Raw genomic sequence first — 72,089 nt, 5'->3', positions numbered from 1 at the left:
CTGTCCTCATAAATGTCAACGATTTATTGAACTGAATTCAAACTAACAAAGCAAATAAATTATAGACAGACTTTTGGCATCAGGAAAAAAATATTCCTTAGGGCAGTGGTCCCCAACCCCTGGGCCGCGGACCAGTACCGGTTCGTGGGCCACTTGGTACTGGTCCGCAGAGAAAGAATAAATAACTTACATTATTTCCGTTTTATTTATATTCAAGTCTGAACAAATGTTTTATTTTTAAAAAATGACCAGATTCCCTCTGTTACATCTGTCGCTTGTCTCGGTAACGTGATACATTTATCCATCCCACCCTAAAGGCCGGTCCGTGAAAATATTTTCTGAAATTAAACTGGTCTGTGGCCCAAAAAAGGTTGGGGACCACTGCCTTAGGGTATTTGGGAAGAGGATTCCTTTGAATGGCAGCTTCCCTTGGCACATTGAAGTGTTTGTCACCCTCTAGCAAAAAGAGTGGAGGGAAGATCAAAGGAGGAGATACTTCATTCCAAAGAGCTAAGATTGGCTGCTGCTGCTACCTGATTCTGAGATAAGATAGAACAGTGTGAGTGAGCTGGATAAGGCTTCCTTCAGCCAAATGTGACGTCTCTGCCGCTGGGGAGGAGTGCCCCGCTTTATTATGCGGGGTGCACGTTTAGAACCGGTGATTGCTGTGACCGAACACGTGAACTCTCAGCTTGACTTGGAAACTGCTGAGATTAAGAAACTTCCAAATCGCCAAAAACGTTTTTATTTAAGGAACGAAAAATCAAAAATCAATCCCCTTGAACGAAGTTAGAGGTGAATTTATGTCACTTCTGAAAAGTTTCTGACCCCTCCTGTTGCAGAAATAATGTAACTGTGAGAGTCGCCCTCACGGACAGGAATGCAGCAGCGGGTGCGAAGTCTTGAGGGACTACACCTGAAGAATGGGGCACAAAGAAAACTAGATAGAAGGTGACGGAGGACAATCTGACTTTGGGTGATGGGTATGCAACATAATTGAATGACAAGATAACCTGGACATGTTTTCTTTGAATATATGTACCCTGACTTATTGATGTCACCCCATTAAAATTAATAAAAATTTATTTATATAAAAAAAAAAAGAATGGGTCATCGTGCTGTCTCATCAGGCAGAGCTCCCTGAGATTAAACCCTCAGGCTCCGGAATGGATGGGGACACACAGCCCCTCCTCCAGTCCTTGAGCCTGAAAATTCATCCCCAAGTTATACAATGGCAGAGCCCGTTAAGAGCAAGGCTGAGCACAGCAACCTTGTGGTGCCTTTTTCGTCATCGTCATCGTAGACTTCTAGAAAGCCCCTCTCCCGCCTCACTGCCTCCAGCTCATCCTACTGGCTACTCAAGGCGTCCTGTCCTAGGGGGGGCCGCACGCATCTGGCTCTCCCAGACTGTTTGGGGAAAAGGGCAGACGATTCAAAGCAGCAGTCCCTGTGTTGACTGGCATTCCAGAACAGACCGGCATTGCAGTCTCCAAGGCATCTCACCAGGGAGAGGAGATTCCAGGGCACCAGGCGGGAGGCCGGCCATGCTCTGCAGCGTCCCAAGGGAGGCGGGTCTGGTGAGAGAAGGCTGCCGCCTTTGTCAGTGCCAAAACCGCGCATGAGTCCAAGCAGCAGCTGGGCAGCCCCTTCCCGCAGGGAACACAGGAAGATGCCTTTCTGCGTTTTCCTCTTGCTGAAGCCTGGCCACCCCCCCCCCCCACCCGCACCCAAAATCTTCCCTTGCTAATTCCCAAGCCCCTGGCCGATGTCAAGACCAGCAGCCCAAGGTTGCCAAGAAACTTCAGCAAGAGAAGAGCTCAAATAATTTGGGATGACAATTACTTCTCCTTTGGCTGCTGAATATTAATAATAGTAACTACCTCCTGGGGCTGTTGTGAAGATGAAAAGGCTTATTAAGTAAATGGAAGATCGTTAGAAGACTGTGCCTTAATGAGTGTTAGCCATCATAGCCATAGTAGTCCTGGTATTTGAAAGATCAACAAGAATGTAGAGATGATATCACTGTTTACCTAAGGAGGCAGCTGTGTGCTTACTCTTTTTTAAAATTTAAGTTGTATTTGTCAATTACATTCAATGTTATTCTGTGTCAGTTTTAGGTATATACATAGTGGTTAGACAATCATATACTTTGCAAAGTGTTTCCCCCAATATTTCCAGTGCCCACCTGGCACCATACATTATTACAATATTACTGATTATTTTCCCTATGCTATACTTTACAGTACTTTACATCCTTGTGACTCTTTTGTAACTACCAATTTATATTTTTTTAAGGAAATTAAGTTTAATGGGGTGACACTGATCAATAAGAGTACGTAGGTTTCAGGAAAACATCTCTATAGCATTTGAACTGTTGGTTGCATTGTGTGCTTATCACCCAAAGTCAAATCATTTCCCTCACCGTATATTTGTCAGTTTACAAATGGTAAGATTTCATTCTTTTTTTTTTAATGGCTTAGTAACAATATTCCAAGTACCACAGCTTTTTTTTACCCATTCATCTATTGATGGGCACTTGGGTTGCTTCCATTGCGTGGCTGAGGTGAATAATGCTGCAATGACCAGAAGGGAGGGACAGATAGGGACAGACAGACAGACAGGAAGAGAGATGAGAAACATCAATTTTTTGTTGCAGCACCTTAGTTGTTCAGTGATTGCTTTCTCATATGTGCCTTGACCTGGGGGCTACAGCAGACCTAGTGACCCCTTGCTCGAGCCAGCGACCTTGGGCTCAAGCTGGTGAGCTGTGCTCAAATCAGATGAGCCCACGCTCAAGGTGGCAACCTCGGGGCCTCAAACCTGGGTCCTCCACTTCCCAGTCCGACGCTCTATTCACTGAGCCGCCGCCTGATCAGGCCAGACGACTTTATATTATTTGACTGAGACAAGGTGTCACAGCTCTGGATGCGGATATCTCTGCTGGAGGGAACAGACAAAGCCCAGAGAAGTTATGGAAACCGAGTCCATCAGAAGTCAGATATTGATTACAGAATCAGTGGACGTAGGAGAATAAGTGTTATTTGTTTAAAAATATTTTTGAGACTTTGACCCAAAGCCTTCTTTAATAGTTGAGAGCATTGAGGGGTGAGAAGGTTAGACGGACTTTTTGTAAGAACAAGACAGTGGGAGTTCCTGAGAAAGCCGTTGTCTGTGATAGCACACCCCTCTTTAAAGAAAGAGTCACAGAACTGGAAGCCCATCCGTCCTCGGCTTGTGTGGTTCAAGCCCTGCTAGTTACACAAGTGGGACACAGCCTAGCTTCTTATACAGAAGAAAAGCAGCTGAGTCCCAGAGAGGCACCTGAGGAGGAAGGAAAGACAGCCAGGATGTATATGGACCAGGCTCTTCATGTCACATCACAAATGATAATTATAATGATGGCACTGATGATGCTGATGGCACTGATGATGCTGATGACACAGTGAACTGGTTATGAGCTGGGGCTCTGGTTCCAATAGTTGCTTGAATATTTATTTTTAGTGAAGTTACCTGCACTCTCTAAGCCTCAGTTTCCTTAAACATGTAAAACCTCAGTTAATTATGGTACCTACCTCATAGAATTGTGTAGATTAAGAGAGGTAAAGCCTATATGTTTTTGGACCCAGAACCAAAGTAACTGCTTATAAAATGTTAGCTCCTAGGCCCTGGCCGGTTGGCTCAGTGGTAGAGCGTCAGCCTGGTGTGCAGAAGTCCCGGGTTCGATTCCCGGCCAGGGCACACAGGAGAAGAGCCCATCTGCTTCTCCACCCCTCCACCCCTCCTTCCTCTCTGTCTCTCTCTTCCCCTCCTGCAGCCGAGGCTCCACTGGAGCAAAGATGGCCCAGGCACTGGGGATGGCTCCTCGGCCTCTGCCCCAGGCGCTAGAGTGGCTCTGGTCGCCAACAGAGCGATGCCCCGGAGGGGCAGAGCATCGCCCCCTGGTGGGCAGAGCGTCGCCCCTGGTGGACGTGCCGGGTGGATCCTGGTCGGGCGCATGCGGGAGTCTGTCTGACTGTCTCTCCCCATTTCCGGCTTCAGAAAAATACAGAAGAAAAAAATAAAATAAAATAAAATAAAATGTTAGCTCCTAAGAGAGATTCATTCCAGTTTTGAGGAATGAAGACGTCATTGTCAGAACTGGTATTTCAAAGCAGGACTCTCAGACTCCACAGCCTGCTCCCAAACTATCCTACGTTGTAGCAACTGCTGTGCAAAACCGAATGTAGGCGGAAAAGAGATGGAAAAAAGATTGGAGCTAGCTCTGTGTTTCAGGTGCTGCTCAAACGCTCACATTAGACTTCCAATTAAGAGAATACCTCATTTTATTGCTCTTTGTTTTCTTGTGCTTTGCAGATACTGTGTTTTTTTACAAATTGGAGGTTTGTTGCAACCTTGGATCAAGCAAGTTGACTGGCACCACTTTCCAAAGCATGTGCTCACTCAGTGTCTCTGTGACACACTTTAGTAGTTCTCACAGTATTTCAAACTTTTTTATTATTACTACATTTGTTACTGTGATCTGTGATCAATGATCTTTGATGTTACTGTTGGAGTTGTTTTGGGCTCCAGGAACCGCACCCATGTGAGACGGTGAACTGAACTGACAAATGTACTGACTGCTCCACCCACTGGCTGTCTCCCACCTCTTTTTCTCTCCTCAAGCCTCCCTGTTCTCTGAGACACAACAATGTTGGAATTCGGCCACTTCGTAGCCCTACAATGACCTTGTAGTGTTCAAGTGAGAGGAAGAGTCTCACATCTCTCACTTGAAATCAAAAGCTAGAAGTGATTAAACTCAGGAGAAAGGCATGTGAAAAGTTGAGACAGGCCAAAAGCTAGGCCTCTTACACACCAGTTAGCCTAATTGTCAATGCAGAGGAGAAGTCCTTGAAGGTAATTAAAGCACCACTCCACTGGACACTTGAACGATAAGAAAGCAAAACTTGAATGTCATTGCTGATACGGATAAATTTTCAGCTGTTTGACTAGACAGAGAGAGGATCAGACCAGACACAACTCCCTTGGACTAGAACCTAACCCAGAGCAAGACTCTCAATTTTCTTCAATTCTATGAAGTTGAGAGAGGTAAGGAAGCTGCAGAAGAAAAGTTTGAAGCTAGCACAGATTTGTGCATCAGCTTTAAGAACAGATTCTATCTCCATCACATAAAGGTACAAGGTGAAGCAGCAGGTGCTGATGTAGAAGCTGCAGCAAGACATCCAGAAGATCTAGCCAGGATCATGGGTGAAGGTGCCTACTCTAAACAACAGATGTTCAATGTAGGTGAAACCGCTTATTATTGGGAGAAGACGCCATCCAGGACTTTCCTGGCTAGAGAGGAGATGTCAGTGCCTGGCCTCACAGCTTCAAAGGACAGGCTGACTCTGTTGTGAGGGGCTAATGCGGTTGGTGACTTTAAGTTGCAGCTGTTGCTCACTCACTATTCTGGGAATCCTGGATCCCTTAGGAATTATGCTCAACCTACTCTTCCTGTGCTCTGTAAATGGAAACACAAGGGTTGGATGGCAGCACATCTGGTTACAACATGGTTTAGTGAATATTTTAAGCCTGCTGTTGAGACCTACTCCTCAGAAAATAAAAGATTCCTTTCAAAATATTACTGCTTATTGACAATGCATTTGGTCACCTAAAAGCTCTGATGGGGATGTACAATGAGATTAATGTTGTTTTCATGCCTGCTAACCCAAAATTCATTTTGTAGCCCATTGATCGAGTAATTTCGACTTTCAGATCTTATTATTTAAGAAAAAATATTTTGTAAGGTTGAAGCTGCCATAGATAGTAATTCATTTGATCAGGGCAAAGTAAATTCAAGCCTTCTGGAAAGGATTCACTGTGCTAGATGACACCAAGAACATTTGTGATTCATAGGAAAAAGGTCAAAATATCAACATTAACATCAGTGTGAAAGAAGCGGATTCCAACCTTCTGGATAACTTTGAGAAGTTCAGGACTTCTGTGGAGCAAGTACCGCAGATATGGGGGAAACAGCAAGAGAACCAGGATTAGAAGCAGGGTCTGAAGACATGACTCCTTTGTTGTAATGTCATGATGAAACTTCAGCTGATGAAGAGTTGCTTCTTGTAGATGAGCAAAGAAACTGGCTTCTTCAGAAGAAATCTACTCCTGGTGAAAATGCTGTAAAGATTATTGAAATGATAACAAAGAATTTAGAACATAACCCACCTCTCCAGGGTGGGTTTAGTTAATAAAGCACTGGTGTTTGAGAGGATTAACCGCAAATTTGAAAGACGCTCTACTGGGGGAAAATGCTATTAAACAGCATTGCACACTACCCAGATGCTGTTCCTAAAAGAGTCGATGGCATGGCAGAGTTCATTGTCCTACTTTAGAAAATTGCCAAAGCCACCCTAATGCTCAGTAATCACCATGCCGGACAGTCGGCAGCCATCAACACTGAGGGTAGATCCTATACCAGCAAAAGATTAAGACTCATTGAAGGCTCAAATGATAGTGGGTTTGTTTAATAAATATTTTTAAATTAATAGATGTATATTGTTTAGGCATAATGTTCTTGCACACTTAACAGACTACAGGGTAGCATAAACATAACTATGAGCCCATGTTTAAGCCAGCAATCTCGAGGTTTTGAACCTGGGTCTTCAGCATCCCAGGTTGACACTCTATCCAGGGTGCCACTGCCTGATCAGGCTGTAAACATAAATTTTATAAGCACTGGGAAACCAAAACAAAAAACAAAAAAAAAACAGTATGCGACTTACTATATTGTGATACTCACTTTATTGCAGTAGTCTGGAACCCAATCTGCAATTTTTTAAAGGAATACCTGTAAATTAAAATTCGAGGTCCTGGCTGGTTGGCTCACTGTGAGTACATTGGCCTGGCATGTTGATGTCCCCATCTTCTTCTCCACCCTTCCCCCTTTCACTTCTCTCTTTGTGTGTGTGTCTCTTTCTTTCCCTCCTGCTGTCATGGCTCAGTTGGAGTGAGTTGGCCTTGGTGCTGAAGATGGCTCCCTGCCCTCTGCCTCAGGCACTAAGAAAAGCTTGATTGCTAAGTAACGGAGCAAGACCCTAGATGGGCAGAACATTGCCCCCTAGTGGGTTTGCTGGGTGGATCCCTGTGGAGGCACATGTAGGAGTCCGTCTCTGCCTCCCCTCCTCTTACTGGTAAAATAATAATAATAATAATAAAATAAAATAAAATTAGAATTTGGCACTGTGGTTGGAATAAAAGACTACATATGTTGCTGAGTTTCTTGGACTCCTTGTGGATGGGACCCCTAAATTTTTAGCATTCTGCTCCATGCACAATGAGAGCCCCAGGGAGAAGCCAGATTGGGACCGACCTTGGAGTGCTGGGGAGAAGAAAGAGAGAATTGGCCCTTGACTTTTAGCTAGGATGCCCCAAGGCAGTCACTCAGCATGTGAGAGCCAGGGTCTGTTTGACAAAAGTCCTCTTTTATCACAAATGAATGGGATGAACCCCACTGGGAGGTGGGGACAGTAGAGTAGAAGGGGGAAATCAGGACTCACTTAGAGCCATGAACACAGAGGAGGGAGATGAAGAGGTCAGAGAAACTGTCATGTGAAATTATGCATTTTACATCCAAGGAACCAGGTTAGATCCAGAAACTTCTAATCTGTGACTGGAGATTTGGTGCCTTTCCCATAAGTGTGTGTGCCCCTCTCTCACCTCAGCTCAGCCTTCATTCATTCATTAAAACAAAAAGACTCTATGCCAAGTGAAGTTCTAGGTGCTGAGGATGGACAGTGGTTTTGTTTTTTTAAACATGCACAAAGCTCATGGATCTTATATTCTAAAGAAGCAGACAGACAACAAACAAGTAAAGAAATAAATATGTAATAAAATGCTGGAATCAGGAGTGAAGGAAAAAACAGGGTAAGAAAAGAGAAAATGTTTGGCAGTATCTATCATAATCTGGGCTGACAGGGAAGGGCTTCCTGGTGGATGCCTTTTGATCAGAGAATGAGGGACTGAGCAGACAGCTGTCCAGGGAAAGAGAATTCCGGGTGGAGGGAGAAGCAAGTGCAAAAGCCCTGAGGCAGATACCTGAGAGGTGTAGGAGGGGCTGGAGCGGTCAGAGCGGAGAGGCCAGGAGGGAAAGTGTAGGAGATGAAATCAGGCAGATAGTAGCCCAGGTAGGATTTGGTTGGGAGGACTTGTGTTCTGCCATGAAAAGTCTCACTTCTCATTTTTGTTCCAATAATATCATGCCATCCGAGGTAAACGCCTGAAATTTTCGTTCTTCGTGTTCCCAGGGGAACAGTCGGTCATCAGTGCTGAAAAGGAGAAAATGAAAAGGAGGGTACCTGGCAGAAGAGGTTTTATTTACATTCCTTCAAGTTTTAAACAAACATGATCCCTGCACCACAGGACAGCTTTAAAGCACAGTAGGAAAGCTGTCTGTTCATTAACACCTCTCCGCTGTGGGGATGGGAAAGGAGGGATGGTGTCAGAGCATTCGAAATAAGCAGGGGCCCTTTGACTATGTCTGAGAAAAGCAGGTGGAAGCAGGGAACATAAAAATTAATGGGTGTCCATGCCTGGGCAGTGGGAAAGGGGGCAGGAGCCCAGTGGCTGGCCTGGGGAAGCCACAGCAGTACAACAGGTCCTCAAGTAATGTCATTTCTTTCATCGTTTTGTTATAACGTGGATGAGAAAAAAAACAATCCATTCCTGGCGGGGGCTGCTGTGTGTGTGGAGTTGGTGTGTTCTCCCGTGTCTGCGTGCATTCTCTCCTGGTACCCGGGTTCCGCCCACATCCCACAAATGTGCACGTTAGGTTGATTGGCATGTCTCCATTGTCCCAGTCTGAGTGTGTGTGTGTGTGTCCCTGAGATGGAAGGGCATTTTCTCTAAGGTGAGCTCCCCTCCACCCCCATGTCCTGAGCTGCTGGGACAGGCTTCAGCCACCTATCAGGTTGGAAAATCATGATCTTATTTTTATGAATCTTTCATAAGTGTATACCTAGTTCACGTTTATTTCAGTGTTTAATATCAGAAGTGTGTTGAGTTTTTATTTAGAAGTTTGGTGATTTTTTTGTGTGTGTGGTCAGAAGTATGCCATAGGGACTTAACTCTGATTTATATCGATTAGCCTACAGTAAAATTGGTTTCATGATATGCCATTTTGCTTCAAGTCACAGTTACCGAGAACCGAAGTGAGCAGTGGCTGTCTGAAAAAGTTCCCAGAAAGGGACCACAGGGTGGAGAGGCCGCACGTGAGGAGCAGGTGACTGACGTACAGCACTCAGATAGCAGTCGACATGAAACCACCTCCAGAGCTTATGAAGCAGTTTTACAACAAAAGCAAATTAGCTCGAGCCTCCTGTAGGAGGCAAGTGTCTGGCAAACGATCGATATAATGATCTTGGGAGTCTAACACAGCTTGCGTTAGCCTTTTCCTCCTCATTACTCCCCCTCTTGTAAAAATCTATCCTCTGGATTGTTGATAAGAAACAACTCTGTCTCTAACATCTCAGAATCCTCCCCATACTGTGCTCTTGATGTGGAGGGACCCATGGTATTATAATATCCTTGGACCTTTGAATGTCTGAGTCACCAGGTTGCGATCCTAAAACATGCAGGCTTCTACTGGAACCATTCCTAACCCCAAGTCTACCAAGCCCAGACTCTGGAATTGGATTTCCCTATCTAGACCTTGGCACTGAATCCTGGCTCTCTGTGCGCTGGCTGGGCTTGGATGTACCTAAATTTCCTCTTTCATAAAACAAGGGAAGATAGTGGAGCGCCGGTTAGAGCTCAGTGTAAATGCAGACACGGAGCAGCGCCTGATCCGGCAACCCTTCATTGGTGTTGGTCATGCATACTCTGCGGAGTATCAGCTCATTGTTTTCTCATATTTTCATTCCTGCCGTCCCTTGTTTCTTTTCTAATTTTTCCTCTGAAGAGTTTGTTTGTTCCTTTTTCCTTATTATCACCATTAATTCTCACTATATCATTATTACTGTATCCCAAGGATAGGCTGCAGACCCACTTGATCTGATAAACATTGTGGAATGGTGCAGATTGGGATGCATGTGAGGTCAACGTGAAATATTTTAGAAATGACACAGGGGCTGAACAGACCTTTTTATAACCCTGGCCCAGAGTGGTCATGGGTGGAGACGGGGACAGGGAGGAAGGAAGGAGAGGACGAGGGGGGAAAGACAGGAAGATAGGATGAGAAGAGGGTGAAGCAGAGCTTCCGGAAATCCTCAGGGGACATACCCAAAGTTTAAGGGACATAAATGTGGAACTATTCCCGGAGTGCTTTGTCATCTTATGGTGGGGAGAAGTTATCCTGGTTGTCACCACTACACCGGGTAGCCTAGAATGTTACTGTATGCTTCAGGAAGGCGACCAGAAAGGCTGGGAAGATGTACACGTGGAGGGGGAAGTGGAGACCAAGAGAAAAATGGAAGCATGGGAGAAACGGGAGGAACAGGTTGATGCCGTGTCCACCAAAGGGCTGCAACTGAGGCAGATGAACATTCACTCATGTGAGAAAGGCAGAAAATGCTCCACTTTTTTGGGAGCAGACACGTCATCTTCCCCATGGCGAGTTACCATGTCTCTGGCTGGCGGCATTTTTTTAATTGGGATATAATTGACAAATAAACTTGTGTTATATTTACAGGTTACAACATAATGACTTGACACTCATATACACTGTGAAAAGATTCCCACCATCTAGTTTAATAACATATCCATCACTTTCCATATTTACCTTCTAATTTTGGGGGGGGGGAGGGGTGAGAATACTTGAGTTCTCTTTTAGGAAACTTTAATAGTGTAATAGAGTATTAGGTATACTCACTGTGTTTATACATTAGATCCTAAGGCCTTATTCATCTTTTTTTCTTTTAACTAAGATTTTAGAGCAGTGTGAGGTTCACAGCAAAACTAGGAAGCGTGAAGGCGCCGGGATTCCCGTGTACACTCTGCCTGCCCCCACGCATGCGTAGCTCCTCCCACTCTCAGCAGCCCCACCACAGAGGGACATTTGTTGTAACTGATGAGCCTACCTTGACACATCATTATACCTCAAGTCCCCGTGTTCCATTCGGGTCCACTCTGGGTGTTATGTCTTCCCTGGGTTTGGACAGGTGTATAATGACATGTAGCCACCGTTACATCATCGGACGCGATATTGTCACCTCTCTGAAACTCCTCCGTGCTTCCCCTGGCCACCCCTTACCCACCCCAACCCTTTGCAACCCCTCGTCTTTCTTCTGCTGTCAGACCTCATGCATCTTAAAACTGAAAGTTTCCACGTTTTTTTTAAACCAACCTCTCCCTCCTGCCCCCAACCCCTGACAACCATCATTTTACTCTCTGTTTCTGTGACTTGGACTTTTTTTTTTAAATTAAGATTTCACATATGTGACATCACACACTGGCAGCCTGTTTTAAATTGCTGGATGGCATCGCTAAGAGTGAAAAATCCTCATTTTGGTTTTTAGGTGACACCAGGGACGGCAGAGAGAAGTTTTCACCTGGAACCGGGGAGGCATATATCTGAAACCCAGAAAGAAAAACAAGATGTTACCTGGAGCTAAAGGAACGAGCCACCTGGCTGGGCGGGTACAGAGACGGTGGGAATCGGACTGGCCTTATCCCGCTGGGCTCTGTCTGGCAAGCTCCGTCAGCTCGGGAGGAGGCGTGCCTTCACCTCACTCCCTTCAAGCCTGTGTTCTGTACCTGACCCATGGCAGGAAGAGAGTGTTACCCCTGTGTGAACGTGGGCCAATTGCTCTTCCCTTCAAGGACCAAAAATTCCTGATCTGCACAATAAGTGATGGAAGAATGTCTTCGGATCAGGTTAGTGTCATTAAACAGAATTCCCTGGCAGCATATTTGAGGACAAAGGTATGAAGAAACAGGAAGAAGGGGAAGAGGTGGTGTGTCAGCTCTGCTCACATCCACCTGCCTCGGCTGGAACAGCTGTTTCTTACGTGCATTAACGTGTTTGCACTGCAGAGTGGTGTTCGGTCTGGAAGCAGCCATCTTGGCTGAGGTTGGAAACCCACTGGCTTCGGTGATGGAGGATTGCCCCTGCCTCTGGCTTCCTGTCTGTTTCTTAGGGTCCATATGGGAGTTTGTGGTTGGAGATATGAGTGTGCCAAGGATACAAGGGCTTTGGCTGAGAGGACACTCAGGTCTCGCTTAGGAGGTGACAGTGGAAAGTCATGCATCTGCACTGCAGGGCCATTACCCCCTCCTCCTTCACATCCATCTCTCTCAAATGCAGAATTAATTAATCCTTGGGATTAGGGGCAAAGTCCAGTTTGCACGTCCATTTCCTGTTAAGAGTGCGTTATGTAGTCTGCAATGTAATTTTAGATATCACCAAGATACTAGGATAACAGTGGGTGCTGCTAACTGCCCTGATTGAGCTACACATCGCAGGACTGCTTCACTGCAGGGTCGGTTCCTGCCAGCATCCAGCTCTCTGTCTCTCCAATTGATACCAGGGCTTCGGAGAGCAGCATATGGTTATAAATGGGTTTACATTGCTGAAATTGCTGGTATTCAAAATATGTGGATTCTAGAACTGTTATAACTCTTATAGAAACTTTTTCCATACTTGCAAAGAGCATAACCACGCATGGAACCTGGCGGTGTGCCCCCCTCACGGTGGTGCCCACAGCATGAGTCTGAAACTGTGCTTTGTCTAGCAGCTTGTTTAGGGTGGCCCAATTCACCCTCCCAGATGGACAGAATCTCTGCTTCCAAAGCACTGTCACTTGGGTGTATGCAAAGGTGTGGTCACAACAATGAAGAGGGCAAAGATCGGACACTTTGTCCAGTTTACAGAGCGAGTTGCATGATTGTTTTGTTCCTTTGCAATGCTTATTAAACATCTGTGAGTGGCAGACGTTGGTTTGAGGCCTCTTCCCAATAGAACCCAGAAGCAAAGTTTTAGGGTCAGAAACTTAAATCTTTGCTACTCAAAACGTGGCGCGTGCAACTAGTATCATAGGCCTTACAGGGGATTTTGTTAGAAATACAGAATTGGGTCCACCCCAGACCTACGGAATCAAAATCAGTATTTAATAGGATCCCAGGCAATTCAAGTGCTAGCTAAAGCTTGAGGAGGTCTGTCCCAGACTTCATTTACCGCTGCTTTAGATTGTTACTGATGCTAAAGAAATCAGTAGTTGTTATATATAGATCGGCTTAGGCTAGTTTGCAACAGAAAGAAAGGAGGAGGATTTTCAAGGATATTGTTAGGCTGTGGGCCTTCTGCAAAGCCCTGGAAGGAAGGGACTGAGAAGCAGGGATGAAGTGAAGCTTCGTAGGGCTTTCAGATTCAGAGACTGTCCCGGAAACAAGCACAGCGGGAGTGACGGGACCCCCAGCAAACTGGAGGGTCCATGCCTCTTTCCGAAACAGCTTCCATGACTCAGCTCTGGACTGTGGGCACAGAGGAATGTGGGCCTAGTGTTGGCAGACCATCTGATTTTTGCAGAAGCCCAGAACATGCATTTTAATGGGAAATTCTCTGATTTTCATTCAGGGAGGCTCAGCAGAGTAAATCTAATTCCATCAGCTAATAAAGGCTCAGCTTACTCAGTCACCGACTCCTTAAAAGGGACCACGGCACTCCTCCCTCCCCCCCCCCCCCGGTTTTCTCTGTGTCTCTCTGTCTCTCTTTCTCTGTCTTTGCCATATGAGGACACAGTTAGAAGACAGCTGTCTACATACCAGCAAGAGGGCTCTCACCAGACACGGAATCTAAATCTGTAGGCACCCTGATCTTGGACTGCCCAGCCTCCAGGACTGTGAGAAGTAAATGTTGGTGCTTAAGCCACTCAGTCTATAATTAAAAAAAAAAGGGGGAGGAGGGACTGTGACAAGTCACGTCTTCTGTTAATCTATTTGTGTATTCTTTTCATGGGTTACTATTAGGGAACATGTAATTTCCCAAATCCATTAGAATAATGATTGTACTTGGGCCACCTGAGCCAAAAGCTCTGAGAAGACATCGCCGGTCTCAGCCGGAGGTGATGTTCTTGGAAGGCGTGTAGCCTGCGGCTTCCCGTGGAACCAGGTGTTTCTGATGGTGAACCCAGGGGTTTAGAAAACATGCCACCTCACCATCCATTGCTATCTGGTCAGGTGGCCACTGTAAGCTTTGCAACTTGGTGATATACAACTGAGTTCCGAGTTGAGGAATTTGGTTACTAGAGTCTCATTTTTCTAGGGCGTACAAGGCATTGAGGGGGAGCAGTGGCCGGGATGGAGCACTTAGACTGCGAGGTGAACGCAGTGGGGAGTGTGCCTCAGGACTGATTGATTTTCACGACAACCTGCCTTAAAATTACTTGGAGTGCATTTTTAAAATGCAGAATCCCAGGTGCGATTACAGACCTACTATATAAAAATGCAGGGAGTAGAGCCATGAGAAAGCACATTTAACAGATGCCCCAGATCATTTTTATGTCCATTAAATGTGCAGAGCTGTAGCATTTCAATGAGAGGACATTGTGCTAACCCAGGCACCTAATTTGCTGCATAAAGAATTAGAGTGTGTTGAAAGTCATGATAGGATTGAAATGCTTGCATGATGGTGTTATGCCGGAAAGAGAGCATCCCTGAATTAGACCAGGAGACCATATATATATATGGCAGGGGTCCCCAAACTTTTTACACAGGGGGCCAGTTCACTGTCCCTCAAGACTGTTGGAGGGCCGGACTATAAAAAAAACTATGAACAAATCCCTATGCACACTGCATGTATCGTATTTTAAAGTAAAAAAACAAAATGGGACAAATAAAATATTTAAAATAAAGAACAAGTAAATTTAAATCAACAAACTGACCAGTATTTCAATGGAAACTATGGGCCTGCTTTTGGCTAATGAGATGGTCAATGTCCGGTTCCATATTTGTCACTGCTAGCCGTAACAAGTGATATGATGCGCTTCCGGAGCCAGGCCGCGTGCATCCCGCGTCACCGGAAGTAGTACTGTACGTGAGCGACGCTGCTACATACAGTACTCCAGGAGCACAGGATATGGATGCTGACCACCAATGAAAGAGGTGCCCCTTCCAGAAGTGTGGCGGGGGCCGGATAAATGACCTCAGGGGGCCGCATGTGGCCCGCGGGCCGTAGTTTGGGGACCCCTGATATATGGTATGCTTTAGAATAGTTCTCTGGGGGTGGGGGGAAAGGTCTGATTTGTAGTGTTTTCTTATTTCTGGGGTGTAAATAACTCCCACCATGGCTAGTTTCTTGCCTCTAATGTGTCATCGCTGGATGCGAAGTTGGGAAGGGACGTGAAGAACAGACTCTCTGGAACCTGCATCAGCTGGCACCAGCTTTGCCCCTTACACTGGAACGCTAGCCAAACCCTCAAAACTTACTATTCCAGAAGGTCAAAAGGCCACCTGTGAACTAGCGCCAGAAGAGATGGAGAACGCCAAACAGGAGAAAATTTCTGGCATTTGGCCAACCAGTTCCCCAGTGCCCTTCCACAGGAGCGGAGTAACTGGGATGGGAGGAAAGACTCCTTCTGCCTAGAAACCAAAATCAGAGGGTAATTCCTTGCCTGTGTGGGGATCATTAGCAGAAGCTGACCCTGAAATCTGCTCTACTAGAGATGATTCCAGATGTGATAAATGGATTGCCCATCACAGCATAAATCGATTGCTCATAGAGACCATATGAGACTTGGGAGGACCAGGGACATCCACTGAAATTAGGGCTTCTGCTTGATGTCCTTCTTTTAGATGTACCACGTGAAGGTTCCTAAAACATCATTGAAGGGATAGAGCCAACTCCTGAGGCCAAGAAAGCCAACGTTCTTAGTGAAACAAGAACCCTCTCCTCTCATTGTCTGAACAACAACGGAGTGTTTTGGGGTGTTTGGCTGTTATTAAGCATTGTGCTGTATATTTCACGTGCTTTTTCTCCACATCCCACACCAGTCCTGCAGAGTGGTTATTACCACCCTCATTCTCACATGAGACACGGGAGCTTACTGAGATGCTATGATGTCCCCAGTGTCAAGGTGCACGTGAGTGGTAGAGGGAAGATTCAAAAGTTCAAGAAGTCAAAACCCAAAAGTCTATTTATGCATTTTCTCCATGTGTTCTCTTTGCTTCCTAGCTGAAACTTTTAAGAATAAGAGTTATGTCTTTTCACTTGTCTTTAAGTCATCATAAATACCCAGGTAGGGGCGTGTGTGTATGCATGTGTTATACCCAGAAAGAGTCTATATGCAATGGTTTGTTTCTTGGGGCTCTTGAGGACTGATATTTGTGCAAATGAAAAAAAAAATTAAACTTCATATTTATATAATTTATATATGTATATGTTCCTACAAGCCAATATATTACAAATAATTCCAATATATTTTTATAGTTATTTCATATAATTTTCAATATGCAACTGATAGGATCCACTAATGATGTACAAGAAAACATGTATGTGGTATGAGAACACGTCTGGACTACTTAGAGGAAAACCAGCGAACACAGCAGCAGAGTGGAGTTGGAAAAGTTTTGGACAGTGTAACGGGTGCAGGACTAAAGGACACTTAAAGGTTTGGCAAGTGCCAAACTTCGGGCCTTGACCTAGTGACAAAGCTGAGGCAAGCCAGGTGTGAGATGCCCTTCTCACATCCGTACCCTCTTTAGACCCCAAGCATGTGCGTTCAGCTCAGTCAAGATGGCTTCCTGTGGCCCAAGGGCAAGTTTCCTTTGCTCCCTAAAGACCTAGACCTCAAACTCAAGTAACACTCAGGAAAGAGAGTCAGATTTCCCAGACTTTAAAGGGATCATCTTAGTTCCACAGCCACCAGCAGTCTTCCTGGCAACCTTTTACCGGCTCCTTTAAGAAGATAGCATTGGTATTAAAAGTTGTGGGCTGCAACTACCCGAGGAAGGGCATCACTGTTTCTGTGTGCTCTGAGATCAAGGTACGTGCTTTCTGAGATGGGAGCAGCTCTATCAGCTTCTAACCTTTATAGGTGTGCCAGACACTGCTGATGTTGGCCTAAGTCACTATTCTTTTCTTTCTTCCCAGCAAAGCCAGCCTCCTATGACAATGGCTATAATACCATATGCCCATTTGCCCAGTATCCCTTATGGCTATGGGTGGCCATGTGATCCATTTCTGCCAAATTAGGTTGAAGGAAAAGACTGTAAAGAGGCTCCAAGTCCAATTTTCTTTCCCAATGGAAAGGGAAGCTGCAGGAGAGAATTCGCAGCTCCCTTCTATTTTGCTCATGCCCTTGGCGGTATTAGCAAGTGATGTCTGGAACTGCAGCAGCCATCATGCAACCACGAGATGAGAAGCTTGAAGATTAGAAACCAACAGGTCAAGGATGGAGGTGTGGAAGGATGCATAGAGCCAGTGTCCTTGGCCCGACCCGGGGACCTAGACTTTTAGGTTTTTTGTTCTGGTTGATAACTTAGTGTTTTCTATTTAAGCCATTGTTTAAAATTCTGTTACTTGCCCTTCAGAGAATCCTAACTGACACACCAATATTATATGTAATGTTCTCATGTAAAAAATGAGGCTACCACTACGTAGGAGAGTTGAGAATAATTAAATGATTTGATCCATGGAAGTCATCTGACATAATGCTGCCTCCAAGTAGGTGCTCAGTATATTTTAGTTAAAAGTGAAAAAAAAAAAATGGGAATCTGATGCACTGATTTTGGCTGAAAGTGAATATTGCCACAGCTACTTGATGAACTTTCTAATGTATCGTTTAACATTATTACATTATATGTAAATATCATGTTTGTATAAAGATGCACTTACATATTTTTATATGTAACCCACATGTAATACCCTGTTCTCCTAACATCTTTTTCATTGCTTTGTTAGGGAGCAATCTCCCCCCTTTCTCTGGGGAGGGAGGTTTATCAGAGTAGAGTTCGAATGCTCAGAAAACAGTCTGTTTACTTATAATAGCTCTCCATTTAAGAACGCTCTCCACATCTGTCTAGGGTGGGGTAAGCCTCATCACATAAGGTTTTCCTGGTAACACTTCCCAAGTTTTTATAAGCCCCAGCAGGCCTCAAGCTTTGCCAGAACCTTGGGCAGGCGGCTCATTGAGCTAATACGAAAATATTGTGAAACCCGTTTTCCTCCCAGATGGGGGAAATGCGCTCTCTGCTGAAAGCTGTCTCTCCTTTGTTGCCCTTCTCTTTGTCCCTTCAGAAGTGGCTGCTCTCACAGACTCTTGGATAGTTGCTGAAATCTTTCTTTTTATGCTGCTTAGAAAGCAACCCACTTGTCTCTGCAAACCATCTTCCATTGTCAGGCCAACAATGGCTCCTGTAGCCTCCCGTCTGTCTTCAAGTGGGATTGAAAAGGCACTGGTCTCCTCTAATTCCGGAGGGACAGAAAGCCGCTGGGCTCTGTTCCTCAAGTGTCTGAGCCACATTATCTTGTGTCTTCGTTCCTTCTCAAGGAAGTTTCCCTAAATGGCCCTTCCTCACTGGGCAATTTTCCCAAGGGGAAGAATTACAGCTTCTTGTATTTTCTTCTCCTCTCTCTCTTTTTTTTTTTTTTTTTTTGCAGTGCACTACACTTCAAGATGCAGAAACCTATTTCTTTGGAACCTGTCTAGTCAAGCAAAGTGACTCCTTTAAGAGTAGCAGCTAAGCATGATTCTCATGACAGTAAGGTGGTCTGAATTTGGATATTGTTTCTGTCTCTTACTGGTTATATACTCCTGGGGCAAGTTATTTCACCTAAGTGTCCTCTTTTGTAAGATGAGGGTTTTAATAAAACTCACCTCATAGTAACATCTATAACAGGGGTCCCCAAACTTTATACACAGGGGGCCAGTTCACTGTCCCTCAAACCGTTGGAGGGCCGGACTATAAAAAAAAACTATGAACAAATCCCTATGCACACTGCACATATCTTATTTTAAAGTAAAAAACAAAACGGGAACAAATACAATATTTAAAATAAAGAACAAGTAAATTTAAATCAACAAACTGACCAGTATTTCAATGGGAACTATGCTCCTCTCACTGACCACCAATGAAAGAGATGCCCCTTCCGGAAGTGCTGCGAGGGACAGATAAATGACCTCAGGGGGCCGCATGTGGCCCGCGGGCCGTAGTTTGGGGACCCCTGATCTATAAGGATTAGGGGAGGTAGTGGGTGTAAATTGCAGGGTACAGGCGTCATTAGTGTTCTGTATTATTTTTGTATATCTTTTATAATCTTCTTGTGACTCACTTATTCATTCAAGAAATGTTTGTTGAGGCCCTGACCAGGTAGCTCAGTGGATAGAATGTTCTCTTGGTGTGACAAGGTCATGGGTTCAATCCCCAGTTAGGACACATAGGAGAAGTAATCACTAAGTGCACAACTGAGTGGAACAATGTGTTGATGCTTTTCTCTCTTTGTCTCTCTCTTCTCCCCTCCACTCCCCTCCCTTGTTCTCTCTCTTTCTTTCTTAAATCAATAGAAAAACTAAAAAAAAGAAATGTCAAATGCCTATTGTATGCCGGGAACTATTCTTATACCAGGAAATATTCATATTCCCCTTGCTGATGTTCAACTACATTCCCCTCAAAAAGATGTGTGACCTGCAAGCCCTGTCACTGGTCAGCTCTCCGTGGCCTCTGGGCAGCTGCTGTTCCCTCTGCAGCTTCCCAGGGACAGCACTGCCCTGCCGAAGAGGGCGGCTCGTCCCCTACAACAGGGCAAATCCCTTCTCGCCACCAATGCTGAGCCTGCCTTCTGAGGGTGTTTCACCCCATGGAGTCCTCGGAGCCCTGGCCTGCTGGGTGTTGACCCAACGGGCCGCACGTGGCAAAGATGCTCAGCCAAAGAACTACATTGATTTGCTAGATGCATTTGGATCCCTTGTGATGAAATGCGTTGGGTTTGCCTGGTAGCCTCTGAGCACCCGTGGACCTCGAGGCAGGAGAGCAGGTGAAAGCAAGTGCAGAGGCTCTGCCGTACGGGAGCAGGGAATATAAAGGAAGACCATGCTGGCTCTATGTTCTTCAGGTCTTACGTTCTTTCCCCTTTTCACGACTTGGCCTGTTGAAAAGTTCTTTGCAACACTAAAAGAAGGAGAAAATAAGAGAAGAGATTCTACATCCTCATCTGCGAAAAAAAAACAAACCCCAAAATGAAACAAAAACCCAAGCAAGCAAGCAAAATGCCATTCTGATGTTCTAGGGGGCCCTAGTTCTTCAGCCGGGCCGGTCACCCACCACGCCCGACGGGAGTACTGATGGCGGCCACCAGAGGGCTGAGCGCTGCCCACGCGCCTGGGCCAGCCAGCCCACGCTACGTGCTGGATCAACATGATCACCTTTAATTTTTGTTTCAGAGTAAGGGTTCAGGTGATTGCTAGGAATAGTTGCAGGTCTGAAGGTTGTGAATCTCAAAGGCATTAATATTTACTACCATGCAAATCTCTCTCTGTCTTACCCACGCTTCAGGCAGTCTGCTTGTAGGAATGAGGGCTGTGGAGCCACCGTGAGTGAGGTTTGAACCCAGTTCATCTGCTTTCTAGCTGAGCGGCCCAGGGCTGGCGCTTTCACTTCTCTGGGTGTCCATTTCCTGGTCCGTTGACTGGGAGCAAGAATAATTCTTATTTTATGAAGTTATGCATATTACATGAGTTGTTGCATGTAGCACAGGGCCTGGCACACAAAACCTATTATTTTATTGATTCTCTATGATTTCTTCTCCATGGAAAAATGTCTTTGTTTCAGTACTCGCCCCTTTTCTAGCATGTACTCAAGGTTCCTGAACTGTAAAAATGGAATAATGCCTGTTTCATAAGACCATATTAATGATTTAACGATCTACTGACATAATGTATGCAAAGTATTACCTTACATGTTCTGTCCATAGCAACCCTTCAATAGATGAGTGTGAACTTCTCTTGATATCATAGTATAGAACAGGGGTAGTCAACCTTTTTATACCTACCGCCCACTTTTGTATCTCTGTTAGTAGTAACATTTTCTAACCACCCACCGGTTCCACAGTAATGGTGATTTATAAAGTAGGGAAGTAACTTTACTTTATAAAATTTACAAAGCAGAGTTACAGCAAGTTAAAGCATATAATAATAATTACTTACCAAGTACTTTATGTCGGATTTTCACTAAGTTTGGCAGAATAAATCTTTATAAAACAACTTACTACAGTTAAATCAATCTTTTTATTTATACTTTGGTTGCTCCGCTACTGCCCACCATGAAAGCTGGAATGTCTACTAGTGGGCTGTAGGGACCAGGTTGACTACCACTGGTATAGAAGCTTGTTCTAAGATTTCGGTTTATCTTTCATTTGATGGGAGCCAAATAATATGCATTTATTCACATATATTTCTTAATATAAGTTGTTTTGACCTTAATAGTATTATCTCGTACATCAAGTATGATTTTAAGAAAGACATAACTGCTTAAGGAAGTGTACAAAGTAAGAAAAATTACTTTCCAAACAGTGGGAACTTCTGAATGAAATGAATTTTGATTCAAGCAAGCTCAATCACTGTAGATTGAACCTCAGTGATGGTTCTACTGTTGCACTGGGCAAGGGAGGGGGGAGAATTGATCCCAATCCCAGGGTACTTTGCATCTCCCCAGACAGACAAAGCCCACATTGGACCTGGACACAGCGAAGAAGGCAGAGTCTGATCAAGCCACAGGTTAGCAGAGTTCCGAGTCAGTGGAAATCAGTGTGGAAAGATGTCAGGGGCAGCCGTGGGGCTTCAGAGGAGCCTTGAAGGATGGTTGAGGACTTAACCAGACAGGTGGAATGGAGGACAGAGCATCCCAATTGAACAAGAGGCAGTGCCAAGGTTGGATGTGCCGCCTTGTGAGATCAGCAGGCTAGAAGTAGAACATTCTGAGGGGTAGCCATTGTTGTGACTGACCGGGGGTGTCTCAGGGAGGTTAGCATTTAGAAAACACATTTGAAATAAAAGACCATCAGAAATCAGACACTGGCAGGACAAAAGTGATGGAAGGAAACAGAGAGGAGCAGAAAGCTCTGGGTTAGTGAGGAGTTGGGGCTTTGCTGACAGACAAAATGGCCGTGGCATTGCATCTGAGTTTTGAAATCCCACTGTGAGTGTGAGGAAGAGCTGGTTTGTAGAGAAGGGAAAATAAATAGTGACAAATTTATTTTTTAATCTTTATTTTGGCCTGAACTCCGAGCAGAGATAATGATATCTGGCATTTTTCTACGTCCGTTCCCCTTCTCAGTGGGGGCACAATACTAAACTCTTATCCCATTTCACCCTTGTACATAATCCAGTTGTTTGTTCGCTGAGGGGTTGGTAGATTTTACATATTTAGCTTTTGTAAATGTAAACTTTTGTGTTTTCAGAGCTACTTAAAAATAAAATCCATATGAAAAGATACTATGTGTCCCTTTCACAGAGTGGAAAACCAAGTCACAGGCAAGTAGAAAAATGTGCCCACAGAAACCACTGGTGAGCAGCAGAGCTGGCATGTGGGTGCTTTATCTCAAGGGGCTTCACCTTTGCCCCCTCTTCAGGACTTGGTCACAGAGAGGGTGAGAGTTCTCTAAGAGTCAAGAGGCTGTTACCCTCCCCATCTGAGAATGAAGTCCGCCCTCTGCCTACTCCCATCCTTTCCCCGCCATGTATATGGAGTGTTGTCAACAAGTCCATAATAACCCAACACTTGTGCAGAAATCCTTCAGAAGTCCAGGACAAACATAGATGCTCAAACAGAAGTTGGTCTAGGACATGCCCCAAACTCTCTGACCTCAATAGGCCAACAGACTCTCCTGCTACAACTTTGCCTGGATTGTACAAAAACAAGAATCCATCAAGATGAGCATCATAGGAAACAAACTTGTGACCACTTAATTCAAGTTCCGCTGCTACCGCTCTGTTTGATGCTTTAGTTTTTTTGTTTTGTTTTTTTTTACCTGGAGTATTGTTGGTCTCTTGGCAAGCCCTTTCTGTCCATCTGTCATGCTTTTATTGTCTATTCAAAACACAGAAACACAATTATCCACCCCCCAGCTGTAATTCTCAAACCACCGTTTACTCAGGCAATTATACTGGTTTTCTGTTTCATCAGAGAATTCAATTTAAAATTTTAGTGCCAGTGGTGAAAATACTTACTTCATACATAACAAGTTTGCATGGTTTTAATTCACATTTATGTTTCTTTCACACTTTGTATTCTTTAATTGATTTATTTGTTCGCTCTGCCATCTGTAGACTTTAAGTACTGAGTTTTCACAAATGACTTTTCTTCCCCCTCCCAAAGCTGTTTGGAAAACTCTTTTCCTCACCTTATTGCAATTAAAACTGTGCTACATTCTCCTCTTCCGGAGTGGAACATTTTTATAGCGTTGCCTTCTTGTATCTTTATCCTAAGTTAGATTCTTACAGTTCTGGGCATACACAGCAATAACTTTTTAATTGCAGAGACAATCTGTTCGTGTGGAATCGCATGGGAAGGAGACCTCTAACTTGAGCTCTGTGGTCTGTTAAAATCTAAGTCACACTGGAATAAAAGCAGTTCACTGGTTGTTTGGGTTGGTTAGTGAGCATCCAATTTGAGAATGTACAGAAGTCCCCCAACCAGCTAGAGTTTGTGTATATGAACGGCTCTCCTCCAGCTTATATTCCATAACTTTTGAACAAAGGGTCCTTTCCATCCCAGTATATGTTGCCCCTACTCCAGTGCCTGGAAGCTGTAGGTAATTAATAAATGGCTATTAGATGAGTAAATTAGAAATCTAGATGAGTCCATGTTCACCATAGTACAGGGAACAAAGAGAATTGTCCTCTTCCTTTTGAATTCATTCAGCATCTTTAATGTTTTGGGAGTATTATGAGCTCCAAGAGTAGAACACCATTCAATAGTCTTCTTCTTTATGTTTCCCTATAAAATTCTCTATGGCATTATTTCTTTGATTTTTCCCTCAGTGGTTTGATATGTATGACAGAAGTGAGAGTCCTTTACATTTGACACCTAAGCATGTAGAGTTCACCAAGTATCTTTTAAAAAATACATTTGGGCATCAACACCAAAAAAAAAAAAAAGTCATATTAAAAAATGGGCAAAGGACCCAGATAGACACTTCTGCAGAGAGGACATACAGATGGCCAGTAGACATATGAAAAGATGCTCAATGTCACTGATCATCAGAGAACTGAAAATTAAAACCACAGTGAGATATCACCTCACATCTGTCAAAATGGCTATCATCAATAAATCAACGAACAAGTCTTGGTGAATATGTAGACATACGGGAATGCTGGTGCAGAGTTGGTGGTAATGCAGATTGGTGCAGCCACTATGGATAAAAAGCTTTGGTACATCTACACAATAGAATACTATGTGGCCATAGGAAAAAGAAATCTTACCTTTTGCAACAGCATGGATGGACCTGGAGATCATTATGCTTAGTGAAATAAGTCACTCAGGGGATGACAAGTACCCTATGATTGCACTTATATGTGGAATGTAATGGACAAAGTGAACTAACAAGCAAAATAGAAACGGACTTTCCTGACCATTGATGATACATTGAGTAGAACATTGACCTGGGACACTGAGGGCCCCCATTCAAAACCCTGAGGTCACTGGCTAAAGCAGGAGCTCATTGACTTAAGCTCAGGTGGGGTCACCATTGCCAGCTTGAGCGTGGGCATTGACATGATCCCAAGGTGCTGGCTTGAGCCCAAAGGTCACTGGCTTGAAGCCCAAGGTCTCTGAATTGAGTCCAAGGTTGCTGGATTGAGCAAGGGGTTACTGACTCAGAGTTACTGACCCTGGGTTAAGGCACATATGAGAAGCCATCAGTAAACAACTAAAGAGAAGCAACTATCAGTTGATGCTTCTCATCTTTCTCCTCCACCCCTCTTGTGTGTGACTTTCTCAAAAAAACAAAAAAGAGAGAGAGACTCATAGATACAGAAAACAGACTGACAGCTGCCAGAGGGGAGAGGGTTGGGGGGCTGGGTGAAAAAGACAAAGGGCTTACCCAGTGGTCGTCAACCTGGTCCCTACCACCCACTAGGGGGCGTTCCAACTTTCATGGTGGGTGGTAGCGGAGCAACCAAAGTATAAATAAAAAGATAGATTTAACTATAGTAAGTTGTTTTATAAAGATTTATTCTGCCAAACTTAATGAATATCCGACATAAAGTACTTGGTAAGTAATTATTATTATATGCTTTAACTTGCTGTAACTCTGCTTTGTAAATTTTATAAAGTAAAGTTACTTCCCTACTTTATAAATCACCATTACTGTGGAACCAGTGGGCAGTTAGAAAATTTTACTACTAACAGAGATACAAAAGTGGGTAGTAGGTATAAAAAAGTTGACTACCCCTGGCTTAAACAAACAAACAAAAAACTCAAAAAAGACCTCACAGACAACAGTATGGTAATTACCAGAGAAAAAGGGGGTGGGGTGAGGTAGGAGAGGGTAAGGGATAAATGGTGATGGAAGACTTGACTTTGGGTGGTGAACACAGTACAACACACAGACAATATATTATAGCATTGTACACCTGAGACCTATATACTTTTATTAACCAATGTCACCCCAATAAATTCAATAAAAATACATGTGTGTACAGGTTGAGTTTTAGGCTTTTGCCCTCTTGAAGTTCTTTGCCCCCGATATTTCACTATTGCTGGAAAAATCAATCTCTCACTCTTCCCATGCCTACAAAGCTGTCTGGGGGCAATGGTTCTTACCTTGGCTGCACGTTGCGGTTACCCGGGGAGCCGTGAAACTCGCTGGGCCAGCCACAGGGAGGAAACGCAGAAGAAACCAAACTTGCTGAGGCTTTGCTAGGACATCTGGCCTCCAGAACGTTTTACAGATAAATCAGAATACCAAAAGAAAGAGGTGCATATAATCCATTGTAAAACCATCTGTGAGAAATGTTTTAGAGTTATTTCCATTGCTGCCAGATTTTCCTACCGAAACCTGCGTCCTTGGTACGTGCCCATCTGACTCACGTCCTAAAACCCAAAGCAGACTAGTGAGAGAGGGCCCCGAAGACCAAGTTGTGGCATTCACTGTGTTCAGATCCTGCATTGATTTACTACACTGTATTTTCTTTCACACCAGCAAGGTCAGAAATATGCAAATTAATTTTGCAATGAGAAATGTTAGTTCAGTTTCTGGAGGCATTTGAAACCTTGAAGAGGAATTTAAAAAAAATCCTGGTGAACCTAAAATTTCTCTGAGGCATATTAACGAAATGTACTTTCAATCCTTAGGACGTTAGAAGGAGGGGTTTGATGTCCCAATGGATGCTGGGGGTTATGTTAAATTAGTTTAAAACAGACCACCCACTCTACTGAAAACAACTAGAGAAATCAAATCAAATATATATTAGAAATCTGTTGGAAGGCATTGGAGAGCTACCAAGGCAACCAAATGTGAGGGGTGTGTATCTCAGCATAAGCCCCGAGCCTGGTGTTCTGTGCTGCGCTGTGGTCGACTCGCATCTGGTCTGGACCCTGCCAGGAACAGGCTGAGGTGCTGAGGCCACCCGTTCCATCTTACAGACCTTAGAATGCATGGACCTCGGGTCTTCAAGAGGTGGGGTAAGACTAGGAAACACCCCAGGCTTCTTTATTTATTAAACATGCATTGTTACTTATTGAATGTTTTTATTGATAAGAATCAGAGAACCCACAACAAAAGCCCCAGCTATTTGGGAAATTTAGTAGCACTTTCAATTAATTGAGAAGAAAAGGATGGATTATTCCCTACGTGGTACTCTAACAGCTGGCTCCCCATTTAGATGGAAAAAGCAGCTGGATGTCTACTTCCCTCCTCAACCTCAAATAAATAACAGAATGAATTAAAGATCTAAAGCTAACATAAAGCTGTCGTTCTAGAATAAAGCACGCAGGGTTCTTTTCAGTATCCCGGCAGTGCATAAAACCTACAAGTCTAAAGGAGATGGATATGTTCAACTATATAAAAACTGTTAAATGGTAAAAATAGCCTAAAAGAGTAAAAAAATCAAGCCTGGTATCTGAGAGGCTCAATCTGTGTGCAAGGTGAAGCAGAAATAAAGAAGCCAGCCAGAGAAAGTCAAGTATCATGTGATTGCAGTCCTATGTGGAATCTAACCAACAAAAGATGAATGAACAAAACAGAAACAGACTCATCGATAGAGAGCAGGCTGACAGCTGTCAGAGGGGAGGGGCGTTGGGGCTGGGTGAAACAAATGAAGGGATTAAGCAAAAAGAAAAACAAACAAAAATCCTAAACAAACTCATAGACACAGGCAACAGTATGGTGATTACCAGAGGGAAAGGGGATGGGGGATAAATGGTGATGAAGGAAACTGACTTGGGGTGCAATGTCAAGATTATATATTATAGAACTATACTCCTGAAATCTATATAATTGTATTATCCAATGTCACCCCAATGAATTCAGTTTAAAAAAGACATACACTAGCCTGGATAAAAAGTGACTCTCAATTTTGAATGAACTGTGCTTCCAATTGGATTATTATGATGTGCCCCTACCTTAAATGGCAGTCAGAAGACTAGAGAAGAATTTCCTAAATCTTATGAAGATTTGGAAGCAAAAAATCAGAGTTTAGGTATGGACAAGTTAGAGGTTCTTATAAACAAGCCAGACTTCTGTTGGTACCCAGGAAAATCAGCAACAAGTTGAGCCTGAAATCAAATACCTAATTCATAAAAAGAGAAAGCCAGATGGGAAAATGGTATCTTCTCAATTGGTAAAGATGATCTGCTAGAAACACAAGTGAATTCTCTCTGGGAAGAGAAAACTAGGATATTTTACATACCGGTTGTTTTTCCCTCTAAAAGAAAATCTGCTCCCACTTCTATACCTGGTATAGAAGTGCTCAAACTAAATCTATGCAAAACTGGGCAAAATATGTTCAGAAATAAAAATGTATTTGGGTTTTGGGTATGTACGAACAGGCATACTCACAAGGGGAGCCCCATGTCAGAGTGACCTCTTGGGGGACAATTCCCGACTGTCGCACAGAAAGTGGGGGTCCAGACAGAGCAGGGTGTTGTTAGTAGAGCAGAAAGTTTTCAGGAGAAGCCCTGTTGTTGGAAGAAGAAACTGTGCAGGGGGAACCAGAGGTCCCCTGTGTGTCCCTGAGGCTTGGCTGCTTCTGTCCAGGCACAGCTGCTCTGATGCTTGTCAACAATGGGTGGGTTGAGGAGACAAGCGATGCCAGTGTTGGAGCAACTTGGGAGGAAGTGGGAGATCTGACCGCAGCAGAAATGAGAGTCCACATGAATCCTCCTTCAGGACCTAAGGCCTCCAGCTTAGACACAAGGAAGGCTGTATTTTTGGTGCAGAAACATGACATGAACTAAATTCCATAGTAGCTGCTCAACGTTAACAAAGTCTGAAATTATGGATTGAAAACAATTTTAAAGGAAATAGAGTTTAGATGTGGGCCTTACCAACTTGTCATTTCTGTGGGCAAATATGTATCAGTCTCGCCACGCATTTCCAGCGTCACACATGCAAGGCTACACAAGCTCAGCATGAATAGCCAGTGACCAGATTGAAATCTATGACATAAAAATCAAACCATATCTTGGCTGTTGCGATTGGTGTTGCAGGGACCATGGCGGTGCAGCTGTGTCTTTGATAAAGTGATGTCACTTGCTTTGGATCCAATCCTGGGGAAGGACTGCTGGTTCTATTTTTGGTTTCTTAAGGAACCTTTGTACTGTTTTCCATAATGGAAGCGTCCATCAATGGGTGAATTGATGAAGAAAATATACTTTGTATATATAATGGAGTATTTCTAGCCTTAAAAAGGTAAGGAAATCCTGTTATTTGTGACAACAGGGATGAATCTGGAGAGCATTCTGCTATGTGAGAAAAATAAGCCAGACAGAGAAGGACTGTTCCATATCACTTATAGGTAGAATCTAAAAAAAGATTCAAACTCATAGAAACTGAATATATACATATAATGGTGTTTGACAAGGGCTGGGGAGGGTTGGGGGATAAAGTTGTCTGGTTAAAGCAGCGGTTCTCAACCTGTGGGTCGTGACCCACAGGTTGAGAACCGCTGCGTTAAAGGGTATAAATTTTCAGGTATAAGATGAATAAATTCTGAGGCTTTAATATATAGCATGATGCCTATGATAATACTGTATTGACTAATTGGAATTTGCCAAAAAAATAGAATTTAAGCGTTTTCACCAATAAAAGTTTAAAAAGGTTAAAAAAAGGACACCATCCCTCTCCACCTTCCCCCCCCAGAAAAGTACATTGATGCCTAGAACCCACCCCAGAATTCTAATTTAATTGATCTGGGATGTGGCTTTGGCACAGGGAATTCTAACATTTCCCCAGCTGACTCTAAAGTATAGTCAAGTTTGAGAACTGCTAACTGGAGTATTATTTGTAAATATTCCAATATAGCATAATACATTGCATTTTATATCAGAACTGCTATCTTTGAAGTTTTTTTATAGTAAAATATTCATAATCACTATCACTAACCTGCATAGTATATTTTTCCACATCAGAGACAGGTCGCCTAAAAACTTGTTAAATATGCAGTTTTTAGACCCTACCTTAGAGATTTTGATTTGGTATATTTGTGGTAAATCCAAAAATCTGGATTTTTAAGTGATTTTTGTGCACGCTAAAGTTGATACAAAGTGCCTTGAGAAGATGTCTGGAAAAGTTAATACAAGCTGAGGTAATTCTAACAAGAAGCATACCACTTGGCCTCAAAGTACAGAGAAAATAGATTTAAATTTTCTTTGTAAATTTTCTAGCAGTTTTTGGAATGCAAATTATATATTGATGACAGTAAGAATTTTTGAAAAATATGTATGAATCATCAGTGCATTCCTATATTCATTGATATAAATGTCACAATGTCAATGCTATGTAAATATATAAACAATAACTTAACTCTAATTCTTTAAGTTATAAAATTTGAAACTATTTGACTGTCACCATGTTAAAAAATACATATATACACATCTAAAATAGTTTCAATTTAGGTTTTAAAAAAATCAGCCCTTGATCCATTAATGTTTTAAATAAGGAATAGAAAAATTATAAGGCATCTGGTTACATTGGACAAATTTAAGAGCACCCAGGATAACAAACTCTTTGAACTTTAGGACAAGCACACATTTTATTTTACGGTTGAAAGACTCCTCTATCTAGCTTAACTTCCTTGGGAATTTAAGAAAATGAATTACTCAAACTGGAGCTACATCAAAATGTCAGGTTAACACATTTTGGCTTGTACTGGTGCCAAGGGATCGAATGTCTAAATGATTGGGGCCTCAGGTTTCCAAATCATTTTCAAGATAATGTCATTACCAGGATGTTGGCACTTGCATTTTATTTCTCTCTCAGCTCTTTCCTATCTGTGCTCTAACCCAGACAGACCAGACATGGCAAGATCACATCACAATTAATATACACAGCTGAAATAAACAAAACAAAAGCTGCAAAAGTCAATACAGAAGTCCACATATTCAGCAAAATGAACAATTGTCAATGATGCATTCGGTTTTCTGTAAAAAATTTTTTTGAGAGTTGGAATAACTCGTATCTGACACAGCATTATAACCAAGAACCTCAGTGAGTGTGGGTGCTCTTGTTTTTCTTACAAATGGACCTGGTTGGTCCCTTTCTTTCTAATATTCTGTCCCTGGTCAGGAGCTTTTCCATGACTCTCACACCTGATTCCTGGCTACAGAGATGAGCTTAAAACCGAGGTCTAGGTCAGTCTAATCATAGTACCCATTTACACAACTGTTTCAAAATTTGTTCTATACCTCAAGCTGTGCTCATCAGGACCCATTTGACTTCTCAGTTCACAGTGGTGGGCCACAGTAAAGATGCGAAGGTAAGCTAATGGAAGGCCACTTTTCTCACCATTGGGAGAAAGCCTGTCCGCAGTAGACAGGATGGAGCAGAGAGAAGCAGAACTCAGAGGTGGGCACAGAGAACCCTGGGGCATAAAATCTAGACTGTACTTCCTGAAGCCGTGGGCCCTGCAGCTTCTGATTCCGTGAGCTCTTCTCTAGCATCCTCTTCTCCAGAAACAAGTAAACCCCACTCTTTTTTTTTTTTTTTTTTGGCTTAAGCCATCCTGAACTGGGTTTCTAGCATTGGTCACTGGAATTCCAATCTGGGATATAAAATCAACAAATCCCACCTATCATTTTACAGACAAGAAAACTGAGGTCACCTTGCCCAAGACCACACAAGTAAATCATTTCTTTGTTCTTCAATCTATTGGCATGCTCTCCCTCCAGAAAAAAAACTGAAACTTGAGTTAGTGAAGTCGTGTGTTTAATAACCCCCAACACATTCAGAACTAGTTCCAAGTAGACTTGTGGCTGGGTAAACCAGTGTCCGTTCTGAGTGCCAAAAATGCACTCGCCCAGTACCTGGGTCCTCAGTGCTGTAGCTAAGTGCAGCTGCCCTTGATGATCAGTACAGTAGGGACATTCTGGACTGAACCAGGGCTCACAAGGTGCAATTTCAACACTGAATGATGTAAGGAGTTGGGTGTGATAATTAAAACAAAAAAATTAGGTTAAAACATTTTTTTACAAGTTGTCAGTCCCCCCTCAATTTGTAATAATAATCAGCAACCTACCCAAATAATGTATCAGTAATTAACACCTGTGAAACCCTGCGTGTCTGTGGACAAGTCCTGCTGGGGGTGAGGACGACGGAGACGCAAAGACCCGACTCCAGGGACCAGGTTCAGTGATGCAGATCCACTTTATTCAGGAAGTAAGCTAGCTACACAGGTTCAGCCTATAGGGTGTTACAGCATGTCCTTCACAGCCAATGGCTGAAAAGATCAGGGAGCTGCGTGGTTGGCGCTAAGTCACTTCCTTATAGCGGGTGAGCTCCCTTCCTGGGTATGCCCAGGAGGGTTCTGGGAGCTGGAGTGTTCTCCAGCATTGCATCAGCCACAGCTGCTAGGAATGCGCTCTGCGCTCCACCCACATCTCCCCCTTCTCTTTTAATTAAGGCCAATTGGACTTGATGAATGACAGCTTGCTGTTGTAGCTTCTGAATGCTAGGTATTATGCAATGGAACCATAGTAGAACTAAAACAACTATACCTATTATACTATATGCTAATAGATTAGCTGGATTAAACAATGAGGCAAGCTTCTGTAATGTTTGACTAGTTAGGAAATAGAATGGGGGTCTTAAACAGGGGATTCCTCCTAGGGGTCAGGATGTCATTTCCCACCCATTGTGTTACAGAGACCTTCTAGGTACCATTAAACACAGTTCCATCTTGATTGTAAAAAATGGACGTAGGTCCATGCATGCCCCCTTCCCACAAAGATCCCAGCATCCAAACACGAAACGAATGGTTTGCCTTGGGCTGCGTACTGCATATGGTTGCAAGGCACATTACACAAATTACAACATGACAAATCATACAATTTAAACAATTACAAAGGTACATTTCACCAGTCTCTGAGCACTTTGCCAAAAGCAGAAAATGTCCTCAGCCTTCTTTCTAGCCATGGGAAAAGCTTCCTGGGACCAGAGAAGGGCCTCTAGCAGAGCTGCCCCCCACCCCCATCAGGGTATTTCACATTGTCCAAAATCCGTAAGTCTATCCAACAAAGGAGCCGGTGCCCACTCCCATCGTAGTCCAGGAAATCAGTACATGCACATGGGGCCTCAGCCACCTCCCTCATTCCTGCTGTCCTGGCAGGTCATACACTATCCCAAAAAGGAGCATGTGGCAATGGCAGTCAGCATTTCCATCTCTGCTCCAGAGAGCATGATGGAATTCACCCCTATGTCCCAAAATGCCAGCAAACCCATCAGCGGCTTAGCAGGCACTCCCTGCCATTCTAGCGGCCACTTGGCAATGCAAGCCTGGCTTCCGTTCATCCTCCCACTGCAGCTGCCGCCATTTACCTTCTGGAGTCTGTGAATCCCAACTCCGGCCTAATTCTCCTCATCCTCCAAAGATGAACTGAAAACACAAGCTCACGCTGCCAGGCTTGAGCCCTGGGCTGCCGCTGCCTGCATATGGGAGTCAGCGGTTACTATAGCACATATAAGCAAGAACAGAGCACCAGGGCCTGGGGGACCGTCAGAGTCAATTCTCTGGGCCTGCCCCACCAAAGCCTCCACATCCTCCCAGGTGATGGGGCATGCACACCGGCCATGAATTCTTCTTCTGGAGCGCTGAGGACCTCCTCCCCTCAGGTGTAGTCAGTGTGGAGAAGGTCAGGGCTGTGACTTTGGACAGGTGAAGACTGAACCATTTAGTGGGTGCCCAAGAAACCCTGTCAAGCAGGTTGGGGGGTTCCTGGGATCCAAATTAGCTGAAAAACACAAGCATAACCTCTCCCTTGCATTAGAAGAGGGTGTGATCCCAGCCACTGTGCCATGGCTGGGTCCTTCCAGCATCATTTCAGAGAGAGGGGTGGGGGAGAGAGAGAGAGCGAGAGATACAGAGAAATAGACAAGACAGAAAGAAAAAAGACACATGGGGGCTTATAGTTTGGCCCATGGGTCTGCAGCAGTAACATGTGTTGGTGAAAATGGCATCTGAGAGGCTGGGGTGGGGCACTGAGCCCCAACAGGGAATGTGGAAGTAGTGACTTCCGCTTTTTCTGTAGGCAGAGCTGATGGCACAGTTAGCAATTCGGTTGGTTTCATTTCTGCGCGCTCAGCTGCAATTTTGTCAAACTCGGAGGCTAAACTACTTTTCTCCTCAGTGGAGGGGGGGCGAATAGGGAGGTAGGGGCTCCTCAGAGAGAGAGGCAGCCTGCAATATCTTTGGCACCGGCAGAGGGTCCCCAGCAGGGGCACCGGTCAAGCAGGTGTGTATTGCCAATAAGGCAGGAGTGAGGCCGAGAGGGAAGGTTTGCCCCCCATGCACCCCGGCTGAACGGACGCATCAGAGAGCTCAGGCCCAAGTATCTGGGTCCCAGAAAGGCGCATCCCTAATCCAGGGTATGAAGCCATTAGCCACGGCCACCATCACAGCCACCTAGCCCATGCAGGTTTGCCTTGGATGCGGACAGTTGGTAAAGAAACAACGGAGCCAAAAGCTGGTGGTCCATCATCTTTAATCCTAGCTTGCACCCAGCGGGCAAGTAAAAACACACACTGGGCTCCAAAACCCACTCATTCAGTGCTCACAAAGCCACTGACTTATCCGAGTTTCCTAGAATCAAAGGTTTCTAGCTCACTAGACTTATTCACCTCTGTTCCCTATCTCCTTCCTTCTCCCTGCACAAACTCTGTACAAACTGGCTTTTCCTTCAGCACTTCGCCATCTTGGCTGCTTCTTCAGGCCTCCTCCACGTGGCCTTTCTCTGCTCTCTGCTCTCTAATGCTAATATCATGAACCAATAGAGCAAGCTCCAGTTCTGCCCCCCTTTTATAGTGTAGAAATCAAAACCTTTAATCCAATATATGAAACAGGGAAGTCTCTAATACAGTCACTTATCTGGGGCATGATGGGATTGTACCACCCCCTGTCACAAAGGGTGGGAAAGGCTTAGTCCTAAAACCAAGCCCCAGGCTACAAGGATCATGCCTGCCCACAGCCCGCCCCCAACACACATTATCACCTGGGAGACAGCTTCCATGTGGGCAGTGCCTTCTTTAACAAAGTGAGTATAATGTATTTTATCTGCCCAACACAGGGATTGAAACCAGAGAGGATCTCCCAGTAAGTACAGGGATCCTTTCTTTCTTTCTTTCTTTTCTTTCTTTCTCTTTTCTTTTCTTTCTTTCTTTCTTTCTTTCTTTCTTTCTTTCTTTCTTTCTTTCTTTCTTTCTTTCTTTCTTTCTTTCTTTCTTTCTTTCTTTCTCTTTCTTTCTTTCTTTCTTTCTTTCTTTCTTTCTTTCTTTCTTTCTTTCTTTCTCTTTCTTTCTTTTTCTTTCTTTCTTCCTTCCTTCCTTCCTTCCTTTCCTTTCTTTCTTTCTTTCTTTTTTTCTTTCTTTCTTTCTTTTCTTTCTTTCTTTCTTTCTTTCTTCATTTTTTAGAGAGGAGAGGGAGAGACAGAGAGAAAGAGAGAGGAGAGACAGAGAGAGAGAAGGGGTGGAGGAGTTGGAAGCATCAACTCCCATATGTGCCTTGACCAGGCAGCCCAGGGTTTCGAACCGGCAACCTCAGCATTTCCAGGTCGACGCTTTATCCACTGCGCCACCACAGGTCAGGCCAATCCTTTTCACAAACTTTAACTTGCCTACTCTGCAATGGCGCGTGCAGGGCTCGAGAGTGGGGGAGATTTCCCATTTCAGAGGGTCACTCACCCGTCCCTTGGATGCCAGTTAGATCCCTGCCCTATGTTGGGTGCCAGTTGTGGACAAGTCCTGCTGGGGATGAGGACGACGGAGATGCAAAGACCCGACTCCGGGGACCAGGTTCAGTGATGCAGATCCACTTTATTCAGGAAGTAAGCTAGCTTATATACACAGGTTCAGCCAATAGGATGTTACAGCGTGTCCTTCATAGTCAATGGCTGAAAATATCAGGGAGCTGCGTGGTTGGTGCTGAATCACTTCCTTATAGTGGGCGAGCTCCCTTCCTGGGTATGCCGAGGAGGGTTCTGGGAGCTGGAGTGTTCTCACAGCATTGCATCAGCCACTGCTGCTAGGAATGGGCTCTGTGCTCCATCCACACATGTCCAGTTGGTGATAGGTTATATAAACTAAAATATCCTTAGATACTAGACTACTGGGGTAGGTTAGGTTATTGGTCCTGTATCTTCTCATTGTCCTAGCTGTCTGTACCTTTACTTCCTGCCTTGTGACTACAGGGCTTCCCTGTGTGGGCAGTCAACCCCATCCAGTGACACTGGGCTTGCTCAGAGCTTGTTCTGACGAACAGTTAGAGGGTATAATGATGGCCGCATGGTTTGGATTCTCTTCTTGTGATTCTGTCACCTGATATAGGTGGGAATCTGCACAATTTACCCATGAAGGACTTACTGTTGACCAACTACTAGTCTACAAAAGCACCTGTCACATAAACCTACCCTCATTTACAACTCTTACAATTTCGCTGCTTCCAAAAGCACTTGATATTAGGGTGTATCTGAAGAACCAGACAGGGATTTGCTTCTTGGCCTACAGCAGGCAGCAAAGAAGCACACAGTCATGATTCCAATTTGTGCCGTCCTCAAATTGTGTTTCCTTTTAGTGACAGATCATCCCAGTTAAGACCAAACACTTGCAAAACAAGGTAAAAGTAATTCTCATCTACTTACGGCAATACACAAATTAACTGTTTCCTCATTTGAACTTGTTTGGGACTCAAACTGAATCTAAAAAATTGAGCTGAAATGGTAAATTACATATTTAATTTTAATTCATTTGTATCAGATTGATATTTTCATGTGCAAAAAAGTTTAAACTTTTAATTTTCTCCTAAAAGTGTAATGAAATGAGCAAAACCACCAGTCATCAAATTTAAAGTTTATAAAATTTAACTATTTTGATTTTAAAAAACAATTATTCAATTCACAAAGATTAACCAAAACACAAACCCTATCAAAGTTTATTATATTTCACAGATTCAACAGCTTAAAAAATAGACTGCCAATGAATACTTTAATGTAGAACCACAATGTAAAAATAGGAACTTTAATTCTATGAGTAGAATACAAACAGATAAATAGGCTTCTTCAAAGGGAAAAAAAATACTTGAGGGGAAAAATGGCATAAGTATAAAGCAGGAAATGTAAATATCAGTTCAGTTCCTCATTGCCAGCATGGCATTTATATCCCAGATGAGATTTCGTAATTGATCCATAATTTGCTTCAGCTGTTGGTTCTTCTGTTTGAGCTTCTGTAGAGACAAAAGAATTTATCAGAAATGAAACATAGACCATGAAGTCAACAGGTTAACTGTCATAAATTAGGACTCTGGACAGTCAGGCTAACTATTTTTTTCAGGCAGACGATCTTAGTCCTTTTCTGGCCATGAGTGTTCACTGAAAGGCCTCCTGAATTCTAATTCAGCCCACAGGTGCCTGGCTACAGCCTCCACCTCCTTTTACTTGTCTACTTACATCTTTGAAGAAAATAAGCTAAATATGTAATTGTTCTCAAACCTGAGTGTCTATGTTTCCCCAGAGGCAATGTCACATATGTCCCATATAGAGCAGATTCTCTGGGTTTAAACTCAGCTCCCTTGTGAAATGTATGATACTGGCAAATTACTTAACTTCTCTGTGCCTCAGTTTCCATATCAGAAAGATGGAGATAATAACTGAATGCACCTCGTTAAGAGTGGATATGAGGATTAAATGATTTGACTCACGTAAAATGTTAGAACTGTCCATGTAGAAAATACAGTATAATATAAACGTAGTATCTAATGCCAATGGTCTTTCAGAAATGTGGCAGAAGTCACCATTTGCCTAAATGTGAACAATCTACATCTAATTCTCAAAACTGAAGACAGAAGGGCATAGCCCCCATGGTAATCTTAAGAACGGAGATTTGCTGGAGGTACTGAATGCATATGACACATGTCTGTTTCTCTGTGTCTGGTTCTGACTAGGAGACAGTTCCTAAACTTCATGTTAAGTATCCTTTCCTCAAATTGTAGGTGGCAAACATCTGTCTACTTAGGTAAAACCAGATAAAAATAGAGAACTTCTGGTCAAAGTGTTTACTAGTTATATTATTGTAGCATTATTGTTCAGTAACCTTTGGGAAACATTACATTTATAGATAATATAATTAATTAGGTAATTTTAAAGGCACTGTATTAAAATATGTACTTCCACACAAAGTAGTATATGTTCATTATAATGAGGCCTAAAGATCTTAATTTTGATTTCATTAAAGAGCAAACCAAGATTAAGTAAATTGCTGGTATTACTTCTGTCTACAGTTAGAGAAGTAACAGGAAGAAAGTAGCTACAAGGGACCGAGAAATTCTTGTTGGAAAACAGAAAAGCAATTTGCAGAGACTTTAATTAAGTTTAATTCATATTTGAAGAGAGTATTAACACAACAGCCAGATAAAACATCTGACCATAGAGTACACAGGGCATGTGTACAGGAGGCAGTACCACAAAGCTCACTTTAACATGGTTTTGGGGGGAAAGATGCTGGCAGTAGTCAGTCTCCTTGTTCAGTTTTCAGATGGCATGCCTTCTAAGTTCTGTTGGCATAAGCATGTGCTAGTTATTTAGGCACCTGTGTTATCATCTAACCAAATGGACCCAGATGCTGGGTGAGATGACAAATGAATGGATGACTGGTACCATGGCTATAGTTGTTTTTTCATCCTAGAGACCAAGAAACGGACATCTGTGCCAGCAATGACAGGGAGCATGAGAAGAGGTACATTAGAATAAAGGCATTATATTCTGAAGATGGAAACCTCAGTCCCAGTTCTAACTGTGCCTCTAAGTTGCTGTTTGAGCAGAGACAAATTCCTTATCCTCATTTTTCTTGTCCATGAAAGGGGATTATAGAATCTACTAGGCCCCTGCCGGTTCTACTTGTCTGAACACTCATCCATTAGATGACAATCAGTTACACAGACACAACTGATGAGCAGTAAGTTTAGTTTAGTGAACTAATTAATGGTTTCAAATAGTTCCGAGTCAGCTGCCCCTCCCACTGAGCCATTGCTCCCTAGCTGGGAGATCTCAGCTGCCATGGCCTTCTCTCAATTCTCCTTCTTCAGAAGGGAGAAGGGCTACTGAGTAAGGACAAAAGACAGAGAAAGAATACGAGTTGATTTTTAAAAACACCTTATTTGAATTAGCACCTTCTAACATATTTTGAACAAGAACACTTTTGAGTTTCAGAATTTCTGATGGGAATGAAATTCTGAGCCACATTCTGTCGCATAGACACTGGTTCTGCAGTGAGCTCTGTAGGGAGGAAAAGGAATGAGAACCCCTGCCCAGAAGGAATTCAACACGTAGGAGGAAGACACTGGCCAAATGTCTAGACTCCAGCCTGGCCAGGTAGATGGCAGAGGAAACATCTCAGAAGTTGTGGAAACCCGAAACATAGACACACAGCCTCTGACTGATAAGGCAGCAAACAAGGAAAAAATTTTTGTTTCGGGTCTAGAAAACTTTGTGGTGAGCAGAGGTGGAAGGAGGGGAGCACTGAGCTTGGTAGTGGGACCCAGTAACATTCCTGAAGGAATGTGATTTAAACTGCAATGAAAAAGGGTGACTGGGCCGGTGTATGGGACGGGTTCTCCTAAAGAACTGAAATGGTGACAAATCTTGTCCATGAAGGACACAGGAGAAGGATTTAAGTTTTGAAAACAGTGAAAAACCATTCAAAGGCCAAGTCGGGTGAAATATACTCATGATCACATTTTCAACTAACATTAAAAAGTAATCAGAAGTGATAAAATTAGATTCTGACATAGTTAAAAACAGTCTTTAAAATCAGTATCAAAATAGAGGTTACAAATGGCTACCATAATGGCTGCCTCACTGGAATCAATGCCTTCCTTACCAATATGACTACTTTTAAGAATACTCATTTGGAAATATTTATATAAATTCTGATATACTTGTTTTTAAAAAATAGCTTCATTAATTCTTAAAAATAGTATAAGAAATAAAAAATATAGGATATTATCATGGTAATATTGTTATACAAGGCAGGTAAAAGTAATTTTACAGTTGTTCATATGGAAAATAATACAATAATTAAAAAATAAGAATATAAGATTAAACTGTGTTTCACATACTCACAACTGTAAACATACTTTTACCTCATCCATATTATAAGGCACGTGGATAGTTTTTCTCAAAGATGTCAGAGTGTTTTAAATTTTAAAAATTAGCATACATGTAAACTATCTAGAACCAAAGCACATCATGTAACTTCAACAGCAAAGCTGAAAGTTGCTGGTTAAATTGTAAATACATTTTAATGATGTGATCCAGAACTTAATATATACAATCTTGCCACTGATTGATTTTAACAGAGGTTGACAGCTGCTATTATCAAAATCCATCAGCTGTGCCTAATTTGTTACATTAACAGGTGAATGTGTAAGGAGAGTAGATACTTAAAAAAATGTTTATGCTAGGTTATGCCATGTAACTTAATATTCATACAAAGGCTGTGACAATTGGTCAAAATGTTTTAATTTCTAAATGCATGCACTGAGTTAAATGGCAACCCTGTAAAAAACTTTCCATATTAGCTTTCAATTTAATTTTATCATCAACAAAATATTTATAGTTTTAAGCAAAAGAGAACTCATTCTGATGTTCTTAAAATATATGTATAGTCTCAAACAAGTGTTTGTCCTTTACTTGGGTAGTAGGGCTTATGGATTCTGGAATATGAGAGGAAAATGAAGAGTATTTAAATGAGCCATATATTGATGACTGAAACTAGGCCATTCTATCTTCTGATGATTTACATCAAACACTGAGTCCAAATTTTGTGCTCCAAAGAAAGCTTCATGGCATTATGGCAATCATGTAGGTGGTTAGAAACCAGATACATCATGTAGATCAAATAGTAAACACGCACCCTGACCAGTGGTGCAGTGGTTAGAGCATGGTCCCAGAGTGCTGAGGTTGCTGGTTCAATCCTGGGGATGGGGACGCCAGCTGGACCCTAAGGTCACTGGTTCAAGCCCTGGTAAGGGCACATATGAGAAGCAATCAACGCCAAACAACCAAGTGGAACAATGTGAGTTGATGCTTCTCTCTCTCTTCCTCTCTATCCGTTTTTCCTCTCAAAAAAATAGTAAACATACTCCATCAGTGTTGTTCTATATAATTCAAGTACACAATCAATGAGGGTTAACTGGGAGATATATAAAGCTGCTTATTTTATGTAACTTATTTAGAATAAAAAAATATACATTGTAATAAAGTTCTGAATGTTTTTAATTGAATGCCAAAAACTTCATTTTATGACTGGTCCATAAAGTAACAATCATTTAATACAAGCAAATGCCAATATATTAGAAACATGGTCCAACAATTTTGGTTTTGTACCTATCACAACATAACAGGAGTACATGAGATGGGTGCTGATTTATGTCCATCAGACCCTTGTCCTGGGAAAAGAAACCTATTCACTGGGTGAAATGTGTACTGTGGTAGACAGTACCTCTGACTGGTTCATGGTAGAAGCTCCTGCACTCAGACGAAGCCTGGCACTAAGGAGGCACCCCCAAATCAGAGTATTTTAATATTCGGTGGAAAAATAACAAAAAGCCTAATCAAAGAGCGTCCCAAAAGCCTTCAGGAGAAAACATGAACAGGCCAAATAGAAGTCCCCTAGCAATCATGTTGAAGCGTGTTCTTTGTTTTGTTTCCAGTTAATTATGGTCTGTTAGTATAACAAAAAAGATATGGCTATCATTAGTCATTTTAATATTCAATGGCAAATTATTTTAATGTGTTACTAAGATTGCTATGAACCATAAAATTCTACTACTACTACCTGACAACTATTAATTTTAAAAATTTTACATAACAGGAAAGAACTGATTAAAATAACAGACAAAAGAAAGTTTATGAATAGAGATGTGTATAAGTAGTTGAAAATTAAATCAGTAAATTTAACCTTATTTTTAGTACCATCTATGTGATTATAAAATTAAATCAGGGCAACATTTTACCGTCCGTGGGCGGCTACTGAAAATAAACACACTTTTCACAGAAACATTCTCAGGTGTGTGTGCTATTAAGGCAGAGAACTATACCAATTAATCATGAGCTTACTCAGTGCTTTAAAGGTTTTCAGTCTCATATTTTAATCTTTATTCTAGAAGGGAGGTACAAAGTTGAGAGAAGTTGGAGGGAAAGAATAAATAAAACATGCCTGGGTATAAAAACTGGACTAGCCTGACCTGTGGTGGTGCAGTGGATAAAGCATCGACCTGGAAATGCTGAGGTTGCCGGTTTGAAACCCTGGGCTGGCCTGGTCAAGGCACATATGGGAATTGATGCTTCCAGCTCCTCCCCCCTTCTCTCTCTCTGTCTCTCCCTCTCCTCTCTAAAAAAATGAATAAATAAATAAATAAATTTATTAAAAAAAAAACTGGACTAGTGAAAGCGCAGGTGCTCACTCCCACACCTAACCAACAGGTGAATGAGCACACTCTCTCTGTCCGCCCCGCCCTGCCCCTCCACAGGCCCCGCCCCTAGCAGGCCCCGCCCCTCTGCAGGCCCTGCCCTGCTCTGCCCAGTAGGGAACAGGAGGTTGGTTCCTTACAGAACCGAAGCTAACAGTTGGGGGTGCACCGCTGCCAGCACAGCAGAAGGCAGGACGGAAGAACATTGCTCTATGTAGGGAGCTACCAGATTCCTCTCTGAAGAAACAACAGCCCTAAAAAAAAACCTTGGAAACTGATAGTTGGGAGTCCCTCAAAGAAAAAAGGCTCCTTGCCTCTCAGTCTTGGTACAATGAAGCCAACTCATAAAGCCTGTGATTAGCTCATGTTAAAGCATCAGATGCTAACCAGATCCCTTAGAGCCTCCATCAACAAAACGAAACAGACAAGGGCTAGAAAACTATGGCACATGACCTGTTTTTGTAAAACCTGTGAGCTAATTGTGACAGTATGTGTCACACAAAGCCTAAAATATTTATTATCTGGTCCTAGTCCTTTAAAGTTTTCCAAACCTGATAGCAGAAGATTCAAGAAGAATATGTTAAGATATCTGAAGAAAAATAATTTAAAACATGGACTTTTATGACCAGCCAAACTATCAACTGGCCAGACAGGTGAAGGCCAAAATCTTATGTGCCTGCATTCCTTTCAGTGAAGCCAGCAACATACGTACTTCACAAAGGAGGCAGGAAACCATGAAAGAAGAAGATAGGAGGCAGAGGAAGGAGTGAAACCAACAAAAGAGGTGAAGGAAGAGCCCAGGAAAACAGCTGGCCAGCAGGCCCACAGAGTGTTCAATCCAGGCTGAGCAAGTACACAGAGGACTTCAGGGTGAAAAAGAGAACCAATAAACTGCTGGGTGATTTTGACTTTGTGGAAAGTTGGAAAACAGCACTGAGATGCTGCCACAGATGCTTAAAGAAATTAATCAAGCCTGACCAGGCAGTGGCGCAGTGGATAGTGCATCGAACTAGGATGCAGAGGACCCAGGTTCGAAACCCCAAGGTTGCCAGCTTGAGTGCGGGGGTCACTTGGCTTGAGCGTGGGATCACAGACATAACCCCCTGGTCGCTGGCTTGAGCCCAAAGGTTGCTGGTTTGAAGCCCAAGGTCACTGGCTTGAGCAAGGGGTCACTCGGTCTACTGTAGCCCCCTGGTCAAGGCACATATGAGAAAGTAATCAATGAACAACTAAGGTGCAGCAATGAAGAATTGATGCTTCTCATCTCTCTCCATTTCTGCCTGTCTGTCCCTCTCTCTGTCACACACACAAAAAATAACAATCAAAATTGTTAAAAAAACTACAGACATTAATAATTAAAAGCAATATATCATTCAACCAAGGAAATGTAACCCTAGATTACTGTATGGCTTAGCAATAAACAATATTCATGTACCATAATGAATATGAACACAGAGTTATTTATTGAACCCCAACTGTGACTAACTGCACTGAAAGGCTTGAGGGAAGGAAAGTAAGTAGGTGAGTCCAGAATGAGAGCGCACGAGAGCTAAATTCTTTTGTGAAAAAGTAAAGCTTTTACAGCATATCATTTGTATCTGTTGTATCTTTCACTTAAAATTCAAAAAATTCTAGATCAATAGCAAGTCATTTAAAAAAAATTAAACATATTGGGGTAACAATGGTTATTAACATTTATATAATTTTCAGGTGTTCAAGACTGTAATTTGACATATGTACCTTATTGTATGCTCCTCACCTGGTGTCTAGTTTCCTTCCATCATCACAAATTTGACTCCTTTACCCACTTGCCCTTTCTCCCACCCTCTTTCCTCTCTTGGAAATCACCATTCTGTTGTCAATATCTATGAGTTTGTTTTGTTATTATTTTATTTTAATTTTAATTGACTTTACTGGAATGGCACTGGTTTGCAAAACCACACAGATTTCAAGTAAACAACTCAATACAACACCATCTGCACACTGCACCGTGCACCCCCCACCCCAAGCAAAGTCTCTTTCTGTTCCCATTTCTCCCCACTTGGCCCACCTCCACCTGGCCCCACCCCTCCCCCTCTGGCTGTTGCCACACTGTTGTCTGTTTTGTTTTATATTCCACGTACGAGTGAAATCATATGGTTTTTGTCCTTTTCCAACTGGTTTATTTCACTTAGCATAATAGTGTCCATCCATATCGTTGCAAATGGCAATATTCCATCTTTTAATGGCTGAGTACTATTCCATTGTATATACGTACCACATCTTCTTTATTCAGTCATCCATCAATGAACACTTAGATTGTTTCCATGTTCTTGGCTATTGTGAATAATGCTGCAGTAAACACAGGGGTTCATATATTCTTATGAGTAAGTCTTTTGTATTTTTGGGGTAAATACCAAGAAGAGGAATTGCTGGATGATATGGTAGATCTATTAATTTCTTGAGAAACCTCCACAGTTTCCCACCAATAGTGTACGAGGGTTCCCGTTTCTTCACAATTCTCTCTACCACTTATATTTCTTGTCTTTTCGACAATAGCCATTCTAGTGAGTGTGTGGTCACGTTTCACTGGGGTTTTGATTTGCATTTCCCTAATAACTAGTGATGTTAAACATCTTTTCATATCTGTTGGCCATCTGTAAGTCTTCCTTAGAAAAGTGTCTATTCAGGTCCTCTGCCCTTTTTTAAATTGGATTGTTTTCTGATTGTTGAGTTGTGTAAGTCTTTATATTTTTTTAATATTAACAACTTAACAGTGGTATTGTTCAAGGTATCTTCTGTTGGTTGCCTTTTTGTTTTGTTAATGATTTTTTTTGCTGTGTAGAAGCTTTTTAGTTTAAGTCCTATTCATTTCCTTTTTGCATTTACTTCCTTTGCCTTTGGGGTCAAGTTCACAAAAATTCCTCTGAGACCTAGGTCCACAAGTTTAGAGCTTATGTTTTCTTCTATGTATTTTATTTTTTCAGGTCTTACAATCAAGTTTTTAATCCAGTTTTAGTTAATTTTCGTACACACAGTAAGACAGTCTGGTTTCATTCTTTCACGTGTGGCTGTCCAGAATTCTTTCTCAACATCATTTACTGAAGAGACTCTCCTTTCTCCATTATATAATCTTGGCTCCTTTGTCAAAAATGAGTTGTCCAAATAAATGTAGGTTTATTAATACTAAAAGTATTACCATGTTTTGATTATATAAAAGATCTTTTAAAAATAATTGAGAATAAGTTATTTCTAAGCCATCAAATCTGATGAAAGGGGAGCTTAAAGAAATGAAAAGTGAAATGAAACATATTTAAAAAAATTATATCCTTTAAATTTACAGAAGTTTATTTTTAATATTATAAAATTTTCTACCAGAGAGAATGAACTATATGTCGCATGTAGTACTCTGAAATTATAGTTTACACTGGCATTTTACTCATATATATTTCGATGTATTTTATAAAAAATATCTTTATTACAGAGAAGAAATAAATAGAACCCATCTATTGTGAATTAATACATTATCAATAGAAACCTGACACTTCTTAATAAATGAATGTCTCATCTCTGGACACAATTTATTCGTCATGATCTCTAGGTCCTAATCTCTGCCTCATCTTCTACTCATTTCCCATTGTGAGTTTTTATGCTCACTCATTACTGCCAAGTTTGTTGGAAATAGTCTTAATATGTATTTCTCCTTTACTTAAAAAAATTATAACATTTATATCACAAAATATATCCATCTTTTTCCTTTCCCCTTATTTTTGATACACATTTTTCTTTTAATTTTCCAATAGTGTTTTGCACATCTTACTTTCAACCCTGAAATGCATTTCAACATATGGTGTAATATAAAAGCTACCTTAATTTTCCCCTAAAGTTTCTATTTTTAAAGACCAATTTTCCACACAATCTTTCTTCTGTCACATTAAATTCTCATATACAATAGAAAGATTACCTTGCTGGCTATTATTTTACTAATCTATCTATTCCTGTGCCAATATTACACACTTACTGTTCTTATACTATGCCTCATATTACGTTTTAATTTTTAATGCAAAGACTGCTGAATTATACTCTTATCAGTATTTTCTTTGCTATTTAGTATACTCTGAAGAAAAAATTTCAATCTGGATTTCATTTGGATTTAATCTTTGATATTGCACTAAAGTCTTATATTTGTATACTCTGAAGAGAATGCCTATGGATTTGGCTTGTTAATATATTAAAACTATGAAATAATCAAGACTGGCATTTTTAGCATATTTATTGGCCACATAAGAACTTTATATGTTCTTTTAATTATTCAAAGTTCTAAATAAGTAGGTCACATATCTCACTGAGATAAATCCTAACTACTTAATATTTGTTGCAATTGTGAATAGGCTCTTATAACCTAATTGGTTAATCATCATAAGATATATCAACTTACATTAAGCCTTTTTTTATAGAATTTAATGACAGCAGTGATTTGTCAACTGAGCTTCTTTGTGTTTAACAAGCTCGAGCTAAATATATATGTACAAGCTTAACAAACTTAATAAGCTTATATGTATTATAACCCATTCCCTAAAGTTTGTTTCTTTTTGTACTTTCTGTAACTTCTAAAATAATAGCAAATACAGTAATGTTAGGCATCTTATTTTATGCCTGAAAACATATGAAAATTATTGGCTATTTATCAGAAATAAAATATTAAAAAAAAAGATATTATCTTAATAGTTTTAAGTCTTTTATAAATCAGCAATATTTGAATTTTATTAAATATCATTTAGATTTGAGAATATTTTTTCTAATTTAATCTATTGACATTACATATTATATATATTGAATATATAATGTGTATATATATATATATATATACACACACACACACACACACACACATCCTCATGTACCTCAGAAAATCCTCTTCGTGCTGGATTGTTTATATCCTGTTGAATTCTATTAACTGGAATTAAAATTACAGGAGCAGGAAGGGGGCATCTGTACATGAAAGTGTGAAACTGGTAGTTTTATTTATTGTGCTGTGGTTAGGTTTTAGTAAGGCTGGGCCATGCTTCTACCATGGAAAGAACCAACAACTTGACCTGTTTCTCTGTATTTCATGAGAGCTGTCTGAACATCTTCTGAACTTCTGAAAGTATCAGCAATATAGTCATCCCTGGCCATATCGTGGTTCACTTTTCGTGGTCTCATGGTATCGCGGATTTTTAAATTGTATATATCTAATATTGTATCGCAGATTTTTCGCTATATCGTGGGATTTTGCCGTATACAGTATAGGTATTTTTATATATTTATTATTTTAAATTATTTTTGCAGTAAAATAAGCATTTTCTAGTCTAAAAAATTGAAAAGGTTTATAAGAGTGTAGGGAGGGTTTATAAAGCCTTAAAATACAGTGTGTCCATAAAGCCATGGTGCACTTTTGACCGGTCATAGGAAAGCAACGAAAGACGATAAAAATGTGAAATCTGCACCAAATAAAAGGAAAACTCTCCCAGTTTCATACATATTCAGTGCAGTTTGATGTGGACTCACACACAGATATTTTAGGGCTCCTTAGGTAGCTATCCCGTACAGCCTCTACAGACTCGTCACTGACTGATGGCCTACCAGAACGGGGTTTCTCCACCAAACTGCCGGTTTCCTTCAACTGCTTATCCCACCGAGTAATGTTATTCCTATGTGGTGGCGCTTTGTTATAAATGTGCTGATATTCACGTTACACTTTGGTCATGGATTCGAATTTAGCGAGCCACAGAACACACTGAACTTTCCTCTGTACCTTCCACATCTCAACTGGCATGGCCGTGGGCTGCTATACACGGTGTTACATCATCATCTGCATATGTGCACATGCTGCCACATCATCCTACAGAAACTGGGAGAGTCTTCCTTTTATTTGGTGCAGATTTCCCATTTCTATCGTCTTTTGTTGCTTTCCTGTGACCGGTCAAAAGTGCACCATGACTTTATGGACACACTGTATATCTAAGTAATAAAATAAATATAAGGTCGCTACTTTGCAGATTTTTGCCTATCGCGGGTGGGGGGGGGGGGGTTCTGGACCCTAACCCCCGCAGTAGACGAGGGACCACTGTACATACATACACTTAAGCTCAGAACTTTTTTTGGCAGGGGGAGTAGGTTAGGGTATGCTTTGAAAACTTTCTCAATTTCTCATTCAGGTGTTGAGACACTCACATGTCCTACTTGTGAATTTTTACCATTTGTCGCTCTAAATACGCTGTGAACTAGAAAGCCAGAAGTCTGCCTAGAGAGGAAAGGAGTCAATGGGCCGTGGCTGAGAGCCTGCCAAGCTTTCCTAAGGGCTTTCGTGCATGACTTCTGCGGTCTCTCTTCTGGCTGTTCACATGACATTTCTGCTCACCTTGTAGTTCCTGGCTGCACTCTGAGTTACATTTGCCACACAAACCAGTCATTTCATGTGATGCTATAGTTCAAATTATGTTTGTTGGTTACATCAGACTCCCTTGTAAATTTTGTCAGTAATTCCGAACTATAAAACATGCAGACTATAATCACTTACTTTATTGACTTCAGCAATTTCTCGCCGTTCTTCACTCGCAAAACGAGGCGGGCCAGCCCGGTCGTCATTCTTTGAGCCGTCCTCTTCCACGTAAGGAATAAGTTGCTGGAAGGGACAAAGGTTAAAAGTAAAACATATGATACAAAATTTCTATTACACTGGTCTAGATTATGAGTCAGATTAAGGTCAATTTTTATACTTTTAATAGTAGAGAAATAAATTTTAAATTAGGTTATGGTCTGAAATAAGGGCATTAGAAGTTTATCATTTCAATGCATTCTGTACATTAGTTTTTCAGGTTTCTTCTGCAAAGTAGCCATTATAACACTTAGTTGTCACATATAGCTGAGTAATGCCCTATTTGGTCAATCAGCAAATATTTAATTGCCAGACACTGGGTGAAATACTGCAAAAATAATGACAGGTACGCTGCGATTCCCGCACCTAAGAAATTCTAGTCCCTGGAAAAAGAATAGGCTTTCATCCATACCAGAAAGAAAGGAACTTCATGGATGTGCATTATATAAATGTCATTTACTTCCTATGTAGAACCTAAGTATTTATGCAAATCTTAGCAGTATTAATTTCATTTAATTGGAAGAAAGTTTTTTTCTTATTGTGTAGGAGAAAAAATGTATACCGCAATGAAACATCTAGCAGAATTATATCATAATTAAATATGTATGGTTTGTGAGGGAGTTTCTTAGATGTGACAGACTTCAGGGATCATCTAGTTTCAACCGTCACATTACCAATCCAGGAACAGGCCCCAGGTAAGTCACTGTACAGCCACGAGTCATCTGGCTAAACTTCAAATTCTTGGGACAATAAAAACTTACACACACTCACAACTACTCTTCTTTCTTTCCCTTCCTCCCTTCCCTCCCTCTCTCCCTCCTTCCCTCCCTCTCTCCTTCCTTCCTTCTTTCCTTCCCTCCCTCTCTTCCCTCTCTCTCTCCCTCCTCCCCTCCCTCTCTCCTTCTTTTCTTCCTTCCCTCTCTCCCTCTCTCCTTCCTTCCCTCTCTCTCTCCCTCCTTCCTTCCCTCTCTCCTTCCTTCCTTCCCCTAATGCAGACTTGTCCCGCCTCCTGAAGGCGGTCCGTCTCCATTCCTGTGCTCCGACCCCTCTGCCCTCCTGCTTTACTCCTTATCCCCCTCCCAAGCCTTCCTTTATCATCTAGACATGATCTGATCTCTCCCATGTGGAGGAAAAGAGCTAAAAAACCCTTGACTTTATCCCCTCTTCCAGCTACTATTTTCTTCTTGCTTTTTATCTAAGCTTCTTGAAAGATGGATATCCCCTTGCTGGTGCCAGTTCCTTATTTCCTGTTCTATCTTCGACCCTCTGTGATCTGAATTGTTGTTGCAACCATTTCACTGAAGCTCTGCTCAGATACACTGACAAGTCTCCTTCGGCAAAACCGACTGTACAGTTTCATTCTTCATGTTCCTTGACTTCTCTGCAGCCTCTGACAATTTGTCAACCACATTTCTGATCTTTCTCCAACTTCTCTGACCTCTTCTTTTCATGCCGTTTTGAGTTTACTCTTTCTCTGCTCATCCCCTCATGCTCATCACTCAGAAAGGAAGCACTGGTCACGAGAATTTCTATGTGACACAACATCCAAATCTTCCCAGCTACCTTCGGTGGTGGAGCTATAACCTGTCAACAGGAAGGGGCCATCTACAACAATATCATATACCTAATTAACTGAAATACAGCTGTGATCCAAGGTTAAATTTACAGAATATATTTCAGAACTAAGAGTGATTCACTAAGCTAATCTAAATTATTAATGATGAAAACATAACCTTCATCCATAAAGAACTCACATGAAACCTACTTAAAAAGTTATGTGACAATACTATTGAAACTCCTACTAAAAAAATAATCATGCACTAATTTAATTAAAAGGAGACACTAAAAACAATGATAAAAATTGCCACAGTCAACCCTCTCATTCCAACAACAAAAATTCACTAATAAGCCTGAATGTTAGTCTACAAAAATATTATTAACATGAAAATATAGTACTAATTCTATATATATATATATTTGTATTACATTTTCATCTTCCCTAGTCACTAAAACTAATATAATTCAAAATCTGGAACTAGTGCAAAAAATAGAAGAGAGAGGGGGAAAAGTGACAAATGCCCAAGACACTCTTCCATCTTCTGCTCATCCCCCCTCCTCGACAACGCACCTCTACCGGAATGGGATCCATCCCTCCGCAGTTCTCATTGCATTTGTCATAGACCAGCCTCAGCTTCCGGAAGAGAATAGAAAGTTGGCGAAGATGATCCTGGAGCTTTGCTAACCGATCTTGGTATGTTCCAGTGTGGTACGTGACACCATTTGGGAGCTTAGCAAGTAAAACAAGACAATAAAAATACAGAGTAATGAAAATCAAGACTGTCCATAAGTGAAGCTAGCAACAAACAACTTTTAGGCATTGCAGAAAGGCAAATAGTTCCTCACAGTTAACCAGGTGCAATTTTAAGAACTGAAGGGTAATCCGTGCTCATTTCTTACCTCCTCGACATACTGTTTCACCTAGAAAAGGCTTGGCCCCTCTGACCTGCTGAGACACTGTTCCCCTCGGATGTTTCAAGTATATTATAACTTTTTAAAGATGTACAATTTTAATATTACTTACTATTACATAAAGACAGCAAGCAGCTGAACTCAACAAGGAAGTTAAAAATAAAATAGAATTTAAAAAGAAGGAAAAGAAATAAATAAAGACAGGACTTTTCAGCAGAAGAAAAGTAATAATATGCTGCTCCTGGTACACAATAATCTCAAGCTACCTTAACGCTGATAATTAAGGTGATCAAGGTACACATTAAAATACAAAGCTGTCACTGGAAGTTTTATTTTAAAAAGACTATATTATATAGCAGGCAATTTAGGTGCAAATTAATCTGAACTTAAAGATCATTATTAGATTATTACATATGCTATGACCATAACTATCTTGGATGCTTTATGCATTTTTAATTCAGGAGTTTTATCAAGCTAAATGTATGGACTGAAATGATAAAAATCAAAGATACATGGAAACTGATCATTATTTATTTAGAACTTATAACTAAATATGTGCCTTTTCTGCCATGCTGAAAGTCATGGCCAGATCTTCCTTTCTCTGTACACCGTACATTTTATCCCCACAATCTATCTCTGAAGCCGTCCTAACATAAGATTTAGCAACATTTGTACCCCATTTTCTAGTATACAGGGTGCTTTCACTATAAGCACTTACCCTTGAACTTATCTTGGGGATTAGAGTGACAAAACTATCTACTTACTGTCCAATAGCTACATCGGTCCACTTTTTCTACACCTCAGTTCATTTTTTTTCTTTTTTAAACAGATGTAGTAAAAATGCAAAAATAAGTACATGGTGTAATGTTTAGAGAAAAAAGGAAAACAAGACACTATCATTACAAAAAGGTAAAACCATAAACATGAAGACAAGACTGGAAAGGCTTACATAGTTGATGAAAGATATATCAGTGAGATAGGTTTGAATAATTTATTTCCTTCTTTTCTCACTTTCAAATTTTCTATGATATAATGGTTTATAAGATGAAGAGATGGGTCTTCTGAAATTATTTGAAATGAGATATTATTAGGATTCTCAGAAATTCTAAGGTATTAAAACATTCTGAAGGACAATATCTCAAAGAAATGTGATAAAAAAAAAAAAACCCAAAGACCCAGTTAGTAAAATTACTTTAAAAGAGAAAGGCATTAAAAGTTCACCACCTACAACAATGTAGGATTTCTCCTCTTAAGCTTTCCAATCTGTGATCTTTCATAAACACTAACAATCAAAGAAACATTTCAAAGGATCCCTGCACCTTCCTGTTTGGGTGATGATAAGGAGTCCAAAGTTGTATCTTTCATGCAGACAGCATTATGTACCTTTATTATGGCCTTTACTGGATGTACCTCTTTGCCCATATTTTCCACTTGGTGAAGACTGGAACTTACTCACCTCTGTATCGCTGTATTTACTACAGTACTCACAAACAGAAGGTTTTAGCGTACAGCCAAAATTATTTTACTTATTATTTTCCCAATAAATCTATACCTAAATTTCACTTAGAAGTATGTTATGTAAAAGAACTCTTAATAAATAGCCCTGGCTGGTTGGCTCAGTGGTAGAGCGTTGGCCTGGCGCGCAGAAGTCCCAGGTTCGAGTCCCGGCCAGGGCACACAGGAGAAGCGCCCATCTGCTTCTCCACCCCTCCACCCCACCCCCTCTCCTTCCTCTCTGTCTCTCTCTTCCCCTCCCACAGCAAGGCTCCATTGGAGCAAAGATGGCCCAGGCGCTGGGGATGGCTCCTTGGCCTCTGCCCCAGGTGCTGGAGTGGCTCTGGTCGCAACAGAGCGACGCCCCGGAGGGGCAGAGCATCGCCCCCTGGTGGGCAGAGCGTCACCCCCTGGTGGGCGTGCCGGGTGGATCCCAGTCGGGCGCATGCGGGAGTCTGTCTGACTGTCTCTCCCCGTTTCCAGCTTCGGAAAAATACAAAATAAATAAATAAATAAAAAATAAAAAATAAAAATAAAAAAAAGAACTCTTAATAAATGTTTCCATAAAGGAAAACAAAATCATTTTAAATGCAAAGAATTGCCCTCCTTAAATTCACCTACTTAGTAGGTTTGGGTATTGGTTTTCATATACAGCATCAGCTTCTCAAAGAAAGGAATAATTAATTCATTCAAAAAAAATGTTAATCACTCTTCACATCCCAGATACTGTTCTAGAAGCTGGGGTAGAGCAGTGAACACAAGAGAGACAAAGTTCTATACTACAGAGTATAAGTCATCACAGTGCCCCAGATCCCTTGGTATACACTGTAGAGCACATGCTTAGTGGAAAAGCTCATCGACAATCACCTCCCTCATGAATGCTGATGATGATCCATAAATAGTATATGCTCGTACCCCAGACACCAAAAAAAGCATTCAACTAATTCAATATCCATTCTTAAAACAAAGGTAAAACTCAACAAAAATTTCCCAGTGTGATAAAATACATCTATCCCAGCTAAAAAGTCAGCATCATGATTAATATGGAAGCATTAACAGCATTCTCAATGCAGTCAGGAACAGAACAGGATGTCCACTAATTCTACTAGTGAACACTATTCTGGAGCAACTGGCCACTGCAATTAGAGAAGAAAAAAATGTTGAAACATAATAAAAACAGAAGAAAATTAGGAAGAGAAAAGACCCCATTTACAATAGCAACAATAAAGATAAAGTATCTAGGAATAAACTTAAATTCCAAGATAAAAATGAAAATTTAAAATATTTCATAGGGACACAAGGGAGGTTATTCCATATTCTTAGTTATTAAGACTCAATATAATACTGGTATTGGTTCTCTCCAGGTTAGATTAACCTATTAAAAATGTGAACTGGTTTTTCTCAGAGGTAAACAAGCTGATTCTAAAGTACATATGGAAAATTAAGCAAGAATAACCAGGGTTAATTCTGAAAAATTAGTATAAACACGATAGAGACAAAAGTTTGGCATTACTACGTAAGTGACAGGCGGCTAAGTGAATAAAACAGAACATCCACAAATAGACTGATTTGTATAAAGGAGCACCCGAAATCAAGGGGGGAGGAAATGAATTATCCAATTAACTTTTGAAAAAAGTCAGGCCAGGGCCATACCTCATACTTTATTCTAGGCCAAATTCCATATAGATCAAAGTTTTAAATATAAAACTTGAAGCAAAAGTTATATGAAGAGAGAGGTTCAAATTCATTCAAAATAAGAAAAATGTAAAATTTTACCATCAAATGATCAGAGATCCCAAAATATAACTCACTGTTAGAACTCTGCTGTTGGTCTTAGTCAGGACATGGCAGCATAAACCAGTACAATCCCCATGGAGGGCAATTTTTAAAAATATATCTAATTATAGAAGCACATAGGCATTTCTAAGAATTTATCCTACAGTATGCTGTGCATTTAGGTGAGGTTATTCACTGCAGCATAAGTGTCAGAGATTAAAAGCAATGTAAATGCCCTTTGCTAGAGAACTGGTTAAATAAATTGCAGTATTTCCATACAGTGAATTTCTACACACTTTAAAAAGAAAAGTAATTATTTTCTGTAAAGTAAGAGTAAACTCCAAAATATAGCAAATGAAAAAAGCAAGGTGCAAAATGTTGTATAATATACTGTTGTCTGTGCAGAAGGGAGAAAAATGAAATATACATTTGCTTAAACATGCACAGAATATCAGAAGGGTACACAAGAATAGTAATAAAAATCATTAACAATCACTGCCTGTGGAGAACGGATAGAGAGCTAGCAGAGGTGGTTGGGAGGCAGAATGTTCACTGTAATGTCCTTTTGTATTTCTGAATTTTTAATGTATTATATATTCAAAGAAATTGCTTTAAAGTTGTAAAGGGTAGTCCTGGCCAGTTAGCTTGGTCGGTAAGAGCGTCTTCCAAAACGCCAAGGTTACGGGTTCTATACCTGGTCAGGGCACATACGGGGAGCGGTCAATGAATGCACAACTAAGTGGAACAACAAATGAATGCTTCCCTCTCTTCCTCTTGTTTCTCTAAAATCGATCAATAAAAATTAAATAAATACAGATGTAAAGGATAATAAGTAGAACCAAAGCAATACTTTCTTACACAGGGATTCTCAATCGGGATCCTTGGGGAGACAGCTCTTAATCCTACCCCTGGAAATTTTATTCAAAATGTAGCTCACACTTGTAACAGCTACAAAGAAATAACTAGCAGTCTCTTAAAAATTGGTTTTGAATATATGTTTACATGTAATCTAGTTACTGACACTTTTTTTTTGAGAATGTTTAGTTTTTTTCTGTGTTGGCCATGGATGTGTATTTTATCTCTTTTAATACTAAAAACTGTTTGACAGCAAGTTAGTTCTATAAAGAGGTTAATAGGAAGAGCTACTAGTTATGTGTGATGTTGGGTAAATTCTTTTCTCTTTAAGTCTCAGTTTTCTTAACTGTAAAATAGAGGTAAAAATACTCCTTAGACTGCTCTTACAACAGTGTGCCTGACCAAGGAAAGTACTTGACAAATATTAGCTATTAGTTCTCCAGTCCTAATTCAGTATTTGCATATAGCATGTTAAGAATAAAAAACACATTTTCGAGTCACAGCTGGGAATCCACATATATGCTGGATTGACTTAAAAGTAATATGGCATGTACATTGATATAAAGTAAATATTGGATTTTATCTGAAGAATTTTTAGCCCAGAAGTTGGTCTATTATGGGAATTATTGTTCTAATTATGTACTTTCCGATAGTATGTAACATTATATTATAAAAATGTGACCATCAAAAATGCTGTACATATATACATCAAAAAGTTGTATGGGGATTTTTGATTGTGCTGGTGGTTGGCGCCCCTTAACCCTCACATTGTTCAAGGGTCAACTGTATATCATAAATTCCGAGAGATCGTTTAATATATACTTTAATCATTTTAGATATTAATATATTAATTTTTAAAGTAATTGTCAAATATTTTATATCTTCACTTAGATTCCCTTTGTATTGTTTCACACTAGCTTATTGACATGTTCTGAAAAGATTTCTACACAACTGAATTACTTTTAAAATCAGGAAAAAAATCTCAAGAACTTAAAAGGGAAAGCAAAAAATCACTCTAGTGTACTCGTAGAAATGAGAATTATAAGAGTCTGAAGACCTGGTTTCAAATTTAGCTCTCCATTGACCAACTTTAGGCAAGTCATTTTACATCTCTGAATTACAGAATACTCACCCACAAAACCAAAATGATTATCCACATCACGCAGTACTAAGGTGAGCAAGTATTAAAAGTGAATTAGCAAGGATGGTGATTATCAGAGGGAAAAGAAGGTGGAGGAAGGTCTAACCTGGTCGGCAAACCATGGCTCGCAAACCACACGCAGCTCTTTGGCCCCTTGAGTGTGGCTCTTCCACAAAATACCACGTGCGGGCGCTACCTCGATAAGGAATGTACCTACCTATATTGTTTAAGTTTAAAACATTTTGCTCTCAAAAGAAATTTCAATCGTTGTACTGTTGATATTTGGCTCTGATGACTAATGAGTTTGCCGACCACTGGTAAGAGAATACAAGGGGAATAAATGGTGCTAGAAGGAGACTTGACTTGGGTGGTGAACATGTAATATACTATACTGAATAGAATTATACTCCTGAAACCTACATAATTTTTTTTTAAGTGAGAGGAGGAAAAATATAGAGACAGACTCCCACATGTGCCCCGACCAGGAATCCACCTGGCAACTCCCGTCTGGGGCCTATGCTTCAATCAACCAAGTTATCCTCAGTGCCTGAGGCTGACGTTTGGACCAATCAAGCCACTGGCTGTGGGAGCGGAAGAGAGAGAAGGGGAACAGGATAGGAAGCGAAGAAGATAGTGGCTTCTCACGTGTGCCCTGACCGAGGACTGAACCCGAGACATCTGCACGCCTGCCCACGCTCTATCCACTCAGCCAGTAGGCAAGAAACCTATATAATTTTATTAGCCAATGCCACCCCAATAAATTCAATTAAAAATGGGTTAGCAAAATGGTGTTGGAACAACTGAATATCTAAATGCAAAAAAGTGCACTTGGGTTTTCTATAATTATCATTATATTAAAAAATTAACTCAATGTTGATCATAGATCTAAATGTAAAACCTAAAACTATTAAAATTTCCAGAAGAAAACATAGGAGAAATCTTTGTCACCTTCAGTTAGACCAAAATCTTTTTAGGTATGACACCCAAAACAAAACCTATAAAAGGAAAATTAATAAATTGGATTCCATCAAAATTTTAAATTCTGTTCTTCAGAAGGCAACGTGAAGAAAATGAAAAGACAAGCCACAGACTGTGAGAAAGTATTTGCAAAGCAGAAGATGTACAATAACAAGTGCTGATGAGGATGAGGGGTAACTAGGACCCTCAAACACTGCTGATGAGAATTAAACTTGTGCAGAACTTTGGAAAAGTTTCTTAAAATATTAAACATTTATTTTATGATCCAGCAATTCCACTGCTAGGCATCTGCCTACTCAAGAGAAATGAAACACATGTTCACAGGAACATTCGTAGACGTATTTTTTTTCTTTTCCAAGTGAGAGGAGGGGAGATAGAGAGACAGACTCCTGCATACACCAGGACCAAGTTCCACCTGGCAACCCCTGTCTGGGATTGATAGTCTGTCCATCTGGAACCATGCTAGCAAGCCAGCTATTTTTAGTGCCTGAGGTGGAGACGCCATAGAGCCACCCTCAGTGCCCACAGCGATGGATGAACCAAATCAAGCCATGGCAGCAGAAGGGGAGGGGAAGAGAGAGTGAAAAGGGGGAGGGAGTGAGGTGGAGAAGCAGATGATGGCTTTTCCTGTGTGCCCTGACCCTGAATCCAACCCACATGCAGGGCCAACGCTTTACCACTGAGCCAACCGGCCAGGGCCCACAGAAGTATTTTTAAAGTGACTCCAAAATGAAAGTCACCCAAATGTACATCAGCAGATGAACATATACACAAACTGTGATATATTCATACAATGTAATAGTATTCAGCAATCAAAAGGAACAAACTATTGACAACATAAGGAGTGAAAGGAACCAGAGAAAAACGACTACATAGTGAATGATTCCATTTATATGAAACTCTAGAAAATTTATGGTACCATAAAGCAAATGAAAGGTTGTCTGCAGTAGAAGGTCAGAAGTAAAGATTTCAAAGGGCCATGAAGAAACTTTTTGGGGTGCTAGATAATGTCTCACAAGCATATACATACATACGTCAGAATTTTATAACAATGCCTTTACTGTATGTCCATTATTCCAAAATAGAGCTTTTTAACAAAAATGGTCATCATAATCTGAATTCTTCAACCCCTTAGATCAGTGGTTCTCAAAGTGTATGCCCTAGAAGATTTCCAGGTGTGCCCTATGGTATTCCAGAGAAATATGTGCCTGTTGGGGGCCAAAAAACCAACAGGGTTTTTGGAGTTTAGATTTTTGGGGGACAGAGGTGTGGGAAATTGGCTGTAAGCTGACAGTCTGCCCAACCGCCCACCTCACTTGCCTGATAAGGTTGCAAAAGGTTGTTAAACTGTGGTGCTGGATTGTTGACGCTACCCGCCATGTTCCCTGGAGAGACTGGAGGCAAGTTTCTTCTATCCTTTGTTTGGTGTAAAGTTAAGATGATATGTATGGTGGGGGTTTTCTGCACTCAACACAATTAAGAATAAAGAGAGAGGAATTCTTCAATGTATTGACAAGGAAATGAGAGTTTGCCTTTCAAATATATGCCCAAACATTGAAGAAATCACTAGGACACATCAGGCTCATATTTCTCATAAACACAAGAATGAAAAAACTTAACTCATTCGCGCCGGGACCTGCTGAATTTATTAAATCTTACTAAGAATGTATCTATATATATAATAAAAAGATAACTTTTTTGTCGGTTTTTTATTTTTTAACCTCTCTTTTTTATGAATTCTAAAAAGCATAACAAAAAATGTAACATAAAAATGTTTTTAAATGTCAGAATAAATTTTGTCGTATTTATTTCGTTTACCATAAAAAGCACGCTTGGACTTTATATTTTGTTCTTTAATATTTGACTTAATTATTATAACATTTCTCAGAAATTTGTATATAGTGCACCTACAATTATTTGTAGGATTTTAAATGCGCCACGACTTCAAAAAGTTTGAGAACCACTGCCTGAGACTCTCAATAAGTATATTGCTGGAAAAAGATGAGATAAGTAAGTTAAATCAAAACAGGGGAGCGGAGTGAGGCCCACCTTTACCTTGAAAGGTGCTGGAGTTTGGTAGTAACTAGAGAACCTGTTCCAATCTAGAGCACGTGGCTTCCATCACCCAGAAATCCGTCTGGGAAACATCCCCTTTACAGGGCTGACTCCCGCGGGCAGACAACGTCAGAGAGGAAGGCCTCTGGATACAAACGGGGAGACCCAATCCTTGGAGAGGGCCCCGAGTTCCCACCAACGTCTAATACAGCGGCGCCCCTTTGCCCGGCAGGAGCCTCGGCTCTCTCCGCGCACGCTCGGCAGGGCGCCCCCTGCCGCTTCCCACCTGCATGTTCCTCAGCAGCTGGAAGATCTCCATGGTGCGGTACACGATGTCCTGGACCGTCTCCTGCCCGATCCTGCAGAGCGAGGCCGTGTTGACCTCCCGGGCGGCCTGCTGAGCCTGCGGCCCGGCGAACGGCCCCGGCGCCATCCCCGACGCAGCCAGCGGAGGGGTGGACATGGCGCGGCGCCGGCCGCGGCCTCAGGCCCGCGGGGCAGCAGAGGGGGCGTCAGGGGGTCCTCTCGGCGTCCGGATGCTGCAGGCTTCGGCGTCCTCCGCAGCTTGTAAGGCCGCGGCGGCCTGATTTCAAAAACAGCTGCCGTGACTTCCGCCAGCCCTGACGTAATGCGTCACTAAACGTCATGGGCACCTCCCACTCGGCGGACCCTGGGAACAGTCTCAATGCCAAGCCGGCCTTGATGGGCCGGACCACGAGTAGGGCGGGACGGACGGGTTAAGTAGCCAATCACCAGCTGCACTCTAGCCAGAGGACGGGGTGGGCGGGCTTTCCCAGACTTAGTTTCCCAGGCTCTCAGCTTTTTCTTTCGAATTCGTGATCGAATTCGTTAGTTTCCTCATTGAGCGTTTTCTCTTAACAAGCCTACGAGGTTTGTAGTAGTCTTTTTTTTTTTTTTTCAAGTAGTCGACAGGCCCAGAGAGGTTAGTTTGACTTGTTTAGTCACAGACGGCTTGCAACTGGTAACCTGCGGTTTGAATTTAGACAACAAAATTCCAGATTTTGCATGCTTCACTGTGAGCTGATAAATACACCGGAATGGGAATGTTATTGGTCCCTGCTCAAATGTCGGTTTATTGGAGAAGCCTTCCCGATCACCCTTACTATATTCTGCATACTTAGTGACTGTCACATGGAAGTTGTTCAGTAAATACATGTTGAGTGACATGTAATAAATGTAAATGTAAGAAAATAAATGTAAGAAAAGTTAAAGCCATTCTCCCACCTACCTCTTACAGCCCATTTTCAAAGAGGTCAAAGAAAAGTCAGGAGTGTGGAAAAGGGTGATAGGCACAAAATTATTGCATTTTAAAAAGTATCTGAACACTCCATTAGTAAAGACTTTGTAGGAAATGGTTATTAAAAGGGACATCGGAACCACTATAGAAATTTTAAAGAGTGCTTTTACAGCTCCTTAGTGAGAAGTTAGGTGTGACAAATACTTCCTGAGTACCTACTATGTGCTGCCTGCTAGAAATGGAGACAGCATAGTGAACAAGTCAGGTAAAAAGCCTTCCTCTTGTGGGACAGGCAGACAGTCATTACAAGAGCTTAGTGTTAACGTGCTAACAATTTAGGAGATCAGCGACAATCTGGAGGAAATAAGTTGGGCCCTGATGGTGAATGGGAGAAGGTGCTGAACATTGGATTGTTTCCGGGGGGGGGGGGGGGTGTCTTGGGGACAAGGAAGGTCAGTGCCACACCTGAAGTGAGGAAGCCTCCAAATGCTTTCTGAAGTTTAGTGTGAGGATGTATCAGGAAATACGTTGAAGACAAGGACAGACCTTAGAGGACTTCCAAGACAGGTCAAGCAGTTTGACCTTTATTCTGAATGAAATAGTGAATCATTGAAGAGTTTCGGGAGAGAAGAATAATTACCAGAAATATTCAGTTGAGAAGGCCTATTCTGGCTCCTAAATGGAGAATATTGGGTATGTACTGTCTTCCTCCATCCCAAAGGGAAGTGATGATGATGATGATGGTGACGATGATCTGGATTAGATAAATGGTACAGTGGGTCACTGGATACATTTTTAGTAAGTAGGATATGGAGGATTTGATGTTGACTGGATTGAGAACATGAAAGAGAAGAAATTAAGGATGGCACATATTTCTGCTTTGAACAAATAGGTGGTGTTTATGCCATTTACCAAGGTGGGTTCCACTGAAGAAAAGCCATGTTTCAGTGACATCATGACTTGAATTAGTTTCCTATTGCCACTTTTTAAAAAAATTTTATTTTATTCATTTTAGAGAAGGGGGAGGGAGAGAGAGAGAGAGAGAGAGAGAGAGAGAGTGAGAGAAAGAGAGAAGGTGGGGAGGAGCAGGAAGCATCAACTCCCATATGTGCCTTGACCAGGCAAGCCCAGGGCTTTGAACCGGTGACCTCAGCATTCCAGGTTGACACTTTATCCACTGCACCACCACTGGTCAGGCTCCTTTTGCCACTTTAACAAATTACCCCAAACCTAGTGACTTAAAACAACACAGGTTTATTATCTTCCAGCTCTGTAGGTCAGAAGTCTGAAACGAGTCTCACTGGGATAACATCAACTTGTGGGCAGGGCTGTGTTCCTCCCTGGGGGCTCTGAGGAACAATCTGTTTCCTTGTCTTTTCCTCCTTCTAGAGGTTGCTCCCATACCCCATCCTGTGGTCTCTTCTACCATCTTCAAAACCTGCACAGGCTGTTAGATCGATTCCATGATGCTGCCTCTTTGGTTCCGAGTCCTCTGCCTCCTTCTTCCCCATTTAAGAACACTTTTGAATGCATTGGGCCCAGCCAGATAATCCAGGATTTCTCTTTATTTTAAGGTCAGTTGGTTTCCTACTCTAATTCCCCCTCGCCATATAACATAACATACTGACAGATTCTGGGGTTGAGGATATGTCCCTGAACTTCAGACTCACGTACCTAACAACCTGCCTGACATCTTGACTGAAAGGGCTAACTGGCATCTAACGCTTAAGATGTACAAAACCAAACTCCTTCCCCCCCCCCCCCCGCCCCAACCTCCTTTTACCCTCCCCAACCCTTCTCAGTAACTGGTACCACCATGTGCTTAGCTGCTCATCTGACTTCTCTCTTTCCTACCGTACTTCAAAGCCATCAGAAATGACTGTCGACTCTAACTTTCAGATATATCCTTTATGGGACTGCTTCTCATTACTCCACCTCTTGTACCCTAGTCTAAGCTGTCTTCTCTTAATTTGATGGCTGGATGACAATAAAAAAAAAATCTCCTAAGTGGATTTCTTGCTTCTACTCTTGCCCCATTCAGTCTACTTTCATTACAACACCCACAGGGAACTTTTAAAGTATAAGTCATGCCGAGATGTCTCCCTATCGTTCTTAGAATAAAATCCAAAGCTTTGTGACTTGCAGTTTCACAAGCGCTGGCTCCTGGCTTCTCCTGCCATCACAGCTTCTACTGCTCTTCCCTCAGTCCAGCCACAATGGTCCCATTGTTGTTTCTTGTACGTGCCAACCTCCTGTCACTTCAGGGTCATTCATTTTAGGCTGGGCAGTTCCTCCAGATATTTCTTCAGGTCTCTGCTGAGAGTGGTTTTCCCCACCCCACCCCACCCCCACTTAAAATAGCCTGAATGTGTTTTCTTTTGCGGCTCTAACTAATTACCAGAATTTAGTAGCTAAAACCAGTTCACACCTATCAAGTTACAGTTTTGTAGGTCAGAAGTCTGGCACAGATCTCACTAGGCTATTATCAAGTGTTGGCTAGACTGTGTTTGCCGGAGACTCTGGGGAGGTCTGTTTTCCGTTCATTCAGGTTGTTGAAAGAATTTAGTTTCTTGCGGTTGTAGGACTGACATCCCCATTTTCTTGCCGGCTGTAAACTGAAGGCCGTTTCTAGCTTCTAGAGTTTGCTATATTTCGTGACTCATGACCTCTTCCTCCATCTAGAAAGCTAGCAGTGGTGGATGGAGTCTCTCCCATGCATTGCATCTCTCCTACCTCTCCTCCTATTGGCCTTGCAATGTCTCTCTCACCCTTCTGCCTTCCTCTTTTCCTTTTAAAAGTGCATGTAATTTTATTGGGCCCCTTCCACATAATCCTGGATCATTTCCCCATCTCAAGGTCCTTAATCCCATCAACAAAAATCCCCCTTTTCCTATCAAATGCAGCGTGTTTACAGATTCCAGGAATTAGTGAGTCACGTTGACATCTTTTGGACCCATTATTCTATCTAGCCTTCGGCTCTCCATCTCTATCTACTTATCCTGCTTCATTTTTCTTCACTGTGCTGATCGCAAACTAATGCCATTTATTTTATAGTTTGTCTTCTCAACTAGACAGTAAATTTTCTGAAGTCAGAGATTGTTCTTTCTTGTCACTTTGGTAGATTCAGCACCTAGAGCAATGCCTCGCACACAATAGTGCTCAATAAATAATTGTTGAAAGCACTATGAGTTTACTTTGGGGCATCTTGAGTTTGAAATGCTTATTAGTCGAACAGAGCTGTCTAGTCAGCAATTAAGTGTATGAATGGGACCTGATTGTGTGTGTGTGTGTGTGTGTGTGTGTGTGTGTGTGTGTGTGTGTAGGAGGGGTGTAGTGATAAGCTCAAAAATTGTAGAGTCAGATTTCCTGGAGTAAAATCCAAACCTGACTGACCAATTATGAACAAATCACATCACCCTCCATGTAAAACGGGGGAGTACCCAGGGTACTCACCTTTGTGTTTGTTAACAGAATTAAGTGAAATTCTCTATATAAAGTGCTTATCATTCTTAGCAAATAGTAAATATTCAATAAATGTATGCTGTACCTCCTTCCACCATGGGTGACAGTGAGAAGAATGGGTAAATGGAGGAATGACGTTGCTCCGGGACAGAACTAATAGGAACACTATGGGACAGAAAGAGGAAGAGTTGGCAACAATAGCAACAAAAATTGGTAACAGCTAGAGAGATTGGAGGAAAATCTGGTCGAGCCGTGCCATGGAAGACACAGGAGACATAGGTCGTTTCAAGAAGAAGGTCTTGATGAAGAGCAACAGATACTGCTGAGAGGGTCAGCAAAATAATCCACACAAAGGAGGTGGTATTTTAACTTCACAAATATGAATATAAAAAAAAAAGAATAAGAATATTCAGCTGAAAATTCTTGCCCAAATGCCGCAGGTAGTGAGGGAGTGAAGCAGAGACTGCGGTTTCTGTCCAGCATCCGCTGTCTCCTTCCTCAGCAGTGGAGCATCTGGACTTAGGAGGGCATCCAGAGTCAAGGCCGCCTGCCTCAGCCTTCCTTGCACATTCGCAAGGCCCCTTCACGAGGTTCTAGCCAATGGGCTTTAAATGTGAGTGACAGGAGAGGCTATTGGTGGTTGTCTTTTTTTTTTTTTTTTAGAAATTTAATTTAATGGGGTGACATTGATCAATAAGAGTTCATAGGTTTCAGGTGAACATCTCTATAGCATTTGAACTGTTGAGTGCGTTGTGTGCCCATTGCCCAAACTTAAATTGTTTTCCATCACCTTATATTGGTTCCTCTTTACTATCCTTCTCCCACACCCCTCCCTCTGGTAACTACAATACTTCACTTTTATCTATGTCCACAAGTCTCAGTCCCTCTTTACTCCCCTCTCCTCCCTCCCTCCCCCTGGTAACCACTTCACTTTTATCTATGTCCACAAGTCTCAGTCCCTCTTTACTCCCCTCTCCTACCTCCCTCCCCCCGGTAACCACTTCACTTTTGTCTATGTCTGTGAGTCTCAAGTATCACATCCCATCTATGTGTGAAATAATATACTTCTTAGCTTTTTCTGATTTGCTTATTTCATTTAGTATAATATTCTCAAGGTCTATCCATGTTGTCATAAATGGCAATATGTCATCTTATGGCCAAGTAGTATTCTATTGTATATATGAGGATCCTCTACAAAGCAAAGGAAAATATCAACAAAATGCAGAGGCAACATATGGAATGGAAGAAAATATTTTCAAATCATATATCAGATGAGGAATCAATATCCACAAATATATGAGGAACTCGTTACAACTCAATAGCAAAAAGACAAATAATTAGATTTTTAAAATGGGCAGAGATCCAAAATAGACATATTTTCAAAAATGACATTCAAATAGCCAACAGTTACATGAAAAAATGCTCAACATCACTAGTCATCAGGGAAATACAAATCAAAACCACAATGAGATATCACCTCGCAGCTGTTAGAATGGCAATTATCGAAATGATGAGATAACAAATGTTGGCAACGATGTGGAGATAAGGGAACCCTTGGGCACTGTTGGTGGGAATGTGAAACGATGCAGCTGCTGTGGAAAACAGTATGGAGAGCCCTCAGAGACTTAAAAATAAAACTACCATATGATCCAGGAACTCTGTTGTTGAGTGTACATCCAAAAGAATTGAAAATAGATTTCAAAGAGATCTCTGCACTCCCATGTTCAATGCAGCATTATTCACATGAGCCAAGATACAGACACAATCCAAATATCCACCAATAGACTAATGGATAAAGAAAATATGGCATGTGTGTGTGTGTAGTATATATATAATATATTCTATATATACACACAGTGGTCCCCCCACACCCTTGCCCATGGAATGTATGTTACAAGATACCTAGTTGGTCCCTGAAACTGTGGGAGTACTAAGCCCTGTAAATACTGCATTTCTCCTATACAAATATACAGTGTATAGGGAAAGTTTAATTTATAAATTAGGCAATTTCATGGATAGAAAATTCATTCTTACCATTGATTGGTCTTAGAAACCTCAGCATGTGATTTGATTTTCTTTCCATATTAAGTTGAGAATTTTTACCTTTTCACTTATAAGAAGCATTTCTGGCTTCTGTTAGGCCAGCATCTGAATTGCCAGTATCCCTACTCTTGAGCTTTGGGGCCACTAGCAGTAAACTAAGGATGACTTGAACACGAGCCCTGCGACGATACTGTGACAGTGGATCTGGTAACTTAGATGGCTATTAACTGACTAGTCGGGGCTAGCGGAGAAAGTGTGAATGCACTGAACGAAGAGATGACTCATGCCCTGGGTGGGAAACAGTTGTATAGCACAAGATTTCCCTGTGCTATTCAGAAAGGTATGCAATTAAAAACTCACAAATTGTTTATTTCTGGAATTTTTTTATTTAATATTTTTGGACCATGGTTAATAGTGGGTAAATGAAACCATGGGACGTGAAACTGCTAATAAAGGGGGACTACTGTACACACACACACACACACACACAGACATGAAACTGCTAATAAAGGGGGACTACTGTACACACACACACACACACAGACATGAAACTGCTAATAAAGGGGGACTACTGTACACACACACACACACACAGAGGAATATTATTCATCCTTAAAAAGGGAGACCCGGGGGGAGGGGAGGGGCACTGCTAATAAAGGGGGACTACTGTACACACACACACACACACACACACACAGAGGAATATTGTTCAGCCTTAAAAAGGGAGACCCAGGGGGGAGGGGAGGGGCACAAAGAAAACCAGATAGAAGGTGACGGAAGACAATGTGACCTTGGGTGATGGGTATGCAACATAATCAAATGTCAAAATAACCTGGAGATGTTTTCTCTGAACCTATGTACCCTGATTTATCAATGTCACCCCGTTAAAATGAATAATAATAGGAAGAAATAGATAAAATCCTAAAAACTAAAAAGGAGATCCTACGTTGCGACAACATGGATGGAGCTGGAAGACTATGCAAAGTGGAATAAGTCAGTTACAGAAGGGTAGATGCCGCATGGATCTTATATGAGGCATCTAAAATAGTCAGATGTTTAGAAATAGACAATAGAATGGTGTCACCAGAGGGTGGGGGAACGGTGATACCAGGAGTTGTTACTGCATGAATAGAAGTTAGTTATACAAGATGAGTAGGTTGCAGAGATCTGCTGTACAACACAGTGCCTATGTTTAACAATCAGGTCTTGTGTATTTAAAAATTTGTTAAGAGGGTCAATCTCACATTAAGTGTTCTTAACACGTGTGCCTGCACACACACACACACACAACCCAAAGAGACAGAAGAAAACTTGAAGGTGATGAATATGTTTATTTCCTTGATTGTGGTGATGGTAGAATGAGTGTATGCATAGTTCCAAACTTACCAAATTATATCTATTAATTATACGCATTTTTTGTATACTAATTACACTGCAGTTAACCTGGGGGAAAGGAAACAAAAAGCAAAAAGAGCCCTACAGCTCCTTCTTCCAACCCGCTGGGGTGCAGATATCATGACTGCAGCTCAAATAAGCTCTTAGTTGGGAATTTTCTATCATGTGCCGTTGAAACTAATACTCACCGCTGAAGTGGCAAACTTAGAATTTGCCCTTAGCTACACGTGGTTCTTTCTGATAGCAGAGTAGGATCTCCTAACACAAGGATCCACGCCTCTGCTTTCAGTGACCCAGGAGGCAAACTGGACTCCCTCTCCACCTGGCCCAGCGCCCCTAGCCAGCACCCCAGGCCCTTGTGCAATTGCAGGATCAGAGCTGCTGTGTGTATGTCCTCATGGAAAATGCTGATCATTGCATTTTCTAGCACCTGGGAGACATGTGAACGATTCTGGGATGGTTTTGTGGAGTCAGGACTGGGTGGTGGTTGAATCAAGGGCTATAGGCCACAGTTATTTGTCAGAACATAAAAATCAATATTTGAAAACCCTCTGGGTGGAAAGCAGTGGGCTTTGTGAGTGGGAAAGGAAGACATGTAGATTACAGACCAATGTAGTGGAAGGAAGACTCCCCTCAAGTGAGCACAATGGATCAGGTTGGCTTTCTCTTTAAATAGTTTGGGGGTCCCAAACTGCCTTGTAACACAGGTGTTTCTCTCTAATATTCTTGTATTTTTTCATTATATTACACACACCATGGAAAAGCTTCAAACTAATCTGGGGAAACTGGGACATATCGCTGCGTAGGACCTAGCGAAGGAAAAGATACACTACACCCTCACTGCCATGACCTTGGCCTTCCAGGAGTTGCTGCAGTGCCCCTATTTATGCACAATTTATTCATGACTAATAGCCCATATTTTTCAATCCAGCAACTCATGTCAAGCCTAGTCCCCCTGGACACAGAATTATTGAATTTAAACAAACACTTATTGGGCACCTATAATTGGTCCAACTAACAAGCATTTGGGTTGATTTAGACTACTGCCTACCTAATTAGTATTCCAATGTAACAAACTGTGTTAATTGGTCCCTAAAGGTTCATTAGTAAAGGTTTCCTTTGCTTCACAAATGCTCACTTAGAATTCCATACTTGAGGAATGCAGGAATTAAGTCACAACTTCACACTCAAGAATGCTTCCTCCTCCCAGTTCGGAGAGTAGCTTGCCCCGGACAAGTGTTTTTGGACTATATTAATAAAAACCTAGTGTGTTTTTCTCGTAAGTGTCACAGTTATTGGCAACTGAAGGCTAGTAATCAGAAGTGCTTAGCCACGATCAGGAGAGATTTGTAAGCACCATTAATGAGGGCACGAGGCTCTAATGAGACAAACACAGTTTGGGATGAAGGGAGTCGAACTGTATATGAATTCGTTTATTGTTTGAGGTTGTTTCACAGCCACACGGCCCAGAGATGGATGTTCTTTCGTTGTGCTACAAGGAAATATTGCACTCCTTTCAAAGTTTCATATTCATCAAACAAACTAGGAAAAACTTATTATAAGGCCTTTGTGGTGACCGATACTTCTAGGTGAGGAGGGAGGCAGAATAAAGCAAACAGTTCACCTGCCAAAATTTCCAGCAGCCGACTCTGCTACTTGAAGTTCTTTTTTTCAAACTTTTCAATAGAGTACTGCATGGAAATGTCATCTCTTATTGTTAATGGTCTAAAGAGTCATCTTCGGATTTTGTAATACATTAGAATGATCAAATACTTGTTCAAAAACACCAGTATTGACTGTACTCCCTCTCCCGCGAGCCACACAAAACCTACTGCTTCAGTATCTAATGGGGTGATGCCTGGAAAACTCTTTCAAATCACACCCTTCTCTCTCCTTCCCACCCTTCCCCTTCTTCCCGGAGCCTCTCTGTACATTGGTCTTCTGCTGTATTCTGATATAATTTCTTTCCCCACCTCCCACCTCACCCTGTTGAGAGCTTTTGATCTGCAAAACAGAGAAGGCCCTTTGTCAGTAAAAACAAAATATGTGATTGCTTTAGAGAGAACTGTCTTACAACCAATTCTGTCCACTAAGAGTGATGATGTAAAGTGAAAAAAATACCTATGGGGTAAAAAATAAAGGTAAGGTAGGCCAAGGCATTTCTCTCAGAGAACATCATATACAGATTTCACCCCCTCCAAGGGAAAGAGAGAGAGAGAGAGACAGGGAAGGAGAGGGATGAGAAGCATCAATGAATATTGCGGCACTTGGTTGTCCATTGATTACTTCTCATATGTGCCTTGACCGGGCGGTGAGGTGGGGGGATTCCTGCCGAGCCAGTGACCCCTTGTTCAAACCAGTGACACCTTGCTCAAGCCAGCAACCTTGGGCTTCAAGCCAGTGACCTTGGGCTTAAGCTAGTGACCTTGAGGTTATGTCGATGATCCTGTGCTCAAGTCGGTGATCCTGTGCTCAAGCTGGTGAGCCTGCACTCAAGCCAGCATCCTTGGGGTTTTGAACCTGGAACCTCAGTGTCCCAGGTCAATACTCTATCCACTGCACCGCCATTGGTCAGGCTACAGATTGAATTTTGAGCAGTTTTGAAAGAAGAGTAACAGGTAATGGTGAGGAGGAGGCAGAAGGCATCTTGTCTATTGGCAGAGGATGAAACAGACCAATCTGGGGTGAGGAATCACAAGCGTCCAGGATAGAGATAATGTTGGGGGGAGGGAGTAGTGACTTGCCCCTTGCCAAGTTTTCAGAAAGGACCAGTTATAACAAACAGCTCTTCCTCTCATTCACTTTTTCCCAAGGGCAGAGAGGTGATCGATTGCATAGGGAGATAGAATGAGAGAAGTATGGACATGTAGATCTCTCTCTCTCTCTCTCTCTCTCTCTCTCTCTCTCTCTCTGGCTGACCCTCCCACTAAGCAGTGTCTTCTCCTCTCTTTCAGGCTCTGCCCTTACCCTGTGTGGGACCGGAAGTCAATTTAAGGGGAAGACAAACCTAAGCCAAATTTTATAACCTAGCTTTAGCAATAACAAGACTGATACTTCACCATTATCCTTTTGATTGTTGTGGCTATTTCTTATCACATTTGATCTGAGAGATGAAAAGAAAGGCAAGATCATGACGTCTTCAAATCTCAATGCGTGAACTGAAAAGAAGTAAAAACTTAAGATTAAACCTATGACTTCTCCTGAGTCTCTGTTTATCGCCATGTCATTCCTGTCATCTCCATGAAAAGTCTCAGTCTCTGAATTTTCAAGGCCTCCCATTTTTTACTCCCACTCTGTTTGAACAATCTTATTTCTCACTGTACTGAGCAGATCAATCATGGTACTTGCCATCCTTATGACCGACTCAAGTAGCAATCCAAAGGAAACTGCTCCTCCCACTTAGGGGGGAGTTTTAGGCGGCCACTTCTGTACCATGTGCATCCTGGGCACAGCTGATTGGATTATGGATGGGCATGTGACCCAAAGGGAAGAGGTTTATAAGCTGGCTAGTGATGATGTATACTATGGCCTTGTATGCAAAGCTCCATCCAAAGAAGGGTGGAGATAATCTGGCAGATCAGAGAGCCTTTCTCAGCACTTTGAATGGGGAGAGAAAGAGTCAATCGGGCCTCAGTCAGAGGGGACAGGGTGGTTGGAAGCTAAGGAATGAACCCAAAGAGAAGCAGAGACTGAGAGAGGGACTGCTGGTAGTAGAGGGGACAATAGGAGGGAGCCTGCCCTTTGGGAACATATACTCCATCTATCCTGATTTATTTCACCTCGGAGGGCATTTTGTTGTTGTTGTTTCACCAACCAGTCACAACATGGCTTATCCAAGCTGGAATCCTGAACGTGCCTGACGGCATCCTGCGCTTTCGGCTCCGGTCCTACCTGTTTCACCTCTTGCCTTGGTTCCACGGTGCCCTGTGCCTTGTCCCATGGTCCTTGAAGCTTCCAAAGGCGCTGGGCCGTCTCCCTCTGGGTTTCCACACAGGCTCTGCTCTCTGTCTGGATGCTCTGCCCCATCCCACTTGACCCCAGCCGTCCTCTTTCCCTGGCTGGCTTCCCTTCATTTTCATCTGGACTTAATTCCTCGGGCCCCCTCCCTGCCAACTGAAATACGGCCCCTGTTTTATTCTTAGAGCTCCATGTTCTGTTGCTTCATAGCACTAATATGCAAATATATATATATAGTGTGTGTGTGTGTGTGTGTGTGTGTGTGTGTGTGTGTATTTTTCTGAAGCTGGAAACGGGGAGAGACAGTCAGACAGACTCCCGCATGCGCCCGACTGGGATCCACCTGGCACACCCACCAGGGGCGATGCTCTGCCTACCAGGGGGCGATGCTCTGCCCCTCGGGGTGTTGCTCTGCTGCAACCAGAGCCACTCTAGCGCCTGGGGCAGAGGCCAAGGAGCCATCCCCAGCGCCCGGGCCATCTTTGCTCCAATGGAGCCTTGGCTGCG

General features: G+C 41.9%; 1 protein-coding gene across 1 annotated transcript; it reads right to left on the bottom strand.

The window, feature by feature from the left end:
* Positions 1 to 36,517: 36,517 nt before the first annotated feature.
* MED30 (mediator complex subunit 30) lies at positions 36,518 to 60,077 on the bottom strand. The gene is made up of 4 exons (XM_066372497.1): positions 59,754 to 60,077; positions 50,828 to 50,986; positions 48,622 to 48,726; positions 36,518 to 36,836 (listed from the first exon to the last, which is right to left on the bottom strand). The coding sequence occupies exons 1-4, from the start codon at positions 59,928 to 59,930 to the stop codon at positions 36,741 to 36,743; spliced, it is 537 nt and encodes a 178-aa protein (XP_066228594.1). The 5' UTR covers positions 59,931 to 60,077; the 3' UTR covers positions 36,518 to 36,740.
* Positions 60,078 to 72,089: the final 12,012 nt, after the last annotated feature.

Source organism: Saccopteryx leptura, chromosome 3 (assembly GCF_036850995.1).
Source record: "Saccopteryx leptura isolate mSacLep1 chromosome 3, mSacLep1_pri_phased_curated, whole genome shotgun sequence".
NCBI lineage: Eukaryota > Metazoa > Chordata > Mammalia > Chiroptera > Emballonuridae > Saccopteryx > Saccopteryx leptura.
The sequence above is the reverse complement of the archived record's forward strand: the minus strand, read 5'-3'. Positions and strand labels throughout refer to the sequence as shown.

Excerpts from the sequence above, each read along its gene's own strand:
- MED30 (XM_066372497.1), bottom strand. The coding sequence starts at position 59,930 with ATGTCCACCCCTCCGCTGGCTGCGTCGGGGATGGCGCCGGGGCCGTTC. Across the intron at positions 50,987-59,753 it reads AGCTGCTGAGGAACATGCAG|CTCCCAAATGGTGTCACGTA; the intron begins GTGGGAAGCGGC and ends TTACTTGCTAAG. Across the intron at positions 36,837-48,621 it reads AAATTGCTGAAGTCAATAAA|AAGCTCAAACAGAAGAACCA; the intron begins GTAAGTGATTAT and ends TTGTCTCTACAG.